Here is a 71696-nt window from a genome sequence, read left to right on the forward strand (position 1 = left end):
AATCATATAGTACTTACTCTTTTGTGTCTGGTTCATTCTGCTCAGCATAATATTTGTGAGATTCATCTATATTGTAGGTAGTTGTGGGTCAGTCCTTCTCACTAATGTATAGTATGCCATTGTGCAACTATAGCACAATTTATTTATCATTCTCTTGTTGATGGCATTTGAGTTGTTTCCAGTATTTACTATTATAATTAGTGCTTTTATGAACATTATTGTGTATGTCTTTTGGTAAACATATGTATTTCTTATGGGCACAAACCTAAAAGTAAAATTGCTAGGTTATGAGGTGTGCATATGGTCGGTCACTTTAGTGGCTATTTCTTATTTTATTATTATTATTATTATTATTATTATTGGGGATTCATTGAGGGTACAAGAAACCAGGTTACATTGATTGCATTTGTTAGGCAAAGTCCCTCTTGCAATCGTGTCTTGCCCCCAAAAGGTGTGGCACACACCAAGGCCCCCCTCCCTCCTTCCCTCTCTCTGAACTTCCTTTCCTCACCCCTTCCTCCTTTTTCTCTCTCTGCTCTCCACTTCCCCCACCCCCACCATGTCCTTAATTGTCATTAATTGTCCTCATATCAAAATTGAGTACATAGGATTCATGCTTCTCCATTCTTCTGAGCTACAGGCACAGAGAGCCTTTAGTAGCTATTTCTAAGCAGTTTCTGAAGTGGTAATATCAATTTGTATTCTCATCAGAATTGTATGAGAGTTCTAGTCACTCTGCATTTTCACCACTATTCAATATTTTCTTTTTCTTTTTAGTAATTCTAGTGAGTGTGGTTTCATTTGGTATTTTCCTCACTACCAATGAGGCTGCACATACTATCCTAGGTTTTGGTCACCTGGATGTTCCCTTCTGTAAGGTCCTTGTTCAAGTATCTTGCCTGTTATTCTATTAGGTTATCTGTCTCATTGGTTGGTAGGAGTTATTTACATATTACGGATAAGTCTTTTATTGGATATACGTTTTGCTAATATTTTCTCCCATTCTATGACTTACCTTTTCATTATTTTAGTTGATGACCAAAAGTTTTAAATTTTAATGTTGTTCAATGTATCAATCCTTTCCTTTATGGTAATACTTCTTGTCCTTACTCCAAAGTTATCATATTTTAGAAGCTTTATTGTTTTTGTCTTTCATATTAACCTCTCAATGTACAGCAAATTGATTTGAGTGTGTTTGTGTGAGGTAGGAATCAAGATACATTTTTCTTCGAGTATCTAACTAACCCAGAACCATTTATTGAAAAGGCTGCCCTCTACTGTTCTGCAGTGCTGACTTTGTCATAAATTAAGTTACCACCTATGTATAGTTCACTTACTGACCTCTATTCTGTTTTGTAAGTCTATTTGTCCTTGCACCAATGCTGCCTTGTCTTAAATACTGTAGCTTGGAAATATCCTCTTGTTTTGATTATTCTTGGCCCTTTGCAATGCTAAAAATGTATTAGAATGACCTTATCAAATTATACACACACACACACAAACATGTTGGAATTTTTATTAGAATTTTATTTAAAAAAAAAGAATTTTATTCTAAGTCTATCAATTTTGAAAGATTGTATATCATTACAATTAATTTATTAACATGGTATATTGCTCCATTTATTTGTCTTCTTTAATTTTTTAAATTATGTCTTCTAGTTTGCTGTGTAGAAGTCTTATACACTTTTTATTAGATTTATTACTAGATGTTTGTTATGTTTTAATGATGATGTAAATGGTAACTTTGTAGCAACCAGAATTATCATAATAAATAAATAAATAAATGGTATCTTATATATATATATATTTTTTTTTTTTTTTTGTAGAGACAGAGTCTCACTGTACCGCCCTCGGGTAGAGTGCCGTGGCGTCACACGGCTCACAGCAACCTCTTAACTCTTGGGCTTACGCGATTCTCTTGCCTCAGCCTCCCGAGCAGCTGGGACTACAGGCGCCCGCCACAACGCCCGGCTATTTTTTGGTTGCAGTTTGGCCGGGGCTGGGTTTGAACCCGCCACCCTCGGCATATGGGGCTGGCGCCCTACTCACTGAGCCACAGGCGCCGCCCCGTATCTTATATTTTTAAAATTTTTCTAATTCATTGCTGGTATATAGAAAAAATTGATTTTTATATTGATGTTAGGTCTCATAGTCCTGATAAACTTACTTTTGGATTTTCTATACATGAAAGTTTTATCATCTGTAAATATTTGCATGTTCATACTTTCCTTTCTAATCCTGTGCTTTTAATTTATTTTTCTTGCTTCAGTGCACAGGCCGGGGCCTCCCAGACAATTTGAATAAAAGTGATTATAGTGGGCATTTTTGTCTCAATATTAAATGGAAGGCATTCAACATTTCCCCACTAGGTTTAATATTTTCTACAGGATTTTTATAGATATTAATTTTATCTTAATTTTATATTAATTTAAGGAATTTTCCTTATATTCTTGGCAAACTTAAGTTTGCTAAGTTTTTTTTTTTGTCAAGGTGTTTTATTAACATCTATTTAAATGATTATATAAATTTTCTCCAATTTTCTGGGAGAATTGATGTAAAATTAGAAAAGTGGTGGGGTTTATTTTTCCTTAAATATTTTGTGTAATTCACCATTAACAAAAGTCTGGAGACTTCTTTGTGGAAAGCTTTTTAATTATAAATTCAATTTATTTACTAGTTATAGAATTGTTAAGATTTTTCTATTTTTTCTGTGCAAGTTTTAGTGATTTGTATTTCTCCAGAGATTCTTTGATTCTATCAAAATTTTAAATTTGTTAGTCTAAAGCAGTTCTTATAATTTTTTTGTTGTATTTTTATCTCTGTGACCTGTACTTTAGTGCCTTCCTTTGTTCCCAATACTCATGTGCCTTCTATTATCCTTTTTCTGGATTGGTCTCAGGAATTTATCATTTTTCTAGGTTTTTTCCAAAAATCAGCTTTTAGCTTTGTTGATCTTCTTTGTTGTAGTTCTGTTTTCTATTTTATTGATTTTTGCTCTCATCTCTAGTATTTCCCACCTTCTACTTTCTTTAAGTTTAATGGGCTCCCTTTTCTAACTTTTTAAGGTAGATTTCTAGTCTTTCTGTTTTATGTATGAATTTAAAGTTATAAATTTCTCTTTAAACACAGTCTTAGCAGAATCTCAAGGATTTCAGATGTAATATTTTCATTATCAGTCAAGTCAAAATATTTTCTAATTTCCATTGTAAATTTATCTTTGACCCATGGATTTTCATCCCTCTCCAAAATATAGTGCCCAAACTTCAATGGGCATAAAAATAACTACCCTATGGCCTTGTCAAAACACAGATATTGGAGCCCCATCTCAAACCAGCTGGGTGATTCAGATGCATGTTGAGTTCCAGGCCCACAGTTTGGTAAGAGAGCCAGATTGATTCACCTGTACTGTCAGTGCTCATCACTGAGCCTAATATAAAGCCATGTTCAAAAAATGAATGAACCAATGGATGAGGGAAGAAAAGACGTGAAGTCAAATAAAGTTTCTTATATCAAAAGAATTGGAATTCTTGAATGCTATAAGTGGAGTCATTGTGGCATCAATTGCTTCCAATTTAACCCTATTCAAAACAGAAATATTTTTCCTTTGTATTCATCTCCCTGCCTACCAGGCTTTCTCCTCACCTGTCCTATTCTGCTGACATGGCCTTAAGTATGGGTTCTTGTCTGTCTATTGGCCCACAGAAAGTGAGAATGGCATAAGAGACGTCCAGACAAGGGCTATTGAGAGGTGGGCAGTGCTCCTTCTCCACGTCCAGCCCCAGCCCACTTCCAGGCCTTGCAGGGAAAATGCCCAAGGTACCCCATTCTAAATAAAAGTATCTTTCCTACCTCTCAGAGCCCTAAGTACCTCTCCTATTCCAGAACTTTTAAGAAACTTCCACTGGATCTTCTTTATCCTGATCCAGACGCCAGACCGGCCCCCTACACTCTGCCTCCTCTGCACTTGTAGCCCGAGTGAGTTGCTCTCAGCAGCTTCTTAGCCATTTCTCCCCACCTCCACACATGCCTCTTTCCAACATCGCAGAAAGACCAGAGCCTGACTTCCCCAGCCAGCTATTGTCTTGGCTCCACAGCAGGGACCATAGCACCTCCACCCAGTCAGCCAGTCTGCAGGCTGTTCCCCGACCTCGCTAGTCACCCTCAGCATTCCCGCCCCTCCCCGCCCCGCCCCAGGGAGGACCCGGCTGGCGGCTGGGAGTCTCCCAGCCTGCTCAGCCTCTCTTCCTCCCTCCTCCCGCGCCCGCCCCTGAGGCAGGGACTGTGCGAATCCAGGAGAGGGGGGACGGACAGGTGGGATAGGGTCCAACTTAGGGCCTTGGACACTCCCTTGAAGCCCTATCCAGACTAGGTGTCTCCAGCATCTTCGGACCAGGATTTGTGTGCGCTGGGGAGGTTCCCAGGTCGGAAGGGTCCCTCCGGCAGGCCAGTAGGGCCCTGGTTTTGCATCAGGACCCCCTTCAGATGCTCTGAGCCACCCTCCTCAACCCGGATCTAAAACCCCGGACACAGCTATCAGGCCAGCCTCTCTCTCCACCCCACCCCCTCTTTCTGGCGTCCATCCCCTCCCCAACACCACCTCTACTGTTGCCTCTGGCTGTGAACCTGCACCTCTTTCCCATCCCCATCCAGGCCTGGGAAGCAGGGTGAGCCTGGATGAGAGCCCCCTCAACCTGGGGCTCTCCCAGGCCATGGCCCGTGTGCTCCCAGGGAGGAGCCTCGGCCCCTGAGCATCTGTTAGAGACTTGGCAGAGGCCCCGTGGGGACCGTGTCTTCTGAGGACAAAAGGCAGCGGCCAGCAGGCAAACAGGGGAAGGAGCCGGGTGGGGGGACCGGCAGCCAGGTGGGCAGACAGGTAGCAGGGGCCAGTGCTGTTCCTTCTCCCAGCCTGGCCGTGGCATGAAGATGGGGGTGGGAGTATGTACTGGGGGAAACACCTGCTGGGATTTCCAGCTGCCAGCTACCTGGGCGCCCCAAGGCTATGTGCTGCCCACCTGGTGTTTCCCAACACCCCCAGCCCTGCCCAGTGCACCCCTCCGGTGCCTGCTTTTCCTGATGCCTGTGATTTAGACAAGCCGGTCTGTATCCACGGCAACAGAAGCGGGAGTGACACTGGCCTCCAGATCACTGAGAGTCCCACAATGTGGTCCGGGTTGTGATTTATCCTGGGTGAGGCAGATTGAGCCCCCATCCTGGATTCCAAGACATCCCTGCTGAGAGAGCCCAGGTAAGCAGTCTGCATCTCTCCACCAGAGATGGTGGGGGGGGGGCCCGCTGGGACGTCTCTTCTGTCTCCCCACACATATTTCAACATTTCCATCGCTGACATGCTCGGTCTCTCTCTCACTGTTAGTGTCTCTCTCTCTCTCTCTCTCTCTCTCTCTCTGTCTCTCTCTCTCTCCTCTCTTCCATCACAAGAGCTAGTTGGGTACCCAAGCCTGGAGACGCCTCATCTTTTCCTATCTTCCCCAGTCCCAAATGTCTCATGAGAAAGGAAACCACCTGTTTCCCCACACAGGGTCTGCTTTTATCATTATGATTGTGTTTGGGCAAGAGGATGTGTTAATATTGCCTCATGTGCTAGTTGTGGAAGGGATGTCTGGGAGCATTGTCGTGTTCCCTGGGCAGGTTCAGCTTCCTGCGGCTGCCTCCTCTCCCTTTCCCTCCTCCTCCACTCTTCTCCAGGATCCTTCCTTGACTGCTTGCAAGGTGTGTGTGTGTGTGTGTGTGTGTATGTGTGTGTGTGCGCGCGCGCGCGCGTGTGTGCGCGCTCGTAGGCAAACAGGCGCAGGCACCTGGGTAGCAAGCAAGTGGGTAGACATAACACAGAAGCTGCTCCCACCCCAGACCACCCTCCCATTCCTTCTTCCTTCCTTCCTTCCTTCCTTCCTTCCTTCCTTCCTTCCTTCCTTCCTTCCTTCCTTCCTTCCTTCCTTCCTTCCTTCCTCCCTCCCTCCCTCCCTCCCTCCCTCCCTCCCTCTATCTCTCCCCACAGGTAACACAGACTTTTGCTCACTAACCACTGAAGATATTGCTGTGCTTCCCAATGAGGGGGAGGAAGCTGCTGTAGGGCTAAAGGAAGGTGAGGTGGGGGTGGGGCACACTTCCAGGCCCTAGGCTGCCTCATGGCTCTGCAGGGGCAAAGGCCAACCTGCGGGAGCCAGGTACAAGATGGTCATCCTCACAGTGTGGGCCCCAGACTCCACCACAGGGCTGTCTATCTGTTTCAGATGCCCATATCTGTGACTTCCAGATCTTAGGACTTTATGCATAGTGACCAGAGATCCTTATTTCTGGAGGGGCAAGAAAACCTGGTACACAGAGAACATGGATTTTCCCAGGGACACTTTTCCCAATTACTAGCTCTGCTACATTAATGGAAGCATGCCACTTATTGGACCTCAGTTTTCCCATCTGTCAGACTGGTAACCCTTCCTTCATGGGTGTGTGTAGAGATTAAATGAGTTGATGCATGTAATAAAAGATGCACACTGAGGTGGCATTGAAGCAATCAGCAAAGCTCATGGTCAGTATTATTGTTGATTACTCATGATTAATACTGTTATTGATTATTTGTGGGAGGGACTGGTCCCTCTTTTGGTGGGCAAATGGTGGGGGCCGGGAGTGAATGGGAGGCAGGGGCAGCTCTATGTTGTTACTTCCTGCTTGCAGGATATGAGAAGTAGTGGGTATGAGCAGAGCCACCCATCCTCACCCTACTCCAGGCTTCTTTCTCTGCACATGCCCTTGGTTGTGCACACAAGCAGACACACACACACACGCATACACACAGAGGCCTGAATCCCCATGAGCCAAGCAGAGGCCTAGCTTATAGCCTACAGCATTCCAGGCCCTGGTAAATGTATGCAACTCCCTGTTGAGGGGATACTTGGCAAGAGTTTGGACTGTGGTCAGTGATTGGCAGGGCCTGGAGACAAGGCTGAAGCTACTGAGATCACTGGGCTTCGGATGCAGCTGAGGTGTGGCCCATGCAGCAGCCAGACCTGTGGGGGACGGGTCCCAGGGGGTTGCTCACCTAGACCCTGGGGTAGGGGAAGAATGGAGTCTGCTGGCTGGTTTTTAAACATAGAGATGTGTGGCCAGGGGAAGCGGGGAGGAGGGGAAAGCCTGAGGTCCAGAAGACCTCTCTGTAGGGGCATAGGGGCAGAAGGGATGGGGCTTTGCAGCATAGAGTAGACTTTTCTGAAGAAGCATTTAGTGTGGAAGAGAGAGGACCCAGCCTATGGTCTAGAGGCATCTGGGCCCAAGCATGGGTATATATGTGCTACTGAAAATGTGTGAGTGTGCAGTCTATGTGTGTTTCTGTTGATGGACACTGTGGATATGTATGAGTCTGCATGTGAGTAGGTCAAGTAATGGCATGTGAGTGAGTTTATGGGTGGCTTCTGTATGTACAGGGAGGTGGCTAGGACTTTGCATGTCTGTCTGGGTAAGAAAATGTGCATGTTTGATTCTAAGCCTGAAGGTGGATGTTTTCTCTGAATGAACAGGCCTGTTGAATGCCTGATTGTATGTTTGTGTATCAATTTGTCTTTAAGTGTACATGTCTAGTTGTATGTGTATGAGTGTGCGGGTTTCAGAATGCCTAGGTATGCACATCCAAGTAGGCGAATACCTAGTTGTATCTGATTGTGTATATTGGTATATGCCACATATGTATATGAATGTGGGTGCATCTAAATGGTATGTTTGTGAGTATAAAGACATATATTTGTGCATGTCCATGTGTGTATGGGTGTATGTGTGTGTGAACATGATTTTGTATGGGTATATATGTCCTATATTTGTGTGAGCAGGCCTATGAATTTGTGTGAATGTTTATGTGGACTCCCCAGCATTTTTGATTTGTATGTATATATGTCTGTATGTGTATGTTTGAGTATATACTGTGTATAGATAAACCTATATGTCCACATCCAATTAGGGAAATGTTGGTGTGGGTGGGCACACTAACATAAGGACATATGAATTCTCCTTATATAAGGAGAACTAATTGTGTGAGTAAGGATGAATGTATGAATAAAAATTTATTTTGTAGGTGTGCACATTTAATTATGTGTGCACATTTGATTATGTATATGAGTATGGCTGTGGGGGATGTATGCTTGTATGCACACACAAGTGTGTGCATAGTAAATTAATGCATTTGTATATAAGTCTAATTGTGTTTATGCATGCACTGTTATGCGTAAGTGCATGTGTGACCGTAGCATGCAGGGATAACTACATTTCATAATACTTGGGTGCACGTCTCATTGTGGGTTTTGTTTGAATTTTTGAGTGTGAGTGCAAATGGTTGTTTGAATATGCTTGTGAGTGAATCTGAGTATATATGTAGGTTGTATATGCTAGTATGTGTACACATTTGACCATGTGTGTTCCACTAAATATGTCTTTCATATATACATACATGTGTGTTCATGCATATTTAATTGTGTATATATGCCTATCTGAATGTACAGGTGTGTGAATGTACCAGTTTATACAGTTTTAATTATTGGCATGTGTTTGTGCTTATCCATCTTTTTTCTGAAACATATGTTGTAGATCGATGTAAGTAAATGTATGTGCATGCCACTCTCAACCTCTAAGTGTGTTTGAGTGTATGTGTATATATATGAAGATGTCTTTGCATGTATATGTCTGTGATGAGTATGGATCAATTCATGTGTAGATGTACTTTTATGTGTGAGTATGTGACATATTTCTATATGTGCATGCATTTCTACATGTGCATTCACCTTTGTGTCCAAGTCCCTCTATGGGAAAGTAAGTGCAAATGATTCTTTTTTGGTTTGCATAGCTTCTCATATGAATGTGTGAGACTGTACATGGTATAAATATCTGTGATAGTGTGAGTGTATTTTGTGAGTACATTTCTGTTTCCATGTCTGATTGTGTGCATATGGGAATGAATTAATGGACAAGTCTATGTCCATTAATATGCTACACGCCCAGTTGTGCATATAAGTCTGTATGTTAGAATATCTGCATATCTATATATCATCTTATGCATAAGCACATGCATATCAGGGTGTTTATGTGTGTGAGTATGCTTACACAAATGTGTGATTGTGTATAAATATACTTATTTTGTTCTGTCTGGGGATGCATGTATACATTTGGGATCTTGCCTTTCTGTGTCCATATTTGTTCATTGTCTTTTTAGGTATAATACAGAGTCTGCCTGTCTGTGGCCATGTACACATAAAAGTGTGCCTGTTGTATCCCTGTGTGTATAAGTGGATGTGTGTCATTCATGGGCATTATGTCATATGAATATATTTCATGTATGTATGCCTGTATTTAAGAGTAAGTGGATGTACACATGTGTGACCAAGTACAGGGCAAGTGTGCCTGTGTATAGAGATGAGTGTAAGTATTTGTGCATATGCCTATCTGATGGTGGGTGTAAGAGAAAGAGATACTTGGCCTTGGGCTTATGTGGATAGATGTTATTACTGAAGGGGTGATAAGAGAGGGTACTTACAAGTTTGTATGATTCTTTGTGTACCTCAGCATGTAGTTACGTGCCTGAGAGTCAGTAGTGCCCTACTGGACCTAGTATGTCTATAACTGTGCAAATACCCTACAGATTGGCAAGCTGTGACACCTTAGCAGTCAATAATCTTCTTTCTGAGGCCTCTCTGCTGCGCTTTTTTGGGAGTCTCAGGATAATTCCTATCATCATTCATACCCAAGAATTAGGAACCAATCATGGCTGGTGTCCTACTGTGGGAAAGGGACCTGTGAGCTGCTTAGAAAAAGATTCCTTGAAACAAAAGGCCTCTCTTCTCATCTATCCACCATTAAATGCTAGGGCAGAATGATATTCTATGGTTTCTAAAGTTGATAAATGGTTTTCACTGAGAACACCCAAATTATACCATCTAGACAGAAACCTAAATGTGAATGTGTATATATAAGTCAAAGTATCTTGGGGTGGGGGGACAGAGAGAGGTATGTTATATCTAGTGAGAGAGAGATGTGGATCATATGTAAGACAGGGCATCAGTGTTTCTGGATAGGGTGTGCATATGAGACATTTGGGTATATTTGGGAGGAGAGGGGTGAATGTGAGTATATGTTTGGATGGAGGATGGTATGAGTGAGAGTTGGGAAATATGAGTGAGGATATGTATATTTGAAGGGTGTGTGAGTATATCTAGTATATCTAGATGTTAGAGAGAGTGTGGAGGCTATGTGGGTGGCAAATCTATTTGATAGTGTGGATGTATCTGTGTCATGTGTGTAAGAGAATGTGGTTGTTTTCTGGGTAGAGTACGTATATGAGGGAGGATGAGGGGATTTAAGTATAGATATGTCTGGATGGTGTCTAAGTGGGTGAGAGCTCAAGTGTATCTAGGCAATGGAAGTGTGTGATAGAGTGTATCATGATGGTGTGTGTAAGAGAGAAAAATTGTGCACATCTGGGTGAGAGTGAGGGAGTATGTGAGTGTGTATATAATTGGGCATGTCTATAGATGGTATGCAGGGATATATCTGGGTGAGCTGTGTATGGGTATTGCATGTGAGAGTATAGGTGTATCTGCATTTTGTGTGTGGAGTGTGGATAGGCCAATAGTGATTAAGAGAGAGAAGAGGGTCTGGATTGTATGTATGTGTGTGTGCAAGAGAGAGTGGGGGTGTTTCTGAGTGTGGTAGGGGTGTAAACATAGATGTCTTCAGAGAGAGGAAATGTGTAGGTGGACAGAGTGTGAGAGTTTGGGTTTAACTGGGTTGTAGGTGGACAGAGTGTGACAGTTGGGGTTTAACTGGGTTGGGGGGGTGCATGTGTCTTAGGATAATTAATAGGTGTGTGTGTGAGGTGTGGGTGTATCCAGACGGTGTGTGAAAAAGAAAGTATGTAGATACAGTTTTGCTGTGTGTGAGAAAATGTGTAGATGTATTAGGGTGGAGTGGGTTTAAATGTGGGTTTATCCTAATGGAGGGCAGGTGAGAGCACAGGCATATTTGGGTGACAGAATGTGTAGTAAGGTATATCCTGATGGTGGTGTGTAGTGAGAACTTTCATTGTGTATCTGGGTGGAGAATATGGGTGTATATGTACTTGGGTGTGTATGTGAGTGTGTGTATAACTGGATGGGGTGTATGAGAGGGAGAGTTTGGGAGCACATATGTGTGGGAAGTGCATGTATGGAGTGTGGGTGGTGTGGAGGGACCATCTGGGTGGTGTGGAGGGAACGAAGACATGGGTGTACGTGGGGAGTGACACATGTGGAGAGGTGCACCTGGATACCATGTTTGAGAGTTGGATATGTCCAAGTGGGATGTTTGTGTGAATTTGGTTGTACCTAGATGGTGTGTGTGGCTTTGAGTGGATCTCAACAGTCTATATACAGCCTCAGATAAATCTGGGCGGTGATGTATGTTTGAGAGACTGGATGTATCTGAGTGGGGCTGTGTGAGGGGGGTGTATGCACGTGTGCTCTTGTGCACACGTATATTTATCTGAGAGAGAAAGAGGGACAGAGCACAAGAAAGTGGAAGTATACATCTGGATAGTATTTGTGTAAGTGTGGGTTCTCTGGATTATGTGGAGGTGGGTACATGAATGATGTGTTTCTGTGTGGATGCATTTGGGTTGGAAATTTTTGACTGTGAGTATCTGTGTGGGGTATGTGTAAGTGTAGTGCCTTTGGGAGGTGTGTGTGTCATCTTGGATGTCTCTTGATACTGTATATGCACACCTATATCTGGCAGTGTAGTGACTGTGTGAGTATGAGTGTCACCTGTGTTGCTGGTACATCTGCATATATGAGCATGCTTCTCTCTGTCTGTATATGTGTGTGTGCATGACAATGTGTTTTTTATCTTTCCATGTAAACACATTTGCAGTGGTCAGTAAGCATTAATAAATGTGTATGTGTGAGTCTCTGTCATGAGTGTCTGTAAATGTCAGAAGGTTGGTATGTAGGTTTACGTGTGATGATGCAGCTGGATATGGATGTAGGTAAAGGGTGTGTATTTCTGTGTTGTGTGAGTGTATGTGTAAGTGTGAATGGGTATGTGAATCTGAGGGTGTCTCTCTATTTATAAGACTTGATGGCTATGAGTCTGTGTTGCTCTACATGCCTGTTTACCTCTTTGAGTGTTTAGCAATAAGCCTGAAAGTGCCTATATATGTGAGCATGTATGTACTATGTGTATATGTGTGTGTGCCAGGGCTGATTTTTGAGAATGGCTTTGTACAAGATAGCAAATTTTAATCTCTTAGTGTAAGACTGGTGGGGAGGGCATGGATCTGTAGGATGTGAGGAGGAGTTGACCTGTGTATGAATCTCAATTCTTATGTCTATGCATATAAGACTGTGTCTGTAAGTGTGTAGTTTTATGAAATTTGGTTTTTACATATGTTTGCATGTATGTATATCTCCAAGTGCCCATGTGAATGATAACTGTGTCTCTGCCTAAGTCTATATTTCTCTGGAAAGACAGTTATATCTTGTGTGTGTGGGTGTGTTCATGTATCTTTAAGGATCTGCTAGTGAATGGGTACCCACACACATCTATCTGTTTTTGTGTAGCTGAGGATGGGTGTGTGTGTGTGTATGTGTGAGTATATATGTGTATGAGCACTTAATTGTGCTTGTCAATTGGTATAAATCTGAATGTGAGTGCATATTTTAATCTCCATGTACATATGTTCCCATGTGCACATATCTACCTGTGTGTTCTAGTGTTTCTATCCAACATGACTAGATGTGAGTGTATTAGAGTATTCACAACATGGCACACAGAGGAAGTGAAATATTGTGTAGCACTCTGGGGTAAACTGAAGAGGATTTAGGGGTACTGGGGTCTAATGAAAAGAAATTTCTTACATATTCTTCATAGTATACAATTGTGGGAAAAAAAACAAAAAAAGCAAAGATTTAGGGGAGATATTAAATATTGAATTTGTATACAATTTTCAAATGAAATATTTTGGAATTTTTTCATGACTTGATCTCACATCTAGGAACATGTCTTAGTCTGTTTTGTGTTGCTGTAGCAGAATACTTGAGACTGGGTAATCTGTATAGAACAGAGATTTACTTCTTCACAGTTTTGGAGTCCAAGGTTGAGGGCAAGGGCCTTCTTGCTGTGTCATCCCATGATGGAAGAGGGAGAGAGAGAGGGACAGAGGAACAGAGAGAGAGAGAGAGGGAGTTGGGGGGAAGGGACTGAACTCATCCTTTTACTGGGAACTCACTCCCAAGATAACTCACCCATTCCTGTGATAAGGGCATGTATGAGGGCACCTCATAAAGGTCCCACCTCTCAACACTGCTGCATTGGGTATAAATTTCCAACATACAAACTTTGGGGGACACATTCTAAGCAGAACATAACTTTTTAATTCAATGACTTCAATTTGCAGTGATCAACGTTTATACTTACTTCTGAGCCTTTGGTCATGATTTATTTTATGGCCATTTGATTCATTTATGGTCATTTTAATCTTGATTTGGTAACTTCGTTAGTGCTCAGCATACATGTTCTACATCAAATTATTGTGTTTCTTGGTGAAAATTCAAATAAAGTAAATGAAGCAAATAACAATTGGTAGTTTTAACACCAATATAAACTTCTGTTGTAGACTGCCTCTTCTAGATCTTGGAAGGCATGTTGTTGAAGGTAAGATCCATTCCATGGAGATTGTTGGTTTCTCTGAAGCATCAGGTAGTTTTTAGTATTGAATGTGGCAGGTGCTTTCATACCATACCAACTTTTCTTATGAAATAGAACAGCTGCTTCTTTGTACCTCCCTTTTATAACTCACTAGTTATTGCCATGGCCAGGTTTTATGCTTGAAATAGCTACATAATCTCCTCTATCTCTTAGTAGACATCATCAACAGGAAACTGCTTACATAAACAGGTGGCAGCAAATGGGCAAAGAGTATATATATTTTGTACTAACTAAAACTCTTTCTCACCAATAATTAGAATTTGTAAAGTTCACAGTGTTTGAATTTTGTACTTCAAAGGGATGATTCTTCTTTTAATCTAACACCTCTTTTTTCTTTGAATCAATGTGATGTTGAAATGTAACAAATGCTCATGAATTTTCAGTGCAACAAAAAATTTTCATTTTAAGTATCTTAGAGTAATGAAGCTTTCTCTCTAAGTGGACATAAACATTGCTCTGCTCATCCTAATAAATCTTCTTTAGTATTCAAATTGTAATACCGAGTAAACATCAGCCAGGGAACCATATTTGACCTCCCTTATCCTGCCTTAAAGTTTTGCTTCAAATCCATAAACCTGGCATTATACGCCAACATATTTTTGAGTGTTATTTAAATTTTTGATGTAATCTTATTCATGTCCTCAAAAAGCCATTTGTTGAAACTAGCCAGCATCAGATCTGCAAAGTAAGAATCATTTGCAAAGAAAAGCTGAAATGGGTCTGGTGTGGTGGCTCACACTTATGATCTTAGCACTCTGGGCGGCCGAGGTTAGCAGATCCCTTGAGCTTAGGAGTTTGAGACCAGCCTGAGCAAGAGCAAGACCCCATCTCTAATAAAAAATAGAAAAATTAGCTAGGTGTTGTGTCAGGCACCTGTACTACCAGCTACTCCGGAGGCTGAGGCAAGAGGATTGCTCATGCCCAGGAGTTTGAGGTTGCTATGAGCTAGGCTGATGCCATGGCACTCTAGCCCAGGCAACAGAGTGAAACTCTGTCTCAAAAACAAACAAACAAACAAAATGCTGGATTTTTTTATTACATTAATTTTTTCTTTTTGAGACAAAGTCTCACTATGTCACCCTCAGTAGAGTGCTGTGACGTCATACATAGCTCACAGCAACCTCCAACTCCTGGGCTCAAGCGATTCTCTTGCCTCAGACTCCCAAGTAGCTGGGACTACAGGCACCCGCCACAACACCTAGCTATTTTTTGTTGTAGTTGTCATTATTGGTTAGCTGGCCCAGGCTGGGTTAAAACCTGCCAACTTTGGTGTATGTGGATGGCACCATAACCACTGTGCTATGGGCACCAAACCTTTAGTACATTAATTTTTAATAAAATCTCTACACATTTCAGTTTAAAACAGCAGAGAAAGGTGTACTGATCCCATTTTTTCACAGAAAGCTAAACGGTGAGTAGGGAATGTCTTAGATTTAATTAAATTCATCTAGCATCATTTACTGTGGAAATCAGACCTATAGGCAGACTTTTACAGGTAAAGGTTTCTTGGTAAATGAATCTTGGAATTTTCGGAACAAAACTTCCTGACCTCACAAGGGCAGCATCAGTCTGCAGATTTATGCATAGTTTCTACAATGTTTCAAAATATTCCCATATCACTTTGAATATTTCCACCTTTGCCAGGATCCCGCCCTGGGAGGCATGGTCCTTTAAGGTCTTTGGAGCTGGTGGTGCTCGAATGAAGAAAAATAAAGTTAAAAGTAGTGAGTGATAAAGAGACAGGACAGGCAGAATAGAATTTTCAAAGGTGAGAAACACAGGGGGCTATCTCTAATTTATGGGGTTCTAACGAATGGCTCTGTTTGTTCCACTCAGCTTTTATTGGAGGCTATTTGCTCATTTAGTCTGGAGGAAGGGAACAAAAATGTCAGCAGTCTCTCTGAGTAAGCATGTCAGTTCTTATTCTATCTGTACTCATTAACTTTAAGAGTCCGAGCAGCCTTGAGAAATCTGAAACCTGCGCCTTGTGTGGGGGCAGCCTCCTCTCTGTGGTCACACACACAGATTCCTGGGGGGAGATTAATCCCCACTAGTTCACTGTGGAGTAGACGCCACAGTTCAGTCTTCTCTGAAGAATTGGTGGAACAGAAGAACTTTCCTGTGATCTCCATCCAGAGGCATCTTCCTCTGTGATAAGGAGGTATAAGCCCTCTGCCCTCCTGCCCGTATTTCAGCGCTGGAGTTGTTACCTTGATCTCTGCTATGACCATAATACAAATCTCCACAATGAGTATTTGCTTTGACTGTTGACTGGGCAGAGGAAGATCTAGTTAATGTTCATTCCTAGGCCTTGCACGCAGCTCCCTCTACAATCATTCTTTCTTCAGAGTGTTTACAGACCCAGCAGAGTGTTTGCAAGCTGTATCCCTTACAGGCCACGCTTCTAGAACTGCTCAGATAAGGAATGTAGCAGCTGGTTTAAAAGTAAACTAGCTATGGCTTGGCGCCCATAGCACAGTGGTTACGGCGCCACCCACATGCACAGAGAAGGGTGGGTTCGAACCCAGCCCAGGCCAGCTAAACAACAATGATGACAGCCAACAAAAAAATAGCTGGGCATTGTAGTGGGTGCCTGAATTCCCAGCTACTTGGGAGGCTGAGGGAAGAGAATCGCTTAAGCCCAAGAGTTGGAGGTTGCTGTGAGCTATGACACCATGGTACTCTACTGAGGGTGACATAGTGAGACTCTGTCTCAAAAAACAAAAGTAAACTAGCTAAACTGTTTTTGTTCCACCTTGCTCAGCTTATTTCTATGCTTTTCCGCCTTTCCTGTTTTTTTTTTCCCCTCACCCAAGAATGGTGTCTTCGGTCCCCATTCTAACTGCACACCTTAGTTTATTTTGGTGCTTCTTGCATTTCTCTTTGAGTCTCTAACAAGTACTATAAACTTGGCACAGTTAGTCAACATTAATAGATGCATAAATATAAAATGACAACCTTTCTGATTCGACAGTCTTCTAAGTTATTGTCATCTCAGTGTTCTGTGACTGTTCATCACTGTGTCTCCTAATAGCAATAACTGAAATTGGCCCCTTTCCTAGTCCCTTTATGTCATTGCAAATTGCAAACGATTTGCCTGCAGACTGCTAATATGTGAGATTCTATTCGCTAGGGTGGCATCTTTTTTTTTTTTTATTGTTGGGGAATCATTCAGGGTACAATAAGCCAGGTTACATTGATTGCAACTGTTAGGCAAAGTCCCTCTTGCAATCATGTCTTGCTCCCATAAAGTGTGACACACACCAAAGCCCAACCCCCCTCCCTCCGTCCCTCTTTCTGCTTTTCCTCCCCCCCATAACCTTAATTGTCATTAATTGTCCTCATATCAAAATTGAGTACATAGGATTCATGCTTCTCCATTCTTGTGATGCTTTACTAAGAATAATGTCTTCCACTTCCATCCAGGTTAATACGAAGGATGTAAAGTCTCCATTTTTTTTAATGGCTGAACAGTATTCCATGGTATACATATACCACAGCTTGTTAATCCATTCCTGGGTTGGTGGGCATTTAGGCTGTTTCCACATTTTGGCGATTGTAAATTGAGCTGCAATAAACAGTCTAGTACAAGTGTCCTTATGATAAAAGGATTTTTTTCCTTCTGGGTAGATGCCCAGTAATGGGATTGCAGGATCAAATGGGAGGTCTAGCTTGAGTGCTTTGAGGTTTCTCCATACTTCCTTCCAGAAAGGAGTTTGCAGTACTAGTTTGCAGCCCCACCAGCAGTGTAAAAGTGTTCCCTTCTCTCCACATCCACGCCAGCATCTGCAGTTTTGAGATTTTGTGATGTGGGCCATTCTCACTGGGGTTAGATGATATCTCAGGGTGGTTTTGATTTGCATTTCTGTAATATATAGAGATGATGAACATTTTTTCATGTGTTTGTTAGCCATTCGTCTGTCATCTTTAGAGAAGGTTCTATTCATGTCTCTTGCCCATTGATATATGGGATTGTTGGCTTTTTTCATGTGGATTAATTTGAGTTCTCTATAGATCCTAGTTATCAAGCTTTTGTCTGATTGAAAATATGCAAATATCCTTTCCCATTGTGTAGGTAGTCTCTTTGCTTTTGTTATTGTCTCCTTAGCTGTACAGAAGCTTTTCAGTTTAATGAAGTCCAATTTGTTTATTTTTGTTGCTGTTGCAATTGCCATGGCAGTCTTCTTCATGAAGTCTTTCCCCAGGCCAATATCTTCTAGTGCTTTTCCTATGCTTTCTTTGAGGGTTTTTATTGTTTCATGCCTTAAATTTAAGTCCTTTATCCATTTTGAATCAATTTTTGTGAGTGGGGAAAGGTGTGGGTCCAGTTTCAGTCTTTTACATGTAGACATCCAGTTCTCCCAACACCATTTATTGAATAGGGAGTCTTTCCCCTAAGGTATGTTCTTGTTTGGTTTATCGAAGATTAGGTGATTGTAAGATGTTAGTTTCATTTCTTGGTGTTCAATTCGATTCCAAGTGTCTATGTCTCTGTTTTTGTGCCAGTACCATGCTGTCTTGACCACTATGGCTTTGTAGTACGGACTAAAATCTGGTATGCTGATGCCCCCAGCTTTGCTTTTATTACTAAGAACTGCCTTAGCTATACGGGGTTTTTTCTGGTTCCATACAAAACGCAGAATCATTTTCTCCAAATCTTGAAAGTACGATGTTGGTATTTTGATAGGAATGACGTTGAATAAGTAGATTGCTTTGGGAAGTATAGACATTTTAACAATGTTGATTCTTCCTATCCATGAGAATGGTATGTTCTTCCATTTGTTAATATCCTCCGCTATTTCCTTTCTGAGCATTTCATAGTTTTCTTTGTAGAGGTCCTTCACCTCCTTCGTTAGGTATATTCCTAGGTATTTCATTTTCTTTGAAACTATGGTGAAGGGAGTTGTGTCCTTAATTAGCTTCTCATCTTGACTGTTATTGGTGTATACAAAGGCTACTGACTTGTGGACATTGATTTTATATCCTGAAACATTACTGTATTTTTTGATGACTTGTAGGAGTCTTGTGGTTGAGTCTTTGGGGTTCTCTAAGTATAAGATCATGTCGTCAGCAAAGAGGGAGAGTTTGACCTCCTCTGCTCCCATTTGGATTCCCTTTATTTCCTTGTCTTGCCTAATTGTATTGGCTAGAACTTCCAGCACTATGTTGAATAGTAAAGGTGACAGAGGACAACCTTGTCTGGTTCCAGTTCTAAGAGGAAAAGCTTTCAGTTTTACTCCATTCAGTAAAATACTAGCTGTGGGTTTATCATAGATAGCTTCAATCAGTTTTAGAAATGTGCCACCTATGCCTATACTCTTCAGTGTTCTAATTAGAAAAGGATGCTGGAGTTTATCAAATGCTTTCTCTGCATCTATTGAGAGGATCATGTGGTCTTTCTTTTTGCCTCTGTTAATATGGTGGATAACGTTTATGGACTTGCGTGTGTTAAACCAGCCTTGCATCCCTGGGATGAAGCCTACTTGATCATGATGAATGACTTTTTTGATAATAAGCTGTAATCTATTGGCTAGGATTTTGTTGAGAATTTTTGCATCTATATTCATGAGTGAGATTGGTCTGAAATTCTCCTTTTTGTTTGGGTCTTTTCCTGGTCTTGGTATCAGGGTGATGTTTGCTTCATAGAATGTGTTGGGGAGGATTCCTTCTTCCTCAATTTTTTGGAATAATTTCTGCAGTAGAGGAATAAGCTCTTCCTTGAAGGTTTGATAGAATTCTGGTGTGAAGCCATCTGGACCATGGCATTTTTTGGTTGGAAGCTTTTTTATTGTTTCTTTGATCTCAGTGCTTGAAATTGGTCTGTTCAGGAGCTCTATTTCTTCCTGGCTGAGTCTAGGGAGAGGGTGTAATTCCAAATATTGATCCATTTCCTTCACCTTGTCAAATTTCTGGGCATAGAGTTTCTGGTTGTATTCAGAGATGATCTCTTGTATTTCTGTGGGATCAGTTGTTATTTCCCCCTTTATCATTTCTGATTGAGGTTACTAGAGATTTTACTTTTCTATTGCTCGTTAGTGTGGCCAATGGTTTATCTATTTTATTTAGTTTTTCAAAAAACCAACTCCTTGTTTCATTAATTTTCTGAATGATTGTTTTGTTTTCAATTTCATTGATCTCTGATTTGATTTTGAATATTTCTTTTCTTCTACTGAGTTTAGGCTTAGATTGTTCTTCTTTTTCCAAATCCATAAAATGGCTTGTGAGATTGTTGATGCGCTCTTTTTCTGTGTTTTAAATGTAGGCATCTAAAGCAATGAATTTTCCTCTCAAAACTGCTTTTGCAGTATCCCACAGGTTTTGGTAGCTTGTATCTTCATTGTTGTTATGCTCAAGGAAGTTAATGATTTCCTGTTTATTTCTTCCTTCACCCATCTGTTATTCAACAGAAGATTGTTTAATTTCCATGCCTTTGTGTGGGGTCGAGCGTTTTTGTTAGAGTTGAGTTCCACCTTTAGTGCCTTATGGTCTGAGAAGATACAAGGTAAAATTTCAATTCTTTTGATTCTGTTGATATTTGTTTTGTGTCCCAGGATATGATCAATTTTGGAGAATGTTCCATGGGGTGATGAGAAGAATGTATATTCTTTATCTTTGGGATGGAGTGTTCTATATGTGTCTATCAAGCACAATTGTTCTAGGGTCTCATTTAAATCTCTTATATCTTTGTTTAATTTCTGTTTAGAGGATCTGTCCAGCTCTGTAAGAGGAGTGTTAAAGTCCCCTGTTATTATGGTGTTATCAGATATCATATTGCTCAGACTGTGTAAGGTCTGTTTCAAGAATCTGGGAGCATTTAAATTGGGTGCATAAATATTTAGAATTGAAACATCTTCTTGTTGTATTTTTCCCTTGACCAATATTAATTGACCATCTATGTCTTTTTTGACTTTAGTTGCTTTAAATCCACATGAATCTGAAAATAAGATCGCAACTCCTCTTTTCTTCTCAATGCCATTTGCCTGAAAAATTGTCTTCCAACCCTTGACTTGGAGCTTTAATTTGTCTTTTGAAGCCAGGTGTGTTTCTTGCAGACAGCAAATGGATGGCTTGTGTTTTTTAATCCAGTCAGCCAATCTATGTCTCTTCAGTGGGGAATTCAAGCCATTAACATTTATTGAGATAATTGATAAGTGTGGTAGTATTCTATTCGTCTTATTTTGTCAGAATGGACTCTCACAAAATAAGTTTTATCTTTTGCATTATTGTGGAGTTTAGATTCTGTCCTTTAATTTCTGAGTTCTTACTTTGCTGCTGATCCATTGTGGTGGTCAGTGTGCAGAACAGGTTGAAGTATTTCCTGTAGAGCTGGTCTTGTTGTGGCGAATTTCCTCAATGTTTGTATATCCGTAAATGATTTGATTGCTCCGTCAATTTTTAAGCTTAGCTTAGCAGGGTACAGAATTCTGGGCTGGAAATTGTTCTGTTTAAGGAGATTAAAGGTAGATGACCATTGTCTTCTTGCTTTGAAAGTTTCATTAGAGAAGTCTGCGGTCACTCTGATGGATTTGCCCCTGTAGGTCAACTGGCGCTTACTCCTGGCAGCTTGCAGAATCTTTTCTTTTGTCTTGACTTTGGACAGGTTCATCACAATGTGTCTTGGAGAAGCTCGGTTAGAGTTGAGGCGACCTGGGGTCCGATATCCCTCTGAAAGCAGTGTGTCAGAATCTTTGGTGATATTTGGGAAATTTTCTTTTATAATATTCTCTAATATGGCTTCCATTCCTCTGGGGCATTCTTCTTCCCCTTCTGGGATTTCTATAACTCGTATGTTGGAACGCTTCATAAAGTCCCATAATTCTGACAGTGAACATTCTGCTTTCTCTCTCTTCTTTTCTGCCTCTTTTACTGTCTGAGTTATCTCAAGAACTTTGTCTTCTACCTCTGAAATTCTTTCTTCTGCATGGTCTAACCTGTTGCTGATACTTTCCATTGCATCTTTAAGTTCCCTAATTGACTATTTTAGTTCCTTCAGCTCTGCTATATCCTTTTTATATTCTTCATATCGTTCATCTCTTATTTGATTCTTTTTGGATTTCCTTTTGGTTATTTTGCACTTTATTAGCAGTTTCCTTCATTGTTTCCATCATTTCTTTCATTTTTTTCATCATGTGTATTCTAAATTCCCTTTCTGTCATTCCTAACATTTCTTTACAGTTGGCGTCCTCTGCAGTAGCTACCTCATGGTCCCTTGGCGGGGTTGTTCTGGACTGGTTCTTCATGTTGCCCGGAGTTTTCTGCTGATTCTTCCTCATGAGTGATTTCTTTTATCTGTTTCCTTGCCCTAATTTTCCTTTCACGTCCTCTTGCTCTTTAAGTTCTCGTGCCTGTGGACTATGGGTTCGATGAGTCCTTTTGGTACAGGACCAGAAGGGTGAGAAGGTTGAAGAGCAAGAAAGGGATGAAGGAAAGGAGGACTTAGTGAAAAGAAAAAAAAATAGAGAAAGGAGAGGGGATGGGTAAAAGGAATATATATATTTTTTATTATTAAATCATAGCTGTGTACACTGATATGATCATGGGGCATCATTCATTAGCTTTACAGGGTAAGAGGAATATTGACAAAAAGAAGAGAGGCACAGAAACAGGGAGACAGAGCAATATATGTGTACAGTAAGGTACTTTGGCACAACCTTAAAAAAAAAAACACCTTCTGGGGGTGCCCAGTTGGGTGGTTCCCTTGAGGTCAGCAGCTCTTTGCTAACCTGTTCAGACACAGTACCCCACCTCCACCAAGTATAGAGGAAAGACAAAAATGCTGTAAATCAAACCAAAACAAGCAAACAGAAAACTTTATGGGATAAAATTGGGTGAAAAACCAAATAATAGCCGTAGAAATGGTGGCAAAAATGAAGTTCTATTTATTAAAAAAGGCAGCAATGGGAAATTATAATTAAACTAGAAAAATTGAGAAAGAAAAAAGATCTGTACGGAAAAGGTTGAAATTAAAAAAACAAAACAACATCAATAATATCAAAATAAACAAAAAAACAACCCAACCAAAAAAAAAAAAAAAAAGAGAAAAAAGCAAAACACAACCAAAAACAAAGCAGTATGTATATGTTGTTGAATATTGTCTGGGCAACACTTGGTCTTCTGGGGTATGAGATGTTAATCACAGTTCTGATATGACTGGAGGCTGCTGATTTCTCAAACCCCAGCAGGTAGACACCCTAAATCTCTCTTCAGCCCACTTAAAAGGCACTTTGAACTTGTAAAGTTGCTGAGGAGAAGCCTTCCCAGGAAAGTGCTTGTCTCTGGAATCACTGCTGAAGTGGCTATCCACTTACCCAGTGTGCCAAAACCGGTCTCACACTGCCCCTGAGGGTTAGGTCTACAAGGCGGCTCAGACCCCACCCTTAGGCTACTCGGTGCTGGGTTACCAGCTCCCACCCGATTCTAGCTCTGCGACCCTGAGGGCGGAGCTTGCCGGGGCAGATCGCTCACAATGGCTCCCTGTGACCCACAGCCAAACACTATTAGCTCCGTCTGGCTCAGCGGCTCAGACTGGGGCCCTAGACAACGGCCAAAGTTCTCTGCATTCCCGCTCAGGCTCTCCCCAAGGCAGCTCAACTGAGTGCCAAGTCCAAAGACACCAAAACGGTTCACAGGTAAGGCCTTTCTGGTTTGCAGTCTCACTGCTACTGAACTTACAGTTGCGGGCGGGTTTAGACCCATTGAACACACGTGACCACTTGCCGGTTTTCCGCTGTTTTAGTCCTCCTCTTGGGGTCCAGAAGTCTCTCGCTGACTCTCTCTATCCTCACAGGGGTGATGATAGGCAGATCCCACCAGCCAGAGATGCCTGGAGTCCTATCTTCCCAGACTCACGGTGCCCAGGTGCAAGGAAGCTGTTACTCGGCTGCCATCTTGCTCTCCTCCTCCTGCTTTTTGGTTTTTATGTTTAAAAATCTTTAGGGTGGAGTACTGTGGCTCATGTCTGTAATCCTAGCACTCTGGGTGGCCAAGGCGGGTGGATTGCTTGATCTCAGAAGTTTGAGACCCTTCTGAGCAAAAGCAAGACCCTATCTACTAAAAATAGAAAAGAAACTAGCCAAATATAGGCCTGTAGTCCCAGCTACTCAGGAGGCTGAGATGAGAGAATTGCTCAAGCCCAAGAGTTTGAGGTTGCTGTGAGCTGTGATGCTGCAGCACTCAGATTCGCGAGGGTGGCATCTTAGCTTTACTTGTTAATCATGCAACCTTGTCACTAGCTTGTTGAGCTTCATCTAAGAATGTTCTAACCTATCTCATAAAAGATCCCAGTTTCTCAATTTGCCTTCTGGATGTCTTTAAAAGTCCAAATCATTCTATCAAAGGGGTCAGCAGTCCTTTGTGACATCTGAAAACTGATTTTTCTCTGCATTCTTTTTTTTTTTTTTGCAGTTTTTGGCCAGGGCTGGGTTTGAACCCACCACCTCCAGCATATGGGGCCTGCGCCCTACTCCTTTAAGCCACAGGCGCCTCCCTCTCTGCATTCTTAAGAAAGTAACACTATAAAACAAAGTCACAAAGATCTAGACTTACCTTTAACAAATTAACTCCTTGGTGTGTGCCACACTTTTTGGGGGCAAGACATGATTGTAAGAGGGACTCTACCTAACAAATGCAATCAGTGTAACCTGGTTTCTTATACCTTCAATGAATCCCCAACAATAAAAAACAAACAAACAAATTAACTCAATTAAATGATTGTCATATTTCTTTTTTTTTTTTTTTGAGACAGAGTCTCACTTTGTCACCCTCAGTAGAGTGCTGTGGCATCACAGCTCACCGCAACCTCCAGCTCTTGGGCTTAGGTGATTCTCTTGCCTCAGCCTCCCGAGTAGGTGGGACTACAGGCACCTGCCACAATGCCTGGCTATTTTTTTTTTTTGTTGCAGTTTGGCTGGGGCCGGGTTTGAACCACCACTCTCAGTATATGGGGCCAGCGCCCTACTCACTGAGTCACAGGCACCACCCAATTCTTTTTTTTTTTTTTTTGAGGTGAAGTCTCACTGCGTTGCTTAGGCTGGTCTGGAATTCCTGTGCTGAAGCAATCCTCCTGCCTCAGCCCCTCAAGTAGCTGGAATTATAAGTACAAGCCACTATGCTGGTTCAGGCTTCATTAATTTATTGACAAATATCTTTACCTAACAACAAAAGATAATAAATAAATATGAAATCCACCAAGAACCAGATTTAGCTAATATTTAATATCAAATGACAATAACAATGAAATCAATAAATAAATCAAGAAGTAATAAAAATGATATAACTATTAATGCTTTTAAAGAGTCCTGACATTTTAGAAATAGGTACTGAAATACTTAAGGTTGAAATGGTATAGTAGATGTGCTTTAAATACTAGGAAGGGAGAGAAGTGGGCAAGGTTATAGGCAAAACGAGACTAGCTATGAGCTAATAATTGGTGAATTAGGGCAAGGGGTCCACTGAGATTCATTACAGCATTTCCTCTATTTTTTTATTTGAAATGATCTATAATAAAAAGTTTTTTTTAAAAGAAGCAACAATCAAGGAAAATAAAACAATTATATTATCTTTAAGAACACTTAATACTATATGATAGTCCACAGTCACAACAATCATATAACCCTCCTATTTTTGTAGAAAGGAAAGTTGTGAAAAAATAAAAACAAGATCAAAAAAATTTTTTGAGACAGAGTCTCACTCTGTCACCCTGGCTAAAGTGATGTGGCATCATAGCTCATAGCAACCTTAAACTCTTGGGCTCAAGAAATCCTCGTGTCCCAGCCCCCCAGGTAGCTGGGACTACAGGCACCTGCCACAATGCCCGGCTAATTTTTCTATTTTTAGTACAGACAGAGTCTCGTTTTGCTCAAGCTGGTCTTAGAACTCCTGAGCCCAGGCAATCCACCCTCCTAGAGTGCTAGGATTATAGGCGTGAGCCACTGCACCCAGCCTCAAATTTTTTAAAAAGCAAACATTGTACATATAGTTATAAGCCCAACCAACAACAACAAAAAAAAAAAAAAAACAAAGAAGCAATAAAAGCATTTACAACCTCCTTTTGCACAGGGCCCCATGGAGACATTCTTGCTGTAGTTCCTGCTGACAGCCCTCCAGCTGGGCAACTCCACTCATATTTCTGCCTATAGGTGCAGAAGTTAGCTGGTCTGTGTACATGAGTGGTTTTGTTCTGGGAGTAGCTGCTTCAGGATTTGTATGTCAGCAAATATTTCTCTGTGTGTAAGCAAGTTTATATGTATATATGTTTGCTCATGCATACATGTCGTTGTGTGCAAGAGCGTGTCTGTGTATGTGGGCAATTTTTATCTTTGTGTTTGGCTATACTTGCATATTGCTAAAGTGTGTGTGTGTGAGTTGGAGATATTATACATCTGTTCATGGGTGAGAGTGTGTGTGTGAATGGGTGTGTGTGTACATGTGCCAGATACAATATTTGTGCTGGTGAATGCATCTAATCTATGTGAGAGGATTTGAATGGGTCTCTTTGAGTTAGATTGTATCTGTATGTGAGCAGTTTTTTACTTGCCTATTTTTTTCTCAGTGCAAATATCTCTGTAGGTATCTGAGGGGGATTCTGTTAATATATACATACTTCTGTATGTGTGTACGTACATGAGGAAGGGTTCATGTGTGTGTGAGCATGCTGGCATATATATAAGTGACTTTGAATTTGAGTGTTAATGTATTTAACAATGTTTACATGTGATGATATTAATATGTCACTTCCTCTATATCTGGGTTGTGAGAGTTTGTCTGAATATATGAGAGGGTTTGAAATAATCAGTTATTTAAGGTCAGTGGGTATGTAATCAGTACATGTCTGTGTGTGAGTGGAAAGTGTATGTGAGTGCTTTTGCTTGTATATACCTGGCAATGTTTGAGAGTTTGTCTGTGTGTGCCTGTTAGGAGAGTTTATAAATATGGTTTTGTGGGCCATTGGGTATGTGTGTGAGTGTATGTCTCAGTGTGTCTTTGTATATTAGCAATTCTCAGCCTTCTCATACCTAACATCTTCTTTTATGTAACAGATATTTTGTAACACTCCTCTACTATCTGGAAATGAAGTTCTTAAATAATAATCTCTGCACATGTAATTTCAAAGGAAAATCCATATAGTATTTTAAACAATCTTCATATTGTATTATACAAATGAGAAATAAAAGGAAAGTGATTTATAAGAAAATAATTTGTATTTCTATATGTAAATGCTTGAGTATGACACTCCCCAAGAGATTCAAGGAAGTAATTAGAGGTTCCTGACAGTCTACAATGAGTTAAATATAGATTTAGGGGAGGGGGAAATGTCAGAGGCAGAAAGTGCAGCCAAATGACAGGCAAAGACCTCTGGGTGAGACTTTATGAAATACTGAACTACCCCAAGGAAAACACTGCAAATACAGTCTCCTCTTGACTTACATGATAGCTGTACTCCTGGATAATTTGTGGTATGTTAAAACCAAAAGGGAAAAAGTGGTATTTAAGGCTGTGGGCAGTAGGTGGCTCAAGCCTATAATCCTAGCCCTCAGGGAAGCCGAGGCAGGAAGATCGCTTGAAGTTGAGAGTTCGGCAAGAGAGCGAGACCCTATCTCTTCCCAAAAAAATAAAGAAAGAAAGAATGAAATGAAATTAACCAGGCGTGGTGTCGCCTTTAGTCCCAGCTACTCCAGGGGCTAAGTCAGGAGCATTGCTTGTGCCCAGAAATTCGAGGTTGCAGTGAACTGACTGGGCCACTGCACTCCAGCCTAGACAACAAAGTGAAACTTTATTTCTTAAAAAAAAAAAAAAAGTGTTTATCTGTGTAATAAAGACAGATTCTAGGTTTGGTTAGTTACATGTCCAAGTCCTAGGCGATGCGGGACCTATGTGAGCTGGGTGAGACGGCCCTGTACGTGGCTGAATGGCCTGCCTCCTTTCCCTGGATCCATAAATGTTAGGACACCCTACACTCCTTATTGTAGCAACCAAAAATACTCCTACAGATTTCAAAGATGTCCCCTAGGGAGCAGTAACACCTTTGTCCAGGACGGAGCTGGTATTTAGGTAGAGTACCCCATGTACCTGTGTGATTGTGGCAGACAACAAGATGTACCTTCGCCTCCGTGTGTGTTCCCTACATGCGAGCTGGTTGCTGGACGTGGGTCTCCATGTCAGTAGGCTGTGTGTGTGTAGGCTGTGTGTGCCCTACAGGGCACGAGCAGCTGTGCGTGTTGTATGTGTGCGCACACATCCTCAGCTGCAGCTGGGACGCTGCGCTACCCCCCACACACTCCATCCCCACTCCCTGCCAATGAGGAGAACCTTGCCTCACTTGCTTGTAGAATTTCTCTAGCTTTCCTAATGACACCAGGATTTTCTTTGCTGCTATTTGTTCCTTTGTTTGTTTTTTTAGTTTTTCACTGAGACTCTGGGCTACATGTTATTCACCTTCTCTGTCTTAGTGTGTCTCTCTGTGTCTGCCTCTCTATCTCTATCTTTGTTTCTGCTCCATCTCTGTTTCTCCCCAGCTTCTGTCTCTCATGCTCCTCCCGACCCTCTCTCTCTCTCTCTCTCTCTCTCTCTCTCTCTCTCTCTATCTTTCTCTCTTTCTTCCCTGGCATCATCCCTCTTACTCACCCCTCTCCTTTTTATCTATCCCCATTTCTGTCCCTTCTCTGTCTGTTGTGCTGTTTTTCTGTGTGTAGATTTTTTTTTCTCACTCATTTTATCTTTTCTTCCCCTTTCTGCTCTCTCTCCCTCTCTGTGTGTAAGGCTGTTTCCCCTTTCTCTGTTTCTCTGTCTTTCTCTCCATCTCCCTCCTATGTCTTTGTCTGTCTCTCATACACATACCTCTCTCCTCCTCTGTCACTGTGTATGTGTCTCTCTCTTAAATTCAGTCTATGTCTCTATCCTTTCCCCCCTTACCCTGCTTCCTGTCCAGGAAAAGGTGTGTATGAGTGTGTGTGTGTGTACCCTCATGGGCTGGTCCACAGTTCTGAGGATGCTGTCAGGCCTTAAGAGGCTGAAAGAGGGTCCACCATCCCCACTTGTTCTCAGCCTCTGCCCTACCACTCTCTTGCGGCTTACTGCCAGTCTCTAGAACTTCAGGGTGCGATTAAAAGCCTAGCAGTGGCAGGCCAGGTTGAATTGGGCTGGGAAACAGTACAGAGGGGAGGAAGAAAGGAAGCAGGAAGATGTCTGCACAAGTCCTACCTACTGGGGCCCAAGCCAAACCACTACTCCAGCTCCAGCCCCAACAATGATTCTAAGTTTCTCCAGCTTCTGCTCCAGTTGCTTTGCTGCCTTCCCTCTGGTACCTGCCCTGTTACATTATCACATCCCCACACTCCTAGAGCTCTCTGTTTCCCACGCAACCCCGCCCCCAAGCTTTGCCACACAGCTCTCACAGCCAGATGCACTCCTCAGATCCCTCTTTCAGAAAATCCTGCCTGGATGTCTCCAAGGAGCCCTCTCTAATCGCCTCCCCCAGCCCCCAGCTCATTTAGTACCTCAATCAATTAATTCAACTGAGTGCCTACCATCCACGTGCTACATGATGTTTTTCCAGAGGAGCACAAGTCCATAATCCCTGCTCTTATGGAGCTTTTGTTCTATTAGGATGAGGAAGGCAATAAACCAGATTTTAAAAGTAAATAATATTGTACTTTAGAAAAGAGAAATTCCAGGAAGAAAAATAAAAGAGAGAAAGGAGCATAAGAATGCTATTACCTCTCATCTAGATTGCTGTAGGAGATTCCTGAGTCATCTCCTAACTGCCACCTGTGATCCTTATGACCCATTCTCACAGCAGTGAATGGAATCATATTCAATGCTAAATCATACCACATCTGGCCTCTGCTCAAAATCCTCCCATGACTCCCATCTCATTCAGAAGAACAGTCCAAGTCCTCACCACGGCCTCCGTAATCTGACCTTGCCACCTTACCTCCCACCATATTTCCTTCACTTACTCTGTTCTACCCACTGTGGCCTCCTTGGTCTTCCTTGAATGTGCCATGCATAGTCCCACCTCAAGGCCTTGGCTCTGGCTGTTCCCCTGCATGGACTTCTCTTCCACCAGATATCTACATGATTCACTCTGTCACCTCCTTCAGGTCTTTGCTCAGATGACACTTCCTTCATAAAGCTTTCCCTGTCCACCTCATCCAAAACTGCAACACTTCCCCACCCCTAGCATTTTCTCCTTCTTTCATTAAAGTTTATTATTAGGAACTTGTCATCCAATGGACTATACTTTCCCTAGTCAGCTCCACAAAAGCCAGGATCTTTATTTGTATGGCTCACAGCTGTATCCCCAGTTCCTAGAACAGTGCCTGTACACAATAAATACTCAATAGATATTATTTCAGTGTATGAATGAATATGCACAGACATACCTACATCTTTATATTTATACATACTCTTGCTTCACCTAAAATAAAAGCCAAAACCTTCATCGTGACCCACAGCCCTGGACACTTCTGCAACCCCTTCTTCCACTATCTTCCCTCACTCAGACTGTTCTGGCCACACTAGTTTTCCCAATGTTTCTTGAGCATGCTAAGCACGTTCCTGATCATAAATAAATGAATCTATTTAATGAGTGGCTACAAGCATTTTAAGAAAACACAAAAGAGAATAGAAATGAATGGGGTACATTACACATAGATCAGTACTGTTTTTTTAAACTTTTGTTGAGCTGTGTGTGCATGCGCATGTATATATACTGGTGTTGTGGTGTAAAATGTACTTTTTACTATGGGTAGTGGTCACAAACGTCTGAATACAACCTTAAAGCTTTGGAAAGGGGTAGAAGAGCTGCAGCAACATCCCTGCCCCACAGACCCACCAACAGAAGAAACAAGTAACCAAGGACGTCCAGAGAGATGAAGCATCCTCACCCAGCAAGAAGGGAGTAGGTGTAGCAGTGGTCCAGGGACAGGGCCTGACACCAGTCGGGGAGTAAGTGGGGAGGGCTCATAGACACACTAACCCTGCCCTTTCTGTTTCTTCCTCACCTTTCCTCTCCATCCATTTCTCGCTGTCTCTCCTGTCTGTTGGTCTCTTTCTCTCCTCTCTCTCTCTTCTTACTCTTTCTCATCTTCTCCATTTCTGTATCAATTTCTATTCATTTATATCCTTGTTGATTTTTTCTATCTCTTTATTCTGTTTCTCTCCTACTCTGTCTTTGTGTGTGCTCTCTCGCTCTTTTCTTTCTCTCTCTCCTGCCCTCATCTCTCTGTCTCTCTGTGTCTGTGTCTCCCCCATTGTCCCATTTGCAGGTACAGCACAGCAGGACAACTGATGGAGCCCGCCAGGGCCCATCGAGTACCGGACTGGCTGACCCTATAGGGTTGGCAGTAGCCCCTACCCCTCAGTATGGCCAACACCACTGGAGAGCCTGAGGAGGTGAGCGGTTCACTGTCCCCACCGTCAGCATCGGCTTATGTGAAGCTGGTGCTGCTGGGACTGATCATGTGTGTGAGCCTGGCGGGCAATGCAATCTTGTCCCTGCTGGTGCTCAAGGAGCGTGCCCTGCACAAGGCTCCTTACTACTTTCTGTTGGACTTGTGCCTGGCTGATGGCATACGTTCTGCCGTCTGCTTCCCTTTTGTGCTGGCTTCTGTGCGTCACGGCTCCTCGTGGACCTTCAGTGCACTCAGCTGCAAGATTGTGGCCTTTATGGCTGTGCTTTTTTGCTTCCATGCGGCCTTCATGCTGTTCTGCATCAGTGTCACCCGCTACATGGCCATTGCCCACCACCGCTTCTATGCCAAGCGCATGACCCTCTGGACATGTGCAGCTGTCATCTGTATGGCCTGGACCCTGTCTGTGGCCATGGCCTTCCCACCTGTCTTCGATGTGGGCACCTACAAGTTTATCCAGGAGGAGGACCAATGCATCTTTGAGCATCGCTACTTCAAAGCCAATGACACACTGGGCTTCATGCTTATGTTGGCTGTGCTCATGGCAGCCACACATGCTGTCTATGGCAAGCTGCTCCTCTTCGAGTATCGTCACCGCAAGATGAAGCCAGTGCAGATGGTACCAGCCATCAGCCAGAACTGGACATTCCATGGCCCTGGGGCCACAGGCCAGGCTGCTGCCAACTGGATCGCTGGCTTTGGCCGTGGGCCCATGCCACCAACTCTACTGGGTATCCGGCAGAATGGGCATGCAGCCAGCCGGCGGCTGCTGGGCATGGACGAGGTCAAGGGTGAAAAGCAGCTGGGCCGTATGTTCTACGCGATCACACTGCTCTTCCTGCTCCTCTGGTCACCCTACATTGTGGCCTGCTACTGGCGAGTGTTTGTGAAAGCCTGCACCGTGCCCCACCGCTACTTGGCCACTGCTGTTTGGATGAGCTTCGCCCAGGCTGCTGTCAACCCGATTGTCTGCTTCCTGCTCAACAAGGACCTCAAGAAGTGCCTGAGGACTCATGCCCCATGCTGCAGCACAGGAGGTGCCCCTGCTCCCAGAGAACCCTACTGTGTCATGTGAAGCAGGCTGGTAGGCAGACAAGCAGGGAGAAAGTTAAGGCCACCATAATGGGGCTAATAACAAGGGAGGGGTGAGACCCCATATAAGCCTTCCTTTCTGAGCCTCAACTTCAGACTCTCAAACCATCCATAATGTAGGCACCCTTGCCACCACCTTCCCAGGGTGGGGGATTGGGCAGGGGACTGGGAAAGAGGCATTTATAGTTTTGTAGGGCCTGCCTCTGCTGCCTCCTTCTACACTTCTACAATCTCATATTCCTTCTCTCTCTCTCTTTCTCTCCCTTGCTCTTGTTCTCTCTCTCAGAAATGACAATTCAGAAAAAGAAAACAAAACTGGGAATGCAGGTTTTCCTACTAATCACTGAGGAGACAGGCTTTCTTGCTTTAATGTCTCTCCTTCTGACATCATTCAGAAGAGGGAAATTTGTCCTGTAAAATACACATCCAGAGTTCTTATTGCCCCTTCTGCTCCCAGGCACCTTCCCTTTCCAAGTCCTTTAGCAATGCCTGGAAGTTTAGGGAGAAATTTATCCAAGGCTGCTGATAAGAGGGACCAAAGTGGGTGCTGGGTCCCCAGAGAGCAAGATGTTTAATTGCTATGTTGTGTGCAATGTTGTTTTAGGCCACCCCTGGTCGCAAATGCAATTTCCCTTCTCTTTTCCCCCTCCCACCATGTTCAGACCTTCCATGTGGTTCTCGTGCATGTATTAGAGAAGCCAAGAGGGTAGAGAGATGGGCCCTCAGGATGGGCCCAGCTAGGCGAAGAGCAGGATGTGAGTTGAACTCAAGCTAAAGAGTCCCAAACTTGGCCTCATTTTCTTGGGCTGCCTTCTGGATCCATGGCCCTCCATTCTTCTTCCTGAGGATGGAAATCCATTTCAGCCCTACTAGGGGTGATTTGGGTGCCATACAGGCAGGAGTAGTCCCCAAGGAAGTGTAGGATGTTACCAGACTCCCCAGAGTAGCCGGACCACAAAGCCTCAAGTCAGAACTGAAAACCCTAGAATTGTCACTGTACTGGGTTCACACTACTCTTCTGAAGATAAAAATTCTTTCAGGGCCTTGATAAATACTAGTGGTACAAACTCCAAGGCACTGTGGTCTTGAGTCCATTCCTATCTGACCTCTTTTTGTCCCCCTCAAGCCTCAGGGGCCCAATGGCCCTCCTTGGTAGCCATTGGCCTTCTAGGACCTCAGCCCCAAACATTCTTCCTCTCAACAGCCCTCTACCCCTTTCTCCTTCCGTTCTTACCTATAACCAAGTGGAACAGACTGCAGCCAGATTCTCCAGTTGGGAAGTCCCAAGCTTTCCTCTCTGCGACAGAGTCCACTCTGGGCTTACTTCAAGGCTAGTGCTGTGGATTGGTGAGCCAAGTTGGCACTCCTTTGCCTGGTCCTACCCAGGCTCCCTGTCCCCCTCTCATTTCCTGGGGGTGGGGGAATCTGTTTTTATCCTCTCCCACTTTCCCCTGATAGAAGCCCACGTCCCAAGCTCCCTCCCTACTCTAAGACAGACCCAGAACTGGAGAAGCCTGACCCAAAAAGAAGGGGGAGGGCATTCTAGGCAGGAGAGACATTAATGAGCCTGGCTATGGAGTGGCCTTGGAAAGTCAGGCCGGAGTGGCTGAGAGGCCAAGGGGGTGGACCTGTTCTCAGTGATAGTGATGGGGGTGCCTTTCTGAGGGGGTAGGGTGGGAAGACCAAGAGGGTGGGGGGTAGATAGGGTACATTCAGAAGGGTTTTCCTCTGTTTCTTTTTTCTAACTGCCTGGATTCACCGTTGGATTTTGTAAATGGAAAAACTAAAATGAACAAGGCTATATTGGATGTTTTCTCTTTCTGACTGTGTGTGTGTGTGTGTATATGTATATGTATACACACACACACATGCTCTTTCTGACTACATGTGTGGAGGTATGACTGAGACAGTGTATGTCTGTGTAACTTTGTGTGGGGAGGCACCACTGAGGAAAACTTGCCTGGTGCATATGTGAGCAAATGCCAGTGTGTGGAGACATACGGCATACACAAACACACACACACCCCCCTAGTTTAGAGAAGACAAATGAGAACATGTGCCTGCAGCAGGAAGTATAGCAGTGGTCAGGAGATGGAACTTGGAAATGGTAGGTATATATGTAGCAAGAGGATTGACCCCTATCTCCTAAGATTGCTGCCCTTGGCCTAGGCTCTGAGCAGGGGTGGGGAGCAGGTTACTTGAGAACCTCATCTCTTCCCAAGGCCTGGAGCCCCAGCTACCATTCCTAATGCAGGTCTCAGTCTCTTTCCCAGATTCAAACAAGATATTCTTGAAATTGGACACCACAGAGATCAAATGTGGGGGGAACTGATGGGTTAGGAAATGTCTCCCACAAAGTAATGGCTGCTGGAGGGATTGCTCAGGCTGGGATGTGAGCCCTTCGTAAGGGCCCACTGTATACAGCTTGAACTCTGGTCAGCTTTGACCAAAATCAGAAGCAGGAGCATCAGGGGTATTGGGGGGAGAACACACCCAAGCTTGGGAGTCTTACCAGCCAGTCTGTTCTCTGGGCATTCAATTAATTTACTATCTATTTATTCTCTCAGATGCACAGAATTGAGTTGACCATACTCCTCAGTTCTTGGCACATTGTGTCATCATTGATCCATCCAAAGTCCTTTTATTCTTTATTTTGTCCTCTTCATCACCCATCCCTGATCCCATCCCCTGCCACATAGGCACCCACTCTTGTGTATTTAATGTATGTCCTTCCAATTCACCATTCATGTGTTTATTTACATATATGTGTATCTGTGAAAAATATATGATACTGTGTTTTGATTTACATAAACAGTATTGTGCTATAAATCTTGCTCTGTTTCTTCTTTCACTCAACATTCTGTTTTTGAAAGATCCAGCCATGTTACCGTATATAGATCTAATTCATTCTAGTGGTCCATCTTAAATATGTATCACATTTTTCCTATCCATTCCCCTGGTGATGGATCCCTAGGTTGCCTCCACAAAAGGTGCAATGGGCAGTTAAGCATACCTCTCTTTAGGAATGCCTAATTTAGAGAAGAAGAAACTGAAGCTCAGAGAGGGGCAGTGATTTGGTTAAGAGTTACAAAGTAATGGGCACACCCGTGATGTGAATCACAGAACCAAAGCCATAACTCCACCACTATGCCTCATAAAAGACCATCCATCTTGGTTTAAAAAAAGAAATCTTAAAATACGATTAAGAACAGCATACACTTGGGAAAGGAAGAGGGGAAAGGATAGAAAATGGAAAGGAGAAATGTTCAGTACCCTAAGAAAGACAGAAGGTCCTAGAAAAATCTAGAAGATGAACTGAATCACAATCTTTTTGATGACGCAGAGAAGTCATTAAAATGTGATTATTCCTAGAACCATTTTGCAGAGACAGAAAATGCCACGTCAAAACCCACCCCCAAACGCAACGCAGTAAGTGCCTGAATTACAGGCGCGCACAGCCCCGCTGGGGTACAGCTGAGTTCGCCCCAGGGGCAGAAGCAGGAGATGGGGGAAGGGGCAGATTTAAAAAGTGCGTAGTTGCTGAGGGAAGGGGGCGGGGGAAATGATAGCGAGGCTCTCTCTATTTTATGTCAGCACATCCTGCTCAGCGCCTGCGTTTGTTTTTCGTCTTGTTTCTTGGTCTTCAGAAACACTGGTACTTTTCCCATCGGATTAACATTGCAAGGGTGAAAGAAAAGGGCTTCTTCCCCTCAGTTTTTCTCGCTGTCAATCGCCCAGTCTTGTCCCTGGAGGAGTCAGCCAGTTGATTGGCGGGTCTGACGGGAGCCAATCAGAAAGTGATGATGTGTAGTGTTGGCAAGCCGATTGCGTGAGAGCGGGCAGTGGTCGAGGGAGGGCGAGTGGTCCCGCGGCCCTCGGCAGCCAATGGCTAGGCAGAGCCGGCCCCTGGCGTCAAGGAGAGGGAGGGGCCTTGGGGCTAGGCGCGGGCGTTGTGGGAGGGAACGCCAGAGCGAGATAGTGAGGAGACTAGCAGCGTTAGCTACGGCGGCTCCGCTTCGAGTGTGACTGGCAGCGGCGGTGCAGCTGAGAGCTAAGGGTCCAGTGCGACCCCCTGAGCTGTGTGAGTGCGGTCACCATGGACCTGTCCGATGAGGGGCCTCCGGCCAAGACCCGTCGCCTGAGCAGCTCCGAGCCTCCTCAGCGCGACCCGCCGCCGCCGCCGCCGCCGCCGCCGCCGCTCGTGCGACTGCCCCTGCCTCCACCCCAGCAGCGCCCGAGGCTCCGGGAGGAAACCGAGGCGGCACAGGTGCTGGCTGACATGAGGGGGGTGGGACTGGGCCTCGCGCTGCCCCCGCCGCCGCCCTATGTCATTCTTGAGGAGGGGGGCATCCGCGCGTACTTCACCCTGGGTGCTGGGGGTCCCGACTGGGAGTCTACGATTGAGTCAGGGTATGGGGAGGCGCCCCCTCCCACCGGGAGCCTGGATACACTTACTCCTTCTGAGGTCTCTGGGGGAAGCCTGGAAATCGACTTTCAGGTTACCGAGCCCAGCAGCTCTGAAGGAGAGAAGGCCCTAGAAACCTGTAGCGCAGTGGGGTGGGGGCCCCAGAGGTTAGTCGGTCCAAAGAGCAGGGAAGAGGCTGTCATCCTAGTGGAAGATGAGGATGAGGATGAACTGGAAGGTTTGAGGAGAAGCAGCAGGAGGAGGAGGAGGAGGAGGAGGAAGCAGAGGAAGATGAAGAAAGACAGCAAAGAGAGGAATTCTGAGAGGATGGAGAGCATCCTGCAGGCACTGGAGAATATTCAACTGGACCTGGAGGCTGTTAACATTAAGGCAGGCAAGGCCTTTCTGCGTCTTAAGCGCAAGTTCATCCAGATGCGAAGACCCTTCTTGGAGCGCAGAGACCTTATCATCCAGCATATCCCCGGCTTCTGGGTCAAAGCAGTATCCTTCTCATCGATATTCATGGGCCAGAAGCCCATGACAGAAACGGGGAGGTGGGAGAAGGGACAGAAAGGGTGAAAGGTGTTGAAGAGGGCCAGAGATGGGGGTGAGCCCCCTATGGGAAGACTGACTAGACTGGGTGGAGGAGGGATGGAAGGAGGAGGGCAAAATAGCAGAGAAACTGGACTGGAGATGATAAAGAGAAGAGGAGGACACATGGTGCATAAACTGGACCATAGATGGGAAAGGGAGAACAGGAGGAGCATAAAATAAAAAATGGATCACAGACGGTTAAATGGGGAGGGTAGTAGAGGGTCACACTGCAGACAAATTGAACCAGAAAAGGTGAAAGGAGGAGGAGAGGGGCACACAGAATATAAACTGACTCAGAGACAGGAAGAGAGAGGAGAATGGTACACAGCAGAGAAACTGCCCAGAAAGGATGCCTAAGCCACACAGGCCACTGTAAGCTTAAACCTCTGCTTAGACATTAGGAGACCCCAATCCTAGCTGAGTGCCGTTTCGAGGGAAAGGAGGTTAGAGAGGGGCTCAAGCCTGTGAAGGATCAGGAGAGGGAGTATCTGGGCATGGAGCGTAAGGAGTTAAATGAAGGAAAGGGGAGAGTAGGAAGAAACCGTTATAATGCTGATTGTTAAGCTCACATACGTACATGTTACATGTTAGGAACACTTGAGTTTAACATCGTAACAGAATTACATGGATACAGATCCTTGGCACCCTCATATAAATAAAAGCACATGATAACAGGCTGTCAGCACCCAGGAATACACTATCATGTAGGCAGACACAGGACCTCTGCATGCAGACAGTATTATGTGGCCACAGGTCCTCAGCATGCAAACTCACAGTCTCACTTTACACAAGCTCTCAGAGTGATTCACACAATAATATGTGGACACAGACCCTCTACCCCACACATACAATATCATGTGACCACAGACCCTTAGCAACCAGATACAGCATCATTTGTATGCAGGCTTTCAGTGCCAAGACATACAGCTTTTTATGAACACAAACCCTCACTTAGCCAGAGGCAAGCATCACTTGTACATAGACCCTTAGCACCCAAGCAAAGCCAACTAACACAAGGGTTTATTAAGGGAATAAAAGCATGGGTCATATTCCATGACCCACTTGCTGCATACACATCGCATGAAAAAGAAGGAATCCTGTTCCAGCTTCTCTTTTCTGCTCTTCCCTCCCTTCCTTTCACTGAATAGTCAATCCTTGACCTAAACTGCTCCACTCATCAGTTCCTCAACCACCCCAGAATTTCAATCTTGATCAACCAACGTGATGAAGACATTTTCCGCTACTTGACCAATCTGCAGGTCAGGCCAAAGAGATGTTTTTTAGTAGGATCAGGCAAGGAATCTGGTCCTTGGAGGTGAGGGGGAAAAGCAGTGGGGTGGGGGGAATAGATTCCACCATTACCCCCACCCTGAGCAGGTACAGGATCTCAGACATATCTCCATGGGCTACAAAATGAAGCTGTACTTCCAGACAAACCCTTACTTCACAAACATGGTGATTGTCAAGGAGTTCCAGCGCAACCGCTCGGGTAAGTGGCAGTCCCAGGGTAAATCTGTGCCTCGCCCCAATCCATTCTTGTTCAGTCCCCTCTTCATAGTCTCTTGTTCTACCAGGCCGCCTGGTGTCTCACTCTACCCCAATCCGCTGGCACCGGGGCCAGGAACCCCAGGCCCACAGGCATGGGAACCAGGACACCAGCCACAGCTTTTTCAGCTGGTTCTCAAACCACAGCCTTCCAGAGGCTGACAGGATTGCTGAGGTGGGGCCCTTCTTTGAATCACCAGAGAGGGCCTTCCTAGCCTTGTCTCTGGGTGCCTAGGGAACTGAAAGTAGGGTCTGAGCTGGGGCTTGTATTTATGGCTCTGTTTTCCTTTCTCCCTTCTCTTTCAACAGATTATCAAGAATGACCTGTGGGTCAACCCTTTACGCTACTACATGATGAGAGAAGGAGGCTACAGGACAAATAGAAAGAAGAAAGAAGAGAAGAAAAGGTGATGGGGTTTTAGTGGCTGAGAGATAGTTTGCTGGGGTTGGAGCAAAAACTAGACTTGTGTTACACAGGATGTATAAAGCCAATCCAGTGCAATATATTTTATAACCCATGGCCTGAGGTTACACAATCAGTGGCAGAAATAAGACTCTTCCTACCCTAGCCTTTTCCCTGGGAACCATTATAGTCTCCCTCCCCAGTTACTTAGCACCTTTCAGTGCCATAGGTATACCCCTTCCCATCAACTCCATACTTAGCCCCAGGCTTTCCTACAGTAAAACCAAGGATGAATGTGAAGTGGTGATCGTGGAAGATGCTTATGACTATTATGCAGTGGAAGACATTTTCAGCGAGATCTCAGACATTGATGAGACCATTCATGACATCAAGATCTCTGACTTCATGGAGACTACTGACTACTTTGAGACCACTGACAATGAGATAACTGACATCAATGAGAACATCTGTGACAGCGAGAGCCCTGACCAAAATGAGGTGCTCGACAACAAGGCCACTGATAATGAGAGCACTGATGACGAAACCGCTGACAACAATGAGAGTGCCAGTAACAACAGTGAGAACCCCAAAGCCAATAACAAGAACACTGATGACAACAAGAACCCTGATAACAAAAATGAGCATGCTGACGGTGACAGCAAGAACCTCAGAGGCAACCAAGGCAGCAGTGACAACAACCAGGACAGCAGTGACAGTGACAATGAAGGAGATGAAGGCAGTGATGATGAAGATAATGATGGCAATGAAGGTGACAATGAAGGCAGTGATGATGATGGCAATGAAGGTGACAATGAAGGCAGCGATGATGATGACAGAGACATTGAGTATTATGAGAATAACATTGAAGACTTTGACAAGGATCAAGATTTCAGCATCAACCAAGATGACTATGAAGACGAGATAGAGATCATCACAGAAGAATCAGTGGGGGAAGAAGAGGAGGAAGAAGGTGAGCTCGACTCCCTCTTTTCTTCCCTTATTTCTATTCTCTCAGAAGTCCTGACCAGGGTCAGGATATCCAGGCATGAACACAATCTGCTTTTATGGAAGAAATAAAAAGCATTCTGTGCAACTTTTTAAACAAAGGGAAACCAGGGAACATTTAACTTACAAATATAACAAAACCAAAGAAACCTTTTAGTTCTAGGTGATGGATGGATAGGTTGTAACAGAGCCAAAGAAAAATGAAGAGTAGACAAAGACGAGACACTGGGTAGAAAACTAAAAAGGACAGTTCACACAGAGGTGGTGGAGTGGCAAAATACACTGCAATTCAGCACACTCTGTACCCAGCCTTAGACCTCTGGGAATTCCCGGGTTTGTTTGGGGAACTGAGCATGAAGTGAACATTGTTCTCTCTGAACCTAAAGGAAGGTGCAGCTAATTCTACCTCAGTGGTAGGGAAGGGGAGAGCTAGAGAAAGGTGAACAAGCTACATTCACACTGAGGAGCATTATGGAACATTCTCAGTGGAAGAGATCATGTGAACATAGACTAGAAGGATGAAAATGCATGATATATTAGGTAGGGTTTCCAAAATTGTCTCTTAAGACCCTATCACCTGTTCTGAAAGTTGCTTCTCACAAAAGGGTCAGTGGTCAAAATATGTTGGGGAAATAACTACGTTCTGCAACATACTCTTGCAGAGCGACATATACCTTAAAGGCTCTGAGAAGTCCTGCTTTAAAAAAAACAAAACAAAAACCCTATTTAACTTTATGCAACCCAGCATTTTCCATACTTCTTGACCACAGAAGCCATTGTTCACTGCCTACCAAAGAATGCATTTTGGGAAATGCTGAGGAAGGGTTTGCGTACCAGAGTTTGAGTGAGAAGGCAATATTTAATTCTAAGGTGACTCTCTGGTTTGGTTCTGGCTTGGCTGGTTGGCAAAAGGAGGTGTTTGAGCCTGACTGTAGGCAGACAGGAGAGGTGGGCCCCTGGGGGAGGTAGAATGGGCAGGAAAACCACTCCTGGGGGTTTGGGCCGTGAGGTCCCTGGCAAACTTCTGTTGAGTGTTGTACAAGCAGGGTACCAAGGAAGGAGGCACTGAATGAGTGAGCACCTTCAATCTAGACATATTTTCAGGTAGGGCCTGGAAACTGAGGGAGTTGTCAGTCCCTCTTCCCTTCCCACCTGATGGCATTTCTTCTTTCAGAGAAGGGGAAGCAGAGCTGTCTGCCCAGCCCTGGGTTGGGAGTAGGGGGTGGGTAACTGGGCTGAAGAAAACAGATTGAAGAAGACAGATCCTGTTTGGATCAGAGTGAGGGAAAGGAGCTGCCTAGAGATGAATAGAAGGTTTATTCAGCTGAGGTTGGAGCTCAGGAAGAGACACACATTGACGTATATAGAGGGGGTAAAAAACTACTTTCAGAGATGTATCCATTTCGACAGGATGGAGGCAGGGAGCCCACCCTGCCTTCCAGTCTCCCTCCCACCCTCTCACTCTGGTCTTGAGTTCACATACACACATACACTTGGCTGCTTGTTCCAAGCAGAGACACTTGACAAGTGGTCTCAGGTCCCAAACGCCCTGGCTATGGGCTCTGTTCTCTTCTACTGTGACATCTACCTGTCCATGTAATTGCCTTCTTCATTTCCCTTTCCTTGCCCCTCTCTCCCCTATACAGGCAGTGAACAAGAAGGTGAGGACTTCTATGAGGAAGGAGGCTATGTAGAGGAAGGAAGTGAAGATGACTGGGAAGGAGAAGATTCAGAAGACTCAGACCTGGAAGAGGTACTTGAGGTTCCAAATGTTTGGGCCAACCCTGGGAAGAAGGGGAAAACCGGATAAACATCTTACCCTCTAGGGGATTGCCTCTCTGTATCCCCCAACCCCTACCCCATTTACCTACCCCCACAGCTAGGGCCAGGTGGCCCCACATTGCACTTCTGGGGGGTGACCAACTTCGTACACGGGTTTAATGTTTATTTTTATGGTTTAGTAATTGCAGAGTCTTATTTTGTGGGGATGTAAAAGGGGATAACCCCCTTTTGACCCTCCCCGGCAGGCTTCTGTGTGCTGCTTAATGTATTTATTGTGATGCCTTGCTCAGGTCCCCTATATCCCCCTCTCATCAGTGTTGGCCCCAGCCCTCTCCCTGTGCTGTATGGAGTGGATACCCTGATCCCAAAGCAGGGAGGGCCACTGTGGCCTTCATCACAGCCACGCAGTGCCCTTGGAGGCGTTGCTGCCACCCTGTTCTCCCAAGTTCTCTCCCTCTCTCCCCTTCTCCCCACTCCATCCCGCTCCTTTTCCAGTCGTGCCCGATAGCTGCCTCGGTGTCTATGCAAGGCCGCTTTGCCACTGCGGTATTCCTGTTCCTCCCCCAGAAGGCCCTCCTCTTTCCCTGTGAACCTTGGTAATCCTAATAAAATTCGGAGCAAATTCAAAGTGTCACTTCGAGTCTTTTGTTCCTCCCGGTGCCAGCGGCCAGTCTCCCCATAAGCACGCATGAAAACGCCTAACCTACGCAGTAGCCTACAACCTCGCTGTTGCTGGGGCTTGGGCTGGCAGGGAGCTGGCTACACTGGGTGTAGAGGCATTGCATCAGACCAATGCGGACTATCCTGGCCAATGGCAAGGTGAGGCTGGGGAAGCCCCTCCCACTCTTGACTCTGGCAACGGTCTAAGCCAAACAGCCGGGAGCTTCCCACAGCCTACCCTTTGGCGCACGCGCACAGACACTGCACCCTAGAACATCCATTTACTCAGTGATTCATCTTTTCATTTAAAGTGCGTCAAACCTTTCCTCTGTCTGTCATAGTGTGAGCTGGGCATTAGGAAGCCAGAGGAATCCATTTTTCTCATTCCCATTTAGAAAAAGCTAGAGGTTGATCCTTACATCACAACCCAATCGTGTAGGAGCGCTCTCTTTGGGAAAGGGTGCTGGATCTCTCTTTGGAGGGGTATCTCTGGAGGTAGGCCTGGGGGAGAAGGCAGAAAAAGATGTCTCAGACCGAGGAGTGTCCATAGAGATAAAGGAAAAAAAAAAGCAAAATTACTATGTAGCTGTGCGACAGGTTGGGGAGGTCGAGAGTTGGACAAAGGAAGAGCTGAATTGTATTAAATTTTGGATACAGTAATTCTATTTCAACGGACACTAAAAATATTTTTCATATTCGTTCTGGAACATAAAGATAACTTTAATACAGACATGCGAGTCAGTCTTTTACAATATACCTTCCGAAATTTCCATCAAACGCCTGTATTTTGCTGGAAGGCTTCAGATAAGGTCGAATTTGAGTTTTAGAGAGTGCCCTCTGCTGCCTGCCAGGAGAACAGATTGGAGGGAGAGCAGTGAGGTAGTGGATGCTAGACCCCAGATGAGAGTAACATGATGGGGATCGGATATGGAAGAGTTTTTTTTTTTTTTAATAAGCTTTTAATTTCAGAACAGTTTTAAATTTATGGAATTATTGCAATGATAACACAGGGAAATCCCAGATGACCCACCACCAGTTTCCATATTAACATTTTACCTTAGTGTGACACATTTGTCACAATTAACGAACCAATATCAGTACATTATTCTTAACCAAGGAAAATCTATGCTTTATTCAGATTTCCTTGTTTTAATCTAATTTCCTTTTTCTTTTCTTATCTTTTTTTTTTTTAAGATAAAGTCTCACTCTGTCACCCTGGGGAGAGTGCCGTCGCACCATAGTTCACAGCAATCTCAAACTCTTGGGGTCAAGAGATCCTCTTGCCTGAGCCTCTCAAGTAGCTGGGACTACAGGTGTGTGCCACGATGCCTGGCTAGTTTTTCTATTTTTTTTTTTTTGGTAGAGTCAGGGTTTCCCTCTTGCTGGGAGGTATTCTTTAACTCCTGGTCTGTAATTCCTGAGCTCAAGCAATCCACTCACTTCAACCTCCCAGAGTTCTAGGATTGCAGGCATGAGCCACCAGGCCTGGCCCTAAAGTTGTTCCAGATTCCCATCCAGAACGCAATGCTACATTTAATCATCTTGTGTCCTTAGGCTCCTCTTGGCTATGACACTTTATCAGACTGCTTTGTTTTTGATGACTTAGAATCAACATTTGAGGAGTACTGATCAGGTATTTTGTAGAATGTCCCTTAATGGAGATATGTCTGATGTTTTTCTGGTGATTAAAAAGAAAAATATTAAAGATTAAAAGATTTCTTTTTTCTGAGTAAAGGTCCATAGGCTTCACTAGATCACCAAAGGGGTTCATGGCACAAAAATTGTAAATATTTGTCTTGGATTGAGGGGAAGAAGGCCATAGAAGTCAAATGCCATTCTCACCACATCGTATCATTGTTGATGTTAATTTTGATCACCTGGCTGAGGTAGTGTCTGTCAAGTTTCTCCACTGTAAAGTTACTCCTTTCCCACACTTTCCATGGCTGTACTCTTTGGAAAGACGCTAACTAGGCAAAGCCCATGTTTAGGGAGTGGGGAGTTATTCTCTATTTCCTTGAGAGGGAAATACCTACATAAATTAATTGTAATTCTTCTGCATGTCTATTTGTGCTCACTTCCACAGCACATATACTAAAATTGGAATGATACGGATAAGATTGCCATGGCCCCTGCATAAGGATGACACACAAATTCATGAACCCTTCCATATTTTTAGAAGTTTGTGTTTAAATCTGTGTTTTACAGATTAATATGAAGATGATTGTTAAAACATTTCACATGAAAAAAGGAAAAGAAAGAATTTATTCTATGAAAACTTTTAAGATACTGGACTCAACAGGCTTTAGTTATAGGAGAGGAATTGAGAGGAGTCAAGATGACTACTTGGTTCATGTGAGACTTTTGACAAGGCCCCTTCCCTCTCTGTGAAATAGTTGAAACATCAGATCTTGGACATAAATCTCCATGATTCTGATAAATGTTTTGGGGAGAAGTTGGAGGTTTTGATGCCTCTAGTTCTGACCTTGAATCATATCTTCACAGGTGGGGAAAGTACTGAGGCTCAGAAAGGGAACTATCTTGCCCAAGGTAATGAAATACCTCAGAGCCAGAGCTGAGAATGCAGTATCCTATATCAATGCATCTTGTGCTGAGGAAAAAGATATACATGTACAATATCTGGAGCCAGTCCTAATAATTGTGGGGTAAAGAGGAAGAGAGGGGAAAACAGCAGAAGCAGAGGCCCTGTAGTGAGCCAGGAAGAAGTCAACATGGCCAGATATCTCGGGTATTCAGAGCTAGCCAGCCTGGTTACTCTTGCCTCAGTCTGCCCTACCTCACATGACTCTCCTCATCCTTTGTAGAGGGCCTCAATTTTCCCATTTACAAACTTAAGCTATTTATACTGGGAGATCATCCAGGAGAAGCAACCTAGCTAAGCAACCTAGCCTTGAAGCTAGTTTCTAAAGTCCTGCCTCCATCATACTCTTTACTGATGCCTCTCTGTCCCTCCAGTTAAATCCTCAGCTGCCATCCTGGGATTTGAGACTCCTCTTCATCTGCCTTTTCAGAGAGGTGGTCTGGTCTTTATCTTCAGGAATACTCTTAGAAGCTAATTATGGAATTCTAATATAGTTGACCCAGTGCTCATGTCCTGTGCTGAGGCATGGAAGAAAAGGATGTTCTCTGCCCAAAGTGGCATCTTGTTCTTTGTGCACTCACTGCTCAGCCTGGATCTCCAAAAGGGAAGGCTGTTCAAAGAGGTCTTTAAGGTCACATCTACTTCCAAGATATAGTCTTCATTGAAGAACAGAGAAGTCGGGCCCCTTTTGCTGGGATCTTAAACAGAAACCAGGATGTAGATAAGGAGTCAAAGACCCAATGTACCCCCAGGACCTGTTTCCATGCTAAAATTACTTGTCTTCACATCCTTCATAACTTACTCTGCTCCTTTGCAGCCAAGGGCCCTACTCCTGGGCATGAGGTTCCCAAGATCTCCTGGGGCCAGACCTTTAAAGTGCCACCCATTTCCATGAAGAGAAGCAAGGAAAAAAGTAGATTCAGGAATGCCCCCTCCTTCTTAGGTGACCAAAAGGGCCAGCACTGGCTTTCTCAATTGGGACTATGCAAGAGGTTTGGGGAGGAATCCTGTTATTAACTCAGTAAACACTCACTGAGCACATACTGTGTGCCTGATACTAAACTGGGTGGAAGGGATAGCGCAAGGAAACAAGATAGACCAAGTCTTTGTCTTCCTGAAGCTTACTTAGGGTTCAAGACAATTATCCCACCCCCCACCGCCCTTTTTGAGACAGAGTCTTACTCTGTCACTCTGGGCAGAGTGCCATGAAATCATCCTGGCTCACAGCAACCTCAAACTCTTGTTCTTAAGTGATCCTCTTGCCTTAGCCTCCCAAGTAGCTGGGACCACAGGTACCCACCTCAACACCTGGGTAGGTTTTTATTTTTATTTTTTTTGCAGTTTTTGGCCGGGGCTGGGTTTGAACCCGCCACCTCTGGCATATGGGGCCAGTGCCCTAATCCTTTGGGCCACAGGTGCTGCCCACCTGGGTAGTCTTTCTATTTTTAGTAAAGATGGGTTCTTGCTCTTGCTCAGAGTGGTCTTGAACTCCTGAGCTCAAGCAGTTGTCCCGCCTTGGCATCCCAGAGTGCTAGGATTACAGACGTGAGCCTCTGCGCCCAGCCAAGACAAATATTAACAATTTTTGTGCCCTGAACCCCTTTGGTGATCTAGTGAAGCCTGTGGGTCTTTACTCAGAAAAAATAATCTTTTAAATTCATAAAATAAAATACATAGAATTACAAAGGAAGTTTATTATATTGAAAAATGGAAAAAGCGAATATATGCTATAGCAATGTATGTGCTCCCCATTAATCTATTAAGCTATAAAATCTAATGGAGGGTCTACTGACTGTCATGATTTCAAAATAGTGATGAGATTATATGATATTTCAAGAGATCTGCTACATCTACAAGGTGATATGAAAAATCTCTGATTTCTTTAGGTAGCAGTCACCAATACTGCTACTACTACTATAGTTAGTTGCGTTTTACATTATTTATTTTTTTAAAAAAAACACGAAATGTCAACCAGGTGCAGTAACTCATGCCTGTAATCCTAGCACTCTGGGAGGCAGAGGTGGGTGGATTGCCTAAACTCAGGAGTTAGAGACCAGCCTGAGCAAGAATCAGCCCCTGTCTCTAAAAATAGCCAGGCCTTGTGGTGGGGGCCTATAGTCGCAGCTACTTGTGAGGCTGAGGCAAGAGTATCATTTAAGCTCAAGAGATTAAGGTTTCTATGAGCTATGACTCCACGGCACTCTACGGAGGGTGACAAAGTGAGACTCTGTCTCAAAACAAAAAACAAACAAATAAAAAAAAGAACAATACTAAATTTCAGTTAGAGGAGAGAGAATATAAAGATGTAAATTTGTTTCCCTCCAAATTCATGGACTCTCCAAACCCTGTCCCAGACTCAAATGGAAGTCTGTGCAAACCCTGTCCCAGATTCAACTGGAGGTCTGTGGAAACCAAATTAGTAACCTCTGCCAATAGGAGGGTCCTTCCCCTTTCTCCCGCCTTTTTGGTTTTTTTTTTTTGTTTGTTTTTTTTGAGACAGAGTCTCACTATGTTGCCCTTGGTAGAGTGCTGTTGCGTGTCACAGTGCACAGCAACCTCCAACGCTTGGGCTTAAGCGCTTAAACGATTCTCTTACCTCAGCCTCCCAAGTAGCTGGGACCACAGGCGCCCGCCACACTGCCCAGCTATTTTTTGTTGCGGTTGTCCTTGTTGTTTAGCTGGCCCCAGGCTGGGTTTGAACCTGCCTGCCAGCCTGGGCGCCGTAACCACTGTACTACGGGCGTCGAGCCTCTCTCCTTCCTTCTTAAACAGCTTTATTTTGGAAGATGAAAACCTGGGTTTTATTCCGGTTTTTATTGCTTTGTGACTTCAAGCCAATTAGTTTGCTTTTCTGGGCCATAGTTCCTTCACCTGAACACAGGGAAAGGCAAGAATTGAGAGGATAGATCTTAATTATTCATACCCTAGACAACTTATGTTCTTTCATTTAAACCTCCCAGCATTGGGAGAAAAAAATTAAATGTCTTTCCATTTCACAGATGGTTAAACTGAGGCTCTTAGTGAGGCAGTCACTTGACAAACGTCTCAGTAAGTACCCAAGGGCTAGTCCCCCATGGATGTACTTAGGAACTCTGCTTTCTTTGAGCGAGAGAAACCTAGCTCAGAAGTCCCTGTAGGTGGGTGTGGAGCTGTAGACGACTGGAGAGCTTCTTAGCAGAGCTGTGAAAAGTGCAGGATGGTTTACTCAGAGTAAGAAATCAAGAAACCCAGGATCTCGGATTATCGAGTGACTAGCGCCTGGCCTGGCTTCTGGCTTTGCGCCTGCGCGTTCCCAACTAACCCCTAAAGGGATGTCGAATAGACTAGCAAAAGGCAATGACAAGCGCTCCTTTTCTGACCAATCCTATTAAAAGGTGGGCTTCGCTAGTAAACCTTGGTGAGTCCCCCAGATGGGCGGAGTTTTCTCCGGGCCGGGATCCAAGCCTGGGAATAAAAGTAAAGTGTTTCCATCTCCAACCAATCCTAGGGAATGCGGGAGGGCATTCCTCCAATGGGAGCTTGGAAGCCGTCGGTAGTGGTGGAGGCCTGTGGCCCGGCTCGCGCTCCCGCCGACAGGAGGGACTCATCCATTGTATTCTCAAGATCTTGCTGCTGGCCGGTCAAATCTGTTTGCGCGTGGGAGCAGCGGCGCGGATGGCTAGAGGTGTCCGGTGAGAAGCCGTAAAGACTGGATTAGGGAGAGTGGTGGAGGGAAAAGGCTGAGCACGAGCGCGTGAGGGGTGGGGCCTGAGCGAGCTGCTTTTACCTGGGCCTCCTCTCAACCCTAGGTCAGCGGGTTGCGGAGGATTGCGCAGGTAGAAAAGGGATGCTTAAGGCTCCCGTGGCCCTAGACAGCATCCAGGTGAGTACCCTGCAGCACCTGTGCCCGCCCACCGTGCCACCCTCTTCAGTGTTTTTGGAAACGAGTCAGTGCTGATCTGCCCCTCACATGATCATCTGCCTGCATATCTGTCTCCGTAATCCCCTCCCTCCCAGCCAGTCTCTGTCTCGTTCTGTTTACCTCTTAGACAAACTAGACATCCCTGACATAGATAGAGGCTGAATCCTGACCAGCCAGTTGAAACTAGCTAGGACACCTTGAGCCATCTGTTTCACCCATCTGTACCTCAGTTTTCTCATCTATCAAATGGAGTCTCTATCTGAGACAATGCATTTATGTCACTTTGCCCAGCACCTGGGCGTGCGAAATTTTTTAATAAGTAATGACTGTCCTGATTGAAAAGAATATTGCTCTTCTTGATTTTTTTTTTGTTTCTTTCCTGTCTCTGACTCTTCCTTCATTGAATCTTTCTGAATGCTTTTGTCTTTCTCTGTTAATGTATTTTATTTAACTCTTGTTTCAGATAGAGGACAAAGTAGATAGAGCTGTATTGTTTATAACAAAGAGCTTGGCCTGGCAGGGGTCCTCAAACTTTTTAAACAGGGGGCCAGTTCACTGTCCCTCAGATTGTTGGAGGGCCGGACTATAGTTTAAAAAAAAAACAAAACTATGAACAAATTCCTATGCACACTGCACATATCTTATTTTGAAGTAAAAAAAAAAAAAACGGGAACAAATACAGTCACACCGCCTCATGTGGCCCGCGGGCCGTAGTTTGAGGACCCCTGCTATAGCAACAAGTTTGACCTGAGAGCACCTATGATCTTAACCGGAGTCTCCCACATGTTCCATGGGTAAAAATTGGAGCCTGGCTTCGGGCTGCTTCTGGTCTGATTGAGGAGAGAACCCTATTTGTTCCCCAGCCTGCTCTGTTAAACAGGTAGAGATACCGAGGGTGGGAACAGTTTAGATTAAAAACCACTTTTTAATGGCCCTTTATCCTATGAAATGTTAGTCACCACAAAAAGCCTAGAGATCTCCTGATTACATCTTTATACAGCCCTGGACATCCTCCTTTCTGTCTCCATCCTGAAATCCTCTCACCAGGCCTTCTGGAACTCACCTTGTCATCAGAAAAATCTCCTCCATTCTCATCCTGGCTTCTGAATACTCCCTTCATTTTCTTGCTATGCTTTGGTTGTTCTCATATCTATTGGACCCAACACTCCACTTTTATAAGGTATATTTTGAAATGCATCACTATTCTGAAATGAAGTGCATAGAAAATAGAATCTATCAACATACATAATTCACTGAAAACTAATATAATGCCCTAATTGTAACATAAGGAAGGAGTAAAGGAAGATTAGTTTATAATAAAATAAAATATTTCAGTATATAAAGACTGGAATATAACTCCATTAGATGACATAATGAAATAGTCTTACATATAATGATACTTGCATCTATGAATGTGACAGCTACCTGTGTGTTGATTGGTAACAGAAGCCACCGGTAAGTTGATGCAATTTTCCTAAATGATGAATAGTCCCTTATAAAGTTCTAAACAAAACAATGTTCAGTCTTCCTTCAATTTGTATGGTTGTTGAACTTCTGGAGAAGTCATTATATATTAATATGTGTATCCATCATCTGGCCCCCTAATTTCTCTTTCTCTCTTACCACTGTCCTCCCTTGCTCACTCTATTCCACCTATTCTGGCCTCCTTATTTTTTTTTAAGACAGAGTCTTTCTCTGTTGCACTGGGTAGAGTGCAGGGGTGTCATCATAGCTCACAGCAACCTCAAATTCCTGGGCTTAAGCAATCCTTTTGCCTCAGCCTCACCAGTAGCTGGGACTACAGGTGCCCCCCCCCACGACACCTAGATAATTTTTCTATTTTTTTTTCTTTTTTTAGTAGAGATGGGTTCTCACTCTTGCTCAGTTTGGTCTTGAACTCCTTGGCCCCTGAAATAGTCTTTCCTAAATATGCACAGTGCTCATGCTGGTACTTCTTCAGGCTTCTACTCAGATGTCACTTTCTCAGAGGGCTACCCTGACCATCCTATTTAAAATTACAGCTCTCCCCTAACATGACCCTGCTCTACATATTCCACAGTACTCTTTATATTCTTAAATAATATATCATTTGCCTCTTTATTATGTTTGTTGTTTATTGTCCGACTCTCCCACTCAGTTGTAAGCTCCAGAAGGTCAGGGATTTTTATCCTTTTCGTTCCCTCTTGTATACCTATCACCTAAAACAGTGCTTGGCACATAGTAACCTTTCTCAATAAATGTTTTGTGAATGAATAAAGGAACAGGTGAACTGGTTTTTCACCAATGTGACTGTCTGGTGGGATATTGTAAAGTTGTGTGGTCCTTCACAGTTTAATGGCTAGGATAAGAAAGGAAAAACGATAGAACAAAAAAAATAAAAGAAAACTGTTCTTTAAAAAGCTATACAGGATGTGCCATGCACAGTGGCTCATGCCTCTAATCCTCTGGGAGGCTGTGGTGGGTGGATTTCTTGAGCTCAAGACTTCGAGACCAGTTTGAACAAGAGTGAGACCCCGTCTCTACTAAAAATGAAAAACTGAGGCAAGAGGATCTCTTGAGCCCAAGAGTTTGAAGTTGCTATGAGCTATGATGCCATGGCACTCTATGCAGGGTGACAAAGTGAGACTCTGTCTCAAAAAAAAAAAAGTTATATGGGATGTGGTATATAAATTCTTGTTGTGTGGAGCTGTAGGAAGCTGAGCACACCTGGTCCATGCTAAATATCACTAATGATCTCCAATTATTGTGACAAAAATGCCCCCAACACTTCTTAACTGTCCAATATCACCACTACCACCCCCACTGAGAACCACTGCTTGAATAATGATCTGGCTTTCTCCTGAACACTCTGTTCCCCTAGCAGCTCCCTCACACCCCTATACCAGACTGAGAGGTGGGGTAGGTATCCTTGCTCCAAATTGCCCTTGCCAGACTCATTCTCTCCTTTTAAAACAAACTTTTTGTTTTTAGAATTTTAAAACTTTAAAGAAAAAATAATTTCAGACTTTAAAAAAACTTGTAAAAATTATACGAAGAATTCCATATATCCTTCACTCAGATTCCCCAAATGTTAAGAAATTCTATAACTATATTTTAAGTATCAAAATTAAAAACTTAATTGCAATACAGTCATACCTCAGAGATTTTGCAGGTGTGGTTCTAGACCAACATAATAAAGCAAGTCACATAAATTTTTTGGTTTCCCAGTGCTCATACTGTCAGAGGGGTATAACCTATGGCCTGTGGGCTGCATAGGGATTATTTGAGGCCTCTTTTGCTTGTCTGTGTTGTCAGATATTGCAAAAATTATGCAAGGACCTTTTTTATGCTCATCATCTTTCGTTAGTGTTTCTGCATTTAATTTGTGGCTCAAGGCGCGGTGGCTCATGCCTATAACCCTAGCTCTATGGGAGGCTGAGGCAGGTGGATTGCTAAAGCTTAGGAGTTCAAGACCAGCCTGAGCAAGAAGCAGACCCCATCTCTATTAAAAAGAGGAAATCTAGCCAGCTGTTGTGGTAGGCACCTGTAATCCCAGCTATTCAGGAGGCTGAGGAAAAAGGATTGCTTGAACCCAGAGTTTGAGGTTGCTGCGAATATGACGCCTTAGCATTCTACTCAGGGTGACAGAGTGAGACTCTCTCTCTCAAAAAAAACATGTGGCCCAAGACAACTCTTCTTCCATTGCGTAGCAGGAAAAAAAAAAAGGCCCAGCACCCCCTCAAGAGTATAATAGCCTTATACTTAAAAACATGTATATACCTTATTTTAAAAATACTTTATTAATAAAAAATGTTGGCTGGGCACAGTGGCTCACACCTGTAATCCTAGCACTCTGGAAGGCCAAAGCAGATGGATTGCTTGAGCTCACAAGTTAGAGACCAGCCTGAGCAAGAGTGAGACCCTCATATCTAAAAAATAACCAAGTGGTTTGGTGGGCACCTATAGTCCCAGCTACTTGGGAGGCTGAGGCAAGAGGATCACTTGAACCTAGGAGTTTGAAGTTGCTCTGAGCTACAACACCATAGCACTCTACCCAGGGTGACATAGTGAGACTGTCTCAAAAAAAATGTTAATGGTCATCTGAGCCTTCAGTGAGTTGTAATCTTTCTGGTGGTGAAGGGTCCTGCTTTTATAATTACTGCTGACTGATCAGAGTGATGCTTGCTGATTTCTAAAGGTTGGAGTGGCTGCCGCAATTTCAAACAGTGAATTCAGGCACTGTGGCTCATACCTATAATCCTAGCACTTTGGGAAGCCGATGCAGGAGGACCACTTGAGGCTAGGAGTTAGAGGTAAGCCTGGGCAACACAATGAGACCCCTGTCTCTACATAAAAAAAAAAAAATTATAATCTGGCATGGTGGCATATACCTGTAGTCCTAGCTACTCAGGAGGCTGAAGCAGGAGGATTGCTTGAGCCCAAGAGTTTGAGGTTGCAGTGAGCTATGATGTGACCACTATATTCTAGCCCAAGCAACATATGAAGACCCTATATCCAAAATATAAATAAGGATAATGATGACATAATAAAGTTTGCCACAATGATTGACTTTTCATTTTATGAAACTCTATGGCACATAATACTGTTTAATAGCATTTTACCCATAGTATAACTTCTTTCAAATTTAGAATCAGACCTCATCGGTCCTTTCAAACACTGCTGCTGCTTTATCAACTAAGTTTATGTAATATTCTAAATCATTTGTTGTCATTTCAGCAATATTCACAGCCTCTTCACCAGGAATAGATTCCATCTCAACAAACCACTTCCTTTGTTCATCCATAAGAAGCAACTCCTCATGTATTCACATTTTATCATGAGATTGCGGCAATTCAGTCACATCTTCAGGCTCCACTTAATTTCTTTCTTTCTTTCTTTCTTTCTTTCTTTCTTTCTTTCTTTCTTTCTTTCTTTCTTTCTTTCTTTCTTTCTTTCTTTCTTTCTTTCTTTCTTTCTTTCTTTTTCTTTTTTGAGATCAGGAGTCTTACTTTGTCGCCCTGGTTATAGTGCCATGATGTCATCATAGTTCACAGCAACCTCAAACTTTTGGGCTTAAGAGATCCTCTTGCCTCAGCCTTCAGAGTAGCTGGGACTACAGGCATCCACTATGATGCCCTGCTAGTTTTTCTATTTTTAGTAGGGACAGGGTTTTGCTCTTGCTCAGGCTGGTCTTGAACTCCAGAGTTCAAGCAATCCACCCACCTCAGCCTCCCAGAGTTTTAGGATTACGGATGTAAGCCATTGCTCCAGCCCAGGCTCCACTTCTAATTCTCATTCTCTTCTACCACCTCTGCAGTTACATCCTCTACTGAAGTATTGAACCCCTCAAAGTCATCCATGCAGAATGGAATCTACTTCTTTGAAACACCTGTTAATTTTGATATTTTGACCTCCTCCCATGAATCACAAATGTTCTTAATGGCTTTTAGAATGGTGAGTCCTTTCAGAAGATTTTCAATTTACTTTGCCCAGAAGAATCACTACCTATGGGATAGCCTTATGAAATGTATTTCTTAAATAGTAATACTTGAGGCCTGATGTGATGGCTCATGCCTGTAATCCTAGCACTCTGTGAGGCCAAGGTGGGAGAATCCCTTGAACTCAGGAGTTTGAGACCAGCCTGAGCAAAGCAAGACCTTGTCTCTACTGAAAACAGAAAAGTTAGCCAGGCATTGTGGCAGGCTATATTCCCAGCTACTTGGGAAGCTGAGGCAGGAGGATCTTGAACCAATGAGTTTGAAGTTACTGTGAGCTAGGCTTGACACCACAGCACTAGCCCGGGTGACAGAGCAAGACTCTGTCTCACAGGAAAAGAAATAAGACTTGAAAGTCAAAATTACTCCTGGATCCATGAACTACAGAATGGATTTTGTGTTAATACTCATGAAACCAACATGAATATCCTGTACATTTCCATTAGAGATCTTGGGTGACCAGGTGCATTGTCAATGAGTGGTAATATTTCCAAAAGGAATCTTTTTTTTTTTTCTGAGCAGTAGGTCTCAACAGTGAGCTTAAAATAGTCAGTTGACCATGCTGATGTGCTGTTATCCAGGCTTTGTTGTTCCATTTATGGAACATAGGCAGAGTAGATTTAGCATAATTCTTAAGGACCCTAGGATATTCAAAATGAACATTGGCTTCAACTCACCAGTTTCATTAGCCCCTAGCAGGCAAGTCAGCCTGTCCATTGAAGTTTTGAAGCCAGACATTGACTTTTCATCTCTAGCTATGAAAGTCCTAAATGACATCTTTTTCTAATAGAAGGCTGTTTCATATAGAGTAGAACCTCTATAAGTTGACCACTCAAGAGACTGTAACAAATTACTCAACACAAGGAATTAGGCCTACTATACTGATAATGTATGTGTGGTGCATGTCATGTCTATGGAAAACAGGTCAAAAGGAGGAAAAATCAGGTTTAAGGAGGTGGTCAATGTAGGGAGATGGCCAACTATGGAGGTTCTACTATACGTGGAAAATCTGTTGTTCAGTATAGCCACCTTCATCAGTTATCTTAGCTAGGTTTTCTGGATAACTTGCTGCATCGTCTACATCAGCACTTACTGCTTTACCTTGTACTTTTATGTTACAGAGATAGCTTCTTTCCTTAAACTTTCATGAACCAACATCTGCTAGCTTCCAGCTTTTCTTCTGCAGCTTCCTTCTTTTAGCCTTCATAGAATTGAAAAGAGTTAGGACTTTGCTCTGGACTAGGCTTTGGCTTAAGGGAATGATGTGGCTGGTCTGAACCTGGCAGACCATCAAAACTTTCTCCTTATCAGCAATAAGTCTGCTTTACTTTCTTATCATTCATTCATTTGTTCACTGGAATAACACTTTTAATTTCCTTCAAGAACTTTTCCTTTGCCTTCACAACTTTTCTAACTGGCTCAAGAAGCCTAGCTTTCAGTCTATCTCAGTTGCCATGCCTTCCTCAATTACCTTAATCATTTCTAGCCTTTGATTTAAAGTGAGAGGCATGTGATTTGTCCTTTCCTTTGAACACTTAGAGGCCATTATTGTAGGGTGATTAATTGGCCTAATTTCAAGGTTGTTCAGTCTCTGGGTCTAGGGGGGCCTGAAGAGAGGGAGAGAGACAGAAAATGACCAGTTAGTGGAGCTGTCAAAACACACAATATTTATTAAATTAAGTTCACCGTCATATGGGCGCAGCTTGTGGTGCCCCCCCCAAATTACGATAGTACCATCAAAGCTCACTGATCACAGATCATTATAAGAGATAAAATATGAAAGAGTTTGCAATATTGTAAAATTTGTGAGACAGACATGAAGTGAGCACATGCTGTTGAAAAAATGGCAATGATAAATTTGCTTAATACAGTGTTTCCAAAAAACTCAATTTGTAAAATAACACATTATCTGCAAAGCACAATAAAGTGAAGTGCAATAAAATGAGGTGTGCATGTACTATTAACAAAAGTACAGAACTTACTCAGATTTCATTCGTTTTTCCACTAATATTGTTTTTATGTTCTAGGATCCAATTCATGCTCCCACATTGCATTTTAGTTGTCATGTCTCCTTAGCCTCTCATTTTCAACCATTTGTTGAAAAAAATATTAATTTTTTCTATTAGATTGTCTTGGCAACCTTGTCAAAAATCAATTGACTACAGGCTGAGTGCAGTATTCCCATCTGAGGTGGGAGGATCTCTTCACCTCAAGAGTTTGAAGCCAGCCTGGCCAACACAGCAAGGCCCTCATCTCTAAAAATAAGACAAAGAATAACCATAAATCATATAAAATATAATGGTTAATTTCTGGGTTTAGTTTTCTCAGGGTTTAGTATTTTTTTTTTTTTTTTTGCAGTTTAGGCTGGGACTAGGCTTGAACCTACCACCCCCAGTATATGGGGCCAGCGCCCTACTCCTTGAGCCACAGGCACCGCCCTGGACTCTCAGTTCTATTCCATTTACCTTTATGTCTGTCCCTATGCCAGACCACAATGTGTTGATTACTGTAGCAATCAATGCGTTTTGAAATTAGGAAGTGAGAGTCCTCTAACTGTGTTCTCTTTCAAGATTGTTTTGACTATCCTCACATTTCCATATGAATTTTAGAGTCAGCTTGTCAATTTATTTTTTAAAAGTTATAAATTTTATAGGAATTGTGTCAAATATACATATTAATTTGGGGAGTATTGCAATTTAACAATCTCTTCCAATCTATGAACAGGGAATGTTTTTCTATTTATTTCGATCTTAAATTTCTTTTTTTAGAGACAGAGTCTTGTTTCGTCATCCTCCGCAGAGTGCTGTGACGTCACAGCTCACAGCAACCTGCAACTCCTGGGCTTAGGCAATTCTCTTGCCTCAGCCTCCTGAGTAGTTGGAACCACAGGCGCCCACCACATTTTTTTTTTTGTTTTTGCAGTTTGGCCAGGACCGTGTTCGAACTCGCCCTACTCTCCGAGCCACAGGCACTGCCCTAGATCTTAAATTTCTTTCACGAGTGTTTTGTTGTTTTGGGGAGGATTGCCATTTAACAATGTTCTCTTCCAATCTGTGAACAAGGAATGTCTTTCTATTTATTTAGATCTTAAATTTCTTTCATGAGTGTTTTGTCATTTTCAGTGTACAAATCTTGGAATTCTTTTGTTAAATTTACTCCTAGGTATTTTATTCTTTTTGATGCTATTATAAATGAGATTTCTTCTTAATTTCATTGTTTGATTGCTCATTGGTAGTATATAGAAATATAATTAATTTTTGTTCATTGATCTTCTGTTATGCCACATTGCTGAACTTGTTCAAATAGGTTTGGTGTATTCTTTAAGATTTTTTTATATACAAGATTATATAACATGCAAATAGAGATAGTTTTACTTTTTCCTTTCCTATCTGGATGCCTTTCATTTTTCTTCCTTGCCTAATTGTCCTGGCTAGACCCTCTAGTACAACATTGACTAGAAGTGATGAGAGCAGGCACCCTTGTCTTGCTCCTGATCTTAAGGGGAAAATACTGAATCTTTCTTGATTAACTATCATGAGCTGTGGGTTTTATGTAGATAGTCTTTATCAATTGAGGAAGTTCCCTTCTGCTTCTAACTTGTTGAATGTTTTCATTACTCACGAATGGCCTAATGACACATTTCTCAGAACATATTCCTGTCATTAAGCGGCACGTGACTATATAAAAGCTTTGCTCCAAGATATCTCTATTCTCTCCCATCTTCTTTGTAGTATTATCATACAAATTATTTCTTTATAAGTCCATTGACACAATTGTATTATTACTTTATGCAATTTTTATTTAAAACTAAAAGGAGAATAAAAGAATTACACTTGATCTTGGCCAAAAGGCCAAGAAACAATTGAATGAAAGAGTTACAAAAAAATTGCTTTCATAATACCTATGTAGTTACCTTTTCTTACTATTTAACCCTATAATCTCACCCTGAAATTAGTGTCTTGTAGGACAGGTCTGGTAGTAACAAGTTCTCTCTGTTTTTGTTTATCTTAACTTCTATTTCAAAGGAAAATATAGTTGGATATAGAATTCTCAGTTGAGTCTTTTTCTTTTTCTCTTTTCTTTCTTTCTTTCTTTCTTTTTTTTTTTTTTTTTGTAGAGTCTTACTCTGTTGCCCTGAATAGAGTGCCATGCGTCATAGCTCACAGCAACCTCAAACTCTTGGGCTCAAATGATCCTCTCACCTCAGCCTCCAAAGTAGCTGGAACTACAGGTACCCACAGTACCTGTCTCGTTTTGAAGAAGGTGTCTCGCTCTTTCTCAGACTAGTCTCGAACTCCTGATCTCAAGCAGTCTACTTGCCTCAGACCCCCAAAGTGCTAGGATTACAGGCATGAGTCACTGCACTCCGCCTGACAGTCTTTTTCTTTTAACATTTTGAAGATGCCATGATACCGTCTTCTGGTCTGCATGGTCTCTGATGAGAATAAGCTGTTGATCTTATTAAGGATTTCTTACATCCAGTAAGTCATTTTTGCTTGCTACTTTCAAGATTTTATTTTTATCTTTGGCTTTTGTTAGTTTCACCATTGTGTGCCTACTGTAGATCTCTTTGAGTTTATTCTGTTTGAACATTGGGAATGTGTAGATTAATAGGTTTCAGGAAATTTGAGAAGTTTAAGCCCTTTCTCTTCCTACTCTTCTGGGAGTGAGAAGATTCTGTATATTTTGATATGTTTGATGGCATCCTACAGATCCGTGAGGCTCTTGTTTTTCTTTCTTTGTTTTTCTCTCTGTTTCTCAGAATGATCTCTATTGACCTATCATCATATTTACTCTTTCATCTAATGCAAGCTCAAATCTGTCATTGAACCCCTGTAATATTTTTTTTTATTTAAGTTGTACTTTTCAACTTCAGATTTGCTATTTGATCCTTTTTCTATAAATTATCTCTTTATTGATATTCTCCATTTGGTGAGACATTGTTCTTATATTTTCCTTTAATATTTTAGGTATGAGAGTGGCGCAGTGGCTCATGCCTGTGATCCTAGCACTCTGGGAGGCCAAGACAGGAAGATTGTTTGAGCTTAGGAGTTTGAGACCCGCCTGAGTAAGAGTAAGACGGTGTCTCTACTAAAAATGGAAGGATTACCCGGGTGTTGTCATGGGTATCTGTAGTCACAGCTGCTCAGGAGCCTGAGGCAGGAGGATTGCTTGAACCCAGGAGTTTGAGGTTGCTATGAGCTAGCCTGACATCCTGGTACTCTAGCTTTGGGCAACAGAGTGAGACTCTTATCTCAAAAAAAAAAAAACTAGAAATGGTTTATTTTGTTCTTTGAAAATATTTATAATCTGGCTGGGCATAGTGGCACACACCTACAATCCCAGCTTTGGGAAACCAAGGTGGGAGGATAACTTGGGCCCAGGAGTTCAAGACCAGCCTGGGTAACGTGGTGAGATCCTATCTATACAAAAAAAAAAAAAAAAAACCTTTAGCAAAATATAGTTGTATGTACCTATAGTTCCCAGCTACTCAGGAGACTGAGATAGAAAGATCACTTGAGCCCAGGAGTTTAAGGCTGCAGTGAGCTGTGATTCTACTACTATATCCCAGGCTAGGTGATGGAGTGAGACCCCATCTCTATTAAAAAATGTATATATATATATAAAATATTTTTAAAATATTTTAAAAATATAAAATAATTTTTATAAAAATATAAATATACATAAAGATTGTGTGTATATATAATAGCTAATTTAAAGTCTTTGTCTATTAAACCCAAAACAAAGGCTCGCTTGGGGACATGTTCTGTTGGCTGCTTTTTTCTCTAAGTGTGTGGTATACTTTCCTGTTTCTATGTATATCTTATGTTTTTTTTGTCAAAAACTGGGCATCATGGTTACTTTATATTAATAATTGTGGTGTTGGACTCTTCCACCCTCAAGATTCATTATTGTTCTTTTATAAATTGTTAGATTTATTTATTTACTTCAATAAATTAAAATTATATATCTTACTATATAAAACATGATCTTTTGAAGTATATATACATTGTAGAATGGCTTAATGAAGCTAATTAACATATGCATTACATCACATACTTTTCATTTTGTTGTACCATTGATCACTCATCCATTCATTCATTTTATTTAGAGACAAGTTCTCTCTCTGTTGCCCAGGCTAGAGTGTAGTAGCATCATATCTCACAGCAACTTCAAACTTCTGGGCTCAAGCAATCCTCTTGCCTCAGCCTCCTAAATAGCTGGGACTACAAGGACACACCACCATGCCTGGCTAATTTTTCTATTTTTTGTAGATATGGAGTCTCGCTTTTGCTCAGGCTGGTCTCAAATTTCTGTCTTCAAGCAATCCTGCTGCCTTGGCCTCCCAAAGTGCTGGCATTACAGGTGTGAGCCAGCACACTTGGCCACAATTATTCTTTTGAACTCATTCCTCCTATCTGACCCATATATTGTACCCTTTGACTAACATCTCCCTAATAGCACTCCCCTCAGCTGCTGGTAACCACCATTCTACTCTCTGATTTTATGGGTTCAATTTTTTTTTTAATTCCACATGTAAATGAAATCATGCAGTATTTGTCTTTCTGAGCCTGGCTTATTTCACTTAACATCACATCCTCCAGGTTCATCCATATTGTCACAAATGACAGGATTTCCTTTATTAAAGGCTGAATAGTATTCCGCTGTTTGGTTATACCACATTTTCTTTATCTGTTCATCTGTTGATGGACACTTAGGTTGATTCCATAGCTTAGCTATTGTAAACGATGCTGCAGTGAATGAACATGGGAGTTTAGATATCTCTTTGACATACTGATTTCATTTCCTTTGGATAGACATCCAGCAGTGGATTTCTGGATTATATGATGGTTCTATGTTTAAGTTTTTGAGGAACTTCTATACCAGTGTTTTTTAACCTTTTTTATTTCACAACATAGTTGAACCTATAGTTAAACTTCCACACACACTTAAACTATGTTGATCCAAAAAAAGAGTTAAAGAAAGAATATATTTACTGTGCTTTGAACATCTTTTGAAAATAATGTAATTAATTATCTTTAGAATTTTTCAAGGCACACCTAAGATCCTCTCATGGCATACCAGTTTGCCATGGCACACCTGTGTAAAATCACTGCTTTATACTGTTTTCCATAATAACTGTACTGATTTACACCCCCAACAGTATACAAAGGTTCCCTTTTCTCCACATCCTTGCCAACACTTATCTTTCATGCTTTTGATAATAGCCGTTTTAACAAGTATGGAGTGATACCTCATTGTGGTTTAATTTGCATTTCCCTGATAATTAGTAATTCAAATTATTTTTTCATATACCTGTTGACCATTTGTGTGTATCCTTTTGAGAAATGTCTGTTGAAGTGTTTTGTCCATTTTAAAATCAGGCTATTTGTTTTCTTGCTATTAAATTGTTTGAATTCCTCAGATATTTTGGATATTAACCCCTTTTTAGTTGTGTTGTTTGCACATAATATTCTCCCATTCCATAGGTTGTCTCTTCACTCTGTTGATCATTTCCTTTGCTGTGCAGAATATTTTTTGTTTGATATAATCCCATGTGTCTATTTTTACTTTTATTTTTAGAACTTTCATGGTCACATCCAAAATATCATTGCCCAGACCAATGTCATAAAGCTTTTACCCAATGTTTCCATTTAGGAGTTTTATGGTTCAAGGACTTAAATTTAAGTCTTTAGCACATTTTGATTTGATTTTTGTATATGCTGTGAGATAAGGATCTAATTCATGCCTCAGTGTTTTATTTTTTCTATAGGTATTGTAAATGGGATTGTTTTCTTGATTTCTTTTTCGGATAGATTGTTGGTTAACATATAAAAACATTGATTTTTGTATGATGATTTTGTACCCTGCAACTTTACTCAATTCATATATTAGTTCTAATAGTTTTTGTGGAATCTTTAGGGTTTTGTACATATAAGATCACGTCATGTTCAAGTGGGGATGATTTTACTTCTTCCTTTACAATTTGAATGCTTCTTATTTCTTTATTTTGCTTCATTGTGCTGGCTAGGACTTCTAGTACTATGTTGAATAGAAGTGACAAGAGTGATAAGACCATTCCTGATCTTAGAGGAGTAGCTTTAAACTTTTTACCATTGGGTATGATGTTAGCTGTGAGTTTGTTATATAACATCTTTATATAACACAGGAGGTAAATTCCTCCTGTGCCTAGTTTTTTGAGGTTTTTGAGTTGTATAATGAAAAGATGTAGAATTTTATCATATGCTTTTTTTGCATCTATTGAGATAATCACTGGTTTTTGTTCTTCATTCTGTTAACGTGGTGTATCACGTGTATTGGTTTGTATGGCTTGAGCCATCCTTGCATCCTGGGATAAATTCTACTTGATCATGGTGAATGATCTATTTAATGTGCTGTTAAATTTGGTGTACTAGAATTTTTTTTGAGATGTTTTTCTTCTATGTTCTTCAGGGATATTGGCCTATAATTTTCCTTTCTTGTAGTGTCCTTGTCTGGTGTCAGGGTAATGTTGGCCTCATAAAATGAGTTTGGAAATATACGTCTTCTTCAGTTTTGTGGAAATGTTTCATAAGGATTGGTATTAGTTCTTTAAATGTTTGGTGGAATTCAGCACTGAAGCTATCAGGTTCAGGGTCTTTTTTTTTTTAGAGACAGAATCTCACTTTGTAGCTCTCGGCGTCACAGCTCACAGCAACCTCCAGCTCTTGGGATTAGGCGATTCTCTTGCCTTAGCCTCCCGAGTAGCTGGGACTACAGGTGCCCGTCACAACGCCCAGCAATTTTATGTTGCAGTTTGCTGGAGCAGAGTTTGAACCCGCCACCCTTGGAATATGGGGCTGGTGCCCTACTCACTGAGCCACAGGCACCGCCCTAGGTTCAGGGTCTTTTCTTGATGAAAGACTTTTTATTACTGATTCAATCTCCTTGCTTGTTATTGGTCTGTTCAGATTTTCTGATTTTCTTCATGATTCATTCTTGGCAGGTTTTATCTAGGAATTTTTGTTTCTTCTAGTTATCCAATTTGTGTTGGTGTATAATTGTTCATAGTAGTTTCCTATAGCCTTTGTATCCTGTGGTATCAGTTGTAATGTTTCCTTTTTCATTTTTGATTTTATTTATTAGAGTTCTTTCTCTCTTTTTAAATTAGTTTAGCTAATTAATTTTGTTTATCTTTCTAAAAAACAATTCATAAGTCTCAGCGCCTATAGCACAGTGATTACGACACCAGCCACATACACAGAGGCTGGCAGGTTTGAACCAGCTCAGGCCAGCTAAACAACATGACAACCCACAACCAAAAAAATAGCTGGGCATTGTAGTCCCATTTACAGGTTGAGGCAAGAGAATTGCTGTGAGCTGTGATGCTACGGCACTCTACTGAAGGCGACATAGTGAGACTGTCTCAAAAAAAAATCATAGTTTTGTTGATTTTTTTTTCTATTTTTTCTATCTAGTCTTTATGCCATTTATTTGTACTGTAATCTTTTTGTGTGTGTGTGTGCCCCCTGAGCTACACTGAAGTAGCATCATCATAGTTCACAGCATCCTCAAATGACTGGGCTCATATGCTCTGATCTTTATAATTTTCATTCTTCTAACAACTTTGGACGTAGTTTGTTCCTTTTTTAGTTTCTTGAGGTATAAGGTTGTCCATTTGAGATCTTTTTTCTTTTTTGGTATAAATGTTTATTGCTATAAACTTCCCTGTTAGAACTGCTTTTGCTGCATCTCGTAAGTTTTGGTATGTTGTGGGTCTGTTTTCATTTGTCTCGAGATATTTTTAAATTTCCCTTTTGACTTTTCCTTTAACTCATTAATTGTTCAGGAGCATGTTGTTTTATTTCCACGTATTTGTGGATTTTCTGAAATTCTTCTTGTTATTGATTTTGTTTCATTGTTGTCAGAAAAGATACTGGATATGATTTCATTCTTCTTAAATTTAAGACTTGTTTTATTGTATGTGATCTATCCTGGAGAATGATCCATGGGCTCTTGAGAAAAATGTGTATTCTGTTGATGTCAGATAAGATGTTTTATATATGTCTCTTTGATCCATTTGGTCTAACATATAGTTTAAATCTGATAGTTCCTTATTGATTTTCAGTCTGGATCATCTGTTCATTGCTGAAAGTTGGGTATTGAGGTTTTCTACTATTATTGAATTGCAGTATAAATCTCTTTTCAGATATATTAATATTTGCTTTATATATTTTGGTGCTCCAATGTTGGGTATAGATATACTTACAATTGTTATATCCTCTTTTTTTTTTTTTTTTTGAGACAGAGTTTCATTTTGTCACCCTTGATAGAGTGCTGTGGCATCACAACTCACATCAACCTCAAACTCTTAGGCTTAAGAGATTCTTTTGCCTCAGCCTCCCAAGTAGCTGGGACTACAGGTGCCCACCACAATGTCCAGCTATTTTTTTGTTGTAGTTGTCATTGTTGTTTAGCAGGCTCGGGCTGGGTTTGAACCCGCCAGCCCTGGTGTATGTGGATGGTGCCCTAGCTACTGAGCTACGGGCGCTGAGCCGTTATATCCTCTTTTTAAAAACAGAAATGGAGTCTCACTCTGTTGCTTAGGCTAGTGTGCAGTGGCACAATTATAGCTCACTGCAGCCTTGAATTCCTATGCTCAAGTGATCCTCCCACTTCATCCTCCTAAGTAGTTGAGACTGTAGGTATGTACTACTATGCCCAGCTTATTTTAAAAAAATTAATACAGGGTCTTACTGTGTTGCCAGACTAGTCTCAAACTCCTGGCCTCAAGCAATCCTCCTGCCTCAGCATGCTAAATAGCTGGAATTATGGGCATGAGCCACTATACCCAGTTATATCTTCTTGATGAATGAATCCTATATCATTATATGACCTTCTTTGTCTCTTTTTATAGTTTTTGACATGAAGTCTATATTGTCATATATAGGTTTAGCTACTGCTACTCTCTTTTGGTTTCCACTCGCATGGAATATATTTTCCCATGACTTCACTTTCAGTTTATGTATGTCCTGAAAGCTGTAGTGAGTCTCTTGTAGACAGCATACCATTGCATCTTGCCTTTTTATTTTTTTATTTTTATTTTTTTTCTGAGACAGAGTCTCACTATGTTGGCCTCGGTAGAGTGCTGTGGCATCATAGCTCACAGCAACCTTAAACTATTGGGCTTAAGCAATTCTCTTGTCTCAACCTCCCAAGTAGCTGGGACTACAGGTGCCTGCCACAACGCCTGGCTATATTTTGGTTGTAGTTGGCCCGGGATGGATTTGAACCCGCCAGCTCCGGTGTATGTGGCTGGTGCCCTGGCTGCTGAGCTACAGGCACTGAGCCATCTTGCCTTTTTATCCATTCAGCCACTCTATGTCAATTGGATAATTTAATCTATTTACATTCAAGGTAATTATTGATAGGTAAAGACTTACTACTGCCATTTTGTGAATTTTTTTTTTTTTTTGAGACAGTCTCACTTCATCTCCCTTGGTAGAGTGCTGTGGCATTACCCCTCACAGCAACCTCCAGCTCTTGGGCTTAGGCGATTCTCTTGCCTCAGCCTCCCGAGTAGCTGGGATTACAGGCACCCACCACAACGCCTGGCTATTTTTTTTTGCAGTTGGGCTGGGTCCAAGTTCGAACCTGACACCCTTAGTATATGGGGCTGGTGCCTTACCCATTGAGCCACGGGTGCCCCCCCATTTTGTGAATTTTTTTTGGTTATTTTATAGATCCTTTAATCCTTTATTCCTTATTTGTTGTCTTCCTTTTTGAGTAGGTGATTTTTCTCTAGTAGTATGCTTTGATTCTCTCTCTCTCTTTTTTTTGTTTTTAGACAGAGTCTTACTATGTCATCCTCAGTGAGTGCCCTGGCATCACATCTCACAGGAACCTCCAACTCTTGGGCTTAAGTGATTCTCTTGCCTCAGCTTCCCAAGTAGCTGGAACTACAGGCGCCCGCCACCAACACCCAACTATTTTTTTGTTGCAGTTGATTAGCTGGCCTGGGCTGGGTTTGAACCTGCCACCCTCTGTGTATGTGGCTGGTGCTGTAACCACTGTCCTGTGGGCACCGAGCGTGATTCTACTTTGTTTTTCTCTCTTGTGTAGCTACTATGGGTTTTTGCTTTGTAGTTACCACGAAGTTTACATAAAACATCTTGCAATTGTAACTGGCTATGTAAAATAACAACTTAATTTTGATTATATTAAAAAACTGTATTTTCACTCCACTTCCACCCCCAGCACATTTTATGTTTTTGATGTCATAATTTACATCTTTTTCTATTGCGTATCTTTCTACAAATTATTATAGCTATTATTTTTAATAGTTTTGTCTTTTAGCCTTTATACTAAAGATATAAGTGCTTTATACATCACCATTACAGTATTATATTCTGTATTTGACTGTATACTTAGTTTTACCAGTGAGTCTTATACTTTCGTATGTTTTATTTTACTAGCTACCATCCTTTTCTTTCATCCTGAAGAACTTCCTTTAGCATTTCTTATAAGGCAATGCTAATGAACTCCCTCAACTTTTATTTTCCTGGGAAGGTCTTTATCTCTCCCTCAGTTTTGAAGAACAGGTACATTGTTCTTGGTTGGAAGTTTTCTTTTCTTTCAGCATGTTTAACATATCATCCCACTCTCTTTAGGCCTATAAGGTCTCCGCTGAGAAATCCACTGCTAGCCTTATTACAACTTCCATGCATGTCATTTGTTTTTCTCTTGATGCTTTTAGAATACTACTTTGCTAAGAAGAATATGTTCCTAGCAAAGGAGTATTCTAAAAGCAGCAAAATGGAAGAAAAAGTACCCAAGGTACTCACCCTTATTATGAAAGTAATGTAGGACCTTCACATGAAAGCTATAACCCAGTTACAACCTAAGAATAGGGAGAAGGGGGAAAGGGAGGGGAGGGAGGGGGAAGGTAGGTAGAGGGAGGGGGAGGTAGGTGGAGGGTGGGGGATTAATGGGATTACACCTGCGGTGCATCTTACAAGGGTATATGTGAATCTTAGTAAATGTGGAATATAAAGGTCTTAGCAAAATAACTAAGAAAATGCCAGGAAAGCTATGTTGACTAGTGTGATGAAAATGTGTCAAACGGTCTATGAACCAAGTGTATGGTACCCCATGATCATACTAATGTACACAGCTATGATTTAATAAAAAAAAAAATAAAATAAAATAAAAATAATTTTAAAAAATGGAATACTCCTTCGGGCGGCACCTGTGGCTCAAAGGAGTAGGGCGCTGGCCCCATATACCGGAGGTGTCGGGTTCAAAGCCAGCCCCAGCCAAAAACTGCAAAAAAAAAAAAAAAAAAAGAATACTCTCTTTGTCTTTGATTTTTCTTTATTCAGATGAAGTCTTGCTATACTGCATAGGCTGGCCTTGAACTCCTGGGCTTAAGCAATCCTTCTGCCCCAGCCTCCTAAGTAGCTAGGATTACAGACACATACCTGCATGCCTAGCTTGTCCCTGATTTTTGACAGTTTGATTATAATATATAGCTTACTGTAGTCTTATTTTAATTTAATGTAATTGGAGAGCTTTGACCTTACTACTACACCTAAATATTTATATCTTTCTCCAAACTTGGAAAGTTTTCTGCTATTACTTATTTAAGTAAGCTTTTTGTTCCTTTATCTCTCTATTCTCTTTCACAAACTGAGTGTTTAAAAATTTTGCTCTTTTATTGCTATCCTATAAATCTAATAAGCTCTTTTAATTCCTTTTTTTGTCTTACTTTGTATTTTTAAATAAGCTGTCTTCAAGTTCACAGGTTCTTGCTTCTGCTTGATCAGTTCTGCTATTGATGTCATGTGTTCCATTTTTATTTTATTAAATGTATTTTTTACCTCTGGGATTTTTGTTTGATTTTTTTTCTTTTCTTTCTTTCTTTTTTCTTTTTAAAAGACGAGGTTTGCTCTGTTACCCAGGCTGGAGTGCAATGGCACAATCATACCTCATTGCAGCCTCAAGCTCCTAGGCTCAAGTGATTCTCCCTATTGTGCGGGTCTATAAACATGAATGATTATGCCTGGTTATTTGATTTTTTTTTATAATTTTAATCTCTGTTCAATTTCCATTTTAGTTATTAATTTTTTTTGGAGACAGAATCTCACTCTTTTGCCCAGGCTACAGTATCATGGCCTCAGCCTACCTCACAGCAACTCCAAATTCCTGGGCTTAAGCAATTCTCCTGCCTCAGCTGTCTGAGTAGCTGGGATTACAGGTACCCACTACCAAACCCAGCTAATTTTCCTATGATTAGTAGAGACAGGGTTTCACTTTGCTCAGGCTGGTCTTGAAGTTTTGAGCTCAAGCAATCCACCTGTCTTGGCCGCCCAGAGTGCTAGGATTGTAGGCTGAGCCACTGCACATGGCCTCTTTTTTCCTTTTCATACTCTGTTCTTCGGAAGAGGCTAGCCCACCCTCAAGGAAAGGGGGGAGGAATTAAGCTATCGCTCCTGGAAGAGGGTATATACACATATATTATTTGAAACTCTTCTATAAAGAGTATTTGGCTCTTATCTTTTATTTATTTATTCTTATTTATCCAGTTACTTGTTTATATTGGTATGAACTCATGTATATTAATCTAATAATTTATGTTATAAATTCAATGCTATATTCATCATTTTATGGTCAAATTTTTCCAGCTTTGGCCACTGGGGGGCTTTTTCAGGTTGGTGCCAGTGTTCCTTTGTGATACTTCCATCATTTGTTTTTGAGCACTTCTTTACTTTCTTTTTTTTTTATTGTTGGGAATTCATTGAGGGTACAATAAGCCAGTTACACTGATTACAATTGTTAGGTAAAGTCCCTCTTGCAATCATGTCTTGCCCCCATAAAGTGTGACACACGCTAAGGCCCGACCCCCCTCCCTCCATCCCTCTTTCTGCTTCCCCCCCCATAACCTTAATTGTCATTAATTGTCCTCATATCAAGATTGAGTACATAGGATTCATGCTTCTCCATTCTTGTGATGCTTTACTAAGAATAATGTCTTCCACTTCCATCCAGGTTAATACGAAGGATGTAAAGTCTCCATTTTTTTTAATGGCTGAATAGTATTTCATGGTATACATATACCACAGCTTGTTAATCCATTCCTGGGTTGGTGGGCATTTAGGCTGTTTCCACATTTTGGCGATTGTAAATTGAGCTGCAAGAAACAGTCTAGTACAAGTGTCCTTATGATAAAAGGATTTCTTTCCTTCTGGGTAGATGCCCAGTAATGGGATTGCAGGATCGAATGGGAGGTCTAGCTTGAGTGCTTTGAGTTTTCTCCATACTTCCTTCCAGAAAGGTTGTACTAGTTTGCAGTCCCACCAGCAGTGTAAAAGTGTTCCCTTCTCTCCACATCCACGCCAGCATCTGCAGTTTTGAGATTTTTTGATGTGGGCCATTCTCACTGGGGTTAGATGATATCTCAGGGATGTTTTGATTTGCATTTCTCTAATGTATAGAGATGATGAACATTTTTTCATGTGTTTGTTAGCCATTCGTCTGTCGTCTTTAGAGAAAGTTCTATTCATGTCTCTTGCCCATTGATATAAGGGATTGTTGGCTTTTTTCATGTGGATTAATTTGAGTTCTCTATAGATCCTGGTTATCAAGCTTTTGTCTGATTGAAAATATGCAAATATCCTTTCCCATTGTGTGGGTTGTCTCTTTGCTTTGGTTATTGTCTCCTTAGCTGTACAGAAGCTTTTCAGTTTAATGAGGTCCCATTTGTTTATTTTTGTTGTTGTTGCAATTGCCATGGCAGTCTTCTTCATGAAGTCTTCCCCCAGGCCAATATCTTCCAGTGTTTTTCCTATGCTTTCTTTGAGGATTTTTATTGTTTCATGCCTTAAATTTAAGTCCTTTATCCATCTTGAATCAATTTTTGTGAGTGGGGAAAGGTGTGGGCCCAGTTTCAGTCTTTTACATGTAGACATCCAGTTCTCCCAACACCATTTATTGAATAGGGAGTCTTTCCCCCAAGGTAAGTTCTTGTTTGGTTTATCGAAGATTAGGTGGTTGTAAGATGTTAGTTTCACTTCTTGGTGTTCAATTCGATTCCAAGTGTCTATGTCTCTGTTTTTGTGCCAGTACCATGCTATCTTGACCACTATGGCTTTGTAGTACAGACTAAAATCTGGTATGCTGATGCCCCCAGCTTTATTTTTGTTACTAAGAACTGCCTTAGCTATACGGGGTTTTTTCCGGTTCCATACAAAACGCAGAATCATTTTTTCCAAATCTTGAAAGTACGATGTAGGTACTTTGATAGGAATGGCATTGAATAGGTAGATTGCTTTGGGAAGTATAGACATTTTAACAATGTTGATTCTTCCCATCCATGAGCATGGTATGTTCTTCCATTTGTTAATATCCTCTGCTATTTCCTTTCTGAGGAGTTCATAGTTTTCTTTATAGAGGTCCTTCACCTCCTTCGTTAGGTATATTCCTAGGTATTTCATTTTCTTTGAAACTATGGTGAAGAGAGTTGTGCCCTTAATTAGCTTCTCATCTTGACAGTTATTGGTGTATACAAAGGCTACTGACTTGTGGACATTGATTTTATATCCTGAAACATTACTGTATTTTTTGATGACTTCTAGGAGTCTTGTGGTTGAGTCTTTGGGGTTCTCTAAGTATAAGATCATGTCGTCAGCAAAGAGGGAGAGTTTGACCTCCTCTGCTCCCATTTGGATTCCCTTTATTTCCTTGTCTTGCCTAATTGTATTGGCTAGAACTTCCAGCACTATGTTGAATAGTAAAGGTGACAGAGGACAACCTTGTCTGGTTCCAGTTCTAAGAGGAAAAGCTTTGAGTTTTACTCCATTCAATAAAATATTGGCTGTGGGTTTGTCATAGATAGCTTTATTCAGTTTTAGAAATGTGCCACCTATGCCTGTACTCTTCAGTGTTCTAATTAGAAAAGGATGCTGGATTTTATCAAATGCTTTTTCTGCATCTATTGAGAGGATCATGTGATCTTTATTTTTGCCTCTGTTAATATGGTGGATAACGTTTATGGACTTGCGTATGTTAAACCAGCCTTGCATCCCTGGGATGAAGCCTACTTGATCTTGATGA

At 42.2% G+C, this 71696-nt stretch overlaps 2 protein-coding genes and 1 non-coding gene across 4 annotated transcripts; all 3 read left to right on the plus strand.

Annotated features, from left to right (window-relative positions):
* The first annotated feature begins 4562 nt into the window (after positions 1 to 4562).
* Positions 4563 to 34045, plus strand: GPR173 (G protein-coupled receptor 173). Of its 2 annotated transcripts, none has more exons than XM_053580189.1 (2): positions 4563 to 5245; positions 28492 to 34045. In XM_053580189.1, exon 2 carries the CDS (start codon positions 31099 to 31101, stop codon positions 32218 to 32220), a length of 1122 nt encoding a protein of 373 aa, XP_053436164.1. In that variant the 5' UTR covers positions 4563 to 5245; positions 28492 to 31098; the 3' UTR covers positions 32221 to 34045. The 2 variants fall into 2 exon arrangements, with proteins under 2 accessions (XP_053436164.1, XP_053436165.1); XM_053580190.1 differs by having other exon boundaries at positions 31002 to 34045.
* Positions 34046 to 36172: 2127 nt separating this feature from the next.
* Positions 36173 to 42593, plus strand: TSPYL2 (TSPY like 2). Its single transcript, XM_053580188.1, has 7 exons — positions 36173 to 37143; positions 38418 to 38495; positions 38614 to 38725; positions 38811 to 38956; positions 39091 to 39188; positions 39463 to 40154; positions 41836 to 42593. The coding sequence occupies exons 1-7, from the start codon at positions 36334 to 36336 to the stop codon at positions 41997 to 41999; spliced, it is 2100 nt and encodes a 699-aa protein (XP_053436163.1). The 5' UTR covers positions 36173 to 36333; the 3' UTR covers positions 42000 to 42593.
* A 2105-nt stretch (positions 42594 to 44698) lies between these two features.
* On the plus strand, positions 44699 to 44805 carry LOC128578722 (U6 spliceosomal RNA). The gene has a single exon (XR_008377858.1). It is a non-coding gene; the product is annotated as a U6 spliceosomal RNA (small nuclear RNA).
* Positions 44806 to 71696: the final 26891 nt, after the last annotated feature.

This window comes from Nycticebus coucang, chromosome X, assembly GCF_027406575.1.
Source record: "Nycticebus coucang isolate mNycCou1 chromosome X, mNycCou1.pri, whole genome shotgun sequence".
In the NCBI taxonomy this organism is placed as follows: Eukaryota; Metazoa; Chordata; class Mammalia; order Primates; family Lorisidae; genus Nycticebus; species Nycticebus coucang.

Coding starts and splice junctions, on each gene's coding strand:
- GPR173 (XM_053580189.1), top strand. CDS start 31,099: ATGGCCAACACCACTGGAGAGCCTGAGGAGGTGAGCGGTTCACTGTCC.
- TSPYL2 (XM_053580188.1), top strand. CDS start 36,334: ATGGACCTGTCCGATGAGGGGCCTCCGGCCAAGACCCGTCGCCTGAGC. Junction 38,496..38,613: donor GCTACTTGACCAATCTGCAG/GTCAGGCCAAAG, acceptor CACCCTGAGCAG/GTACAGGATCTCAGACATAT. Junction 39,189..39,462: donor AAGAAAGAAGAGAAGAAAAG/GTGATGGGGTTT, acceptor GCTTTCCTACAG/TAAAACCAAGGATGAATGTG.